A 60,948-nucleotide genomic window follows, 5' to 3' on the forward strand; every position below is an offset into this window, starting at 1 on the left:
CAAATTTGGTGTAATTATATTTGGCCAGCTAGATCATATCAAATGTGCATTACAGCTGGCTAGCTGCATGCTTCACTAATACTACAAATCCCAGAATGCCTTGCCACTGTATTGACGCACAGTTACGAACAGCAAGCGCCCCTCATTGCCTGTTGACAGTTATCAACCATGCTACAGTCACATCGGGCAAGTTAATTCACCCTCCACAAAAACAAAGGAAAGATCGACAATAGGAGCTTTCAAGACCGGTGGGAGGCAGATTATCTGTTCACAAATATAAATGATAGACCTGTTTGTCTTATATGTGGAGTTAATGTGTCTGTAACGAAAAAATATAACATAAGAAGACACTATGAAATGAAACATTATGTAAAGCACGTAAAGCAGAAGCTCCAGAAGGCGGAGGAGATGAAAAAAGTTTGGTTTCCCGGCAGACTATGTTCATAAAAGCAAAATCAAAAAGTGAAGCTGCTGAAAAGGCTGTAAAGCTTTATTATGGCAGCAGAGATTGCAAAATCTGCCCGGCCCTTTAATAAGGGAGAGTTTGTCAAAAAGTTTGCGAAATGAACACCACTGATGTGTCTTTTATTTCAAATTTAATTTCTTATGTGTTTGTAATATCAAGCTCTGGTTGTTCCAAATCCTGTATTTAAGCAAAACTAAAGTTTGTTTCCATATGAAAAGGGTTGAACATTACATATCAGTTGCAGTTAATTTTTCAATAAATATTCAGTTTGGCCCGTGACTTTATCTGTTTTATATTTTGGCCCACTGTGAATTTGAGTTTGACACCCCAGTTCTAGACTGAAAAAAGACCAGGGCTCGTATTCACAAAGATTCGAAGAATGATTTTAGAGAGCTCCTAAATTAGCTTAGAAATACCTAACGATGAATATTATCGTAAGAGTGATTCAGGACCGATCTTAGAGCAACTCTGAGCAAGGAAAATGCAACAACTTTTATCTTAGTGAGGAGGCAGGGCTAAACCCGTTACTAGGTATGATATTCTTTTGAAGACTAAGGGTGTATATATATATATATATATATATATATATATATATATATATATATATAGATATATATATATATATATATATATATAAATAATTCATCACTTTGTCTCTGTGTTAAGATATTTGAATCTGTATCATTTAGGGATTATGTGCATGCCTGATCATATCAGACATGCGTTTACATCTGTATGTTAAAAATGTAATGTAAACAAGATGGAGGTTTTTCTGAGAAAAAAATTGGGCCCAATTCGCCATTTTCTTTCCCCGGTGTCATGTGACTCGTTAAGTGTTACAAGGTCTCAGGTGTGAATGGGGAGCACACCTCATAGCAAAGAACTCTCTGAGGATCTGAAAAAACGTATTGTTGCTCTACATAAAGATGGCGTAGGCTATAAGAAGATTGCCAAGACCCTGAAACTGAGCTGCAGCACGGTGGCCAAGACCATACAGCGGTTTACTAGGACAGGTTCCACTCAGAACAGGCCTCGCCATGGTCGACCAAAGAAGTTGAGTGCATGTGGTCAGCGTCATATCTAGAGGTTGTGTTTGGGAAATAGACATATGAATGCTGCCATCAGAGGTAAAAGGGATGGGGTCAGCCTGTCGGTGCTCAGACCATACGCCGCACACTGCATCAAATTGGTCTAAAAATCTAAAGTTTCAAAGGGATGTACTCATTTATGTCTAGAGGAATTGGTGCTGCTATTAAAAATCAAGGAGCCCATACTAAATATTATAATTATTTAAATGTTATTTAAATTTGAATTAAATGTATTATTTTACTTATTCTAAAGATGTTTGGTGACCACACTCTTATGGTAATAACAATGAAATGTTTAATAAATCAGTTTTTGTAAAAATGCAGCAAATAGCTCTCATATTAACTGAGAATTTGATTAAAATCTAAATTTTCAAAAGGGGTGTACTAATTTTTGCTGAGCACTTATATATACATATATATATATATATATATATATATATATATATATATATATATATATATATAAGTGCTCAGCAAAAATTAGTACACCCCTTTTGAAAATTTAGATTTTTATCAAATTCTCAGTTAATATTATATATATATACACACATACCCACACGTCATCGCGCCTAATTGAGTGTCTCTTCTGTGTTCCTTTTTTTTTTCAGATGACTAGGGCTAACGGATTTAGCTCGCTGCCTGCTGCCCGTCTCTGGGTCACGCCGCTCTGCTGCCATTTCACTAAAGGCTGCCGCCACCTCATAAGCAGCACCACCCCTCCCACTGTCTAAAGGATGCCTTTGCTGGGAGGATCATACAACAGAGTGGACTCTTCTCTGGGTTTTTTAATTTTACGGGTTAAGATGCTTTAGGTATAACTTACGTTTTCTAGGATCTTCTCTTTTATTTTAAGGGGAAACCCACATTTCAAAGAATTTTCTCTGTTCACTAAGAATCTTCATGAATAATGGCCCAGGTAATTTTCTTTGTCCAACAGATGTTTTCCAGGACAACAGATGTTTGAGCTGTCCATTCAGCCAATGTTTTATGAGTTTATAGCTAGTGGTTTACAAGTAGTCAGATTGATGAAAACTTTAAGAATGATTTGTGCATTTATTAATGTTGCAATTATTGCAAGTTGTATGTGTAACTGTTGTTCATTATTTCAGCTCAGGTTTCAAAAGGCAACCACATACACTTCTTTGCAAAAAAGACGTTTGCAGTTCCACCACTGGTGTTTAAGAAGGGAATGCAGAGTTCCAATAGTTAATTATTCACATTAATGTCATATTACCCACCATGCTGACAGAGTGAAAAAAGCACTACAAGCATATACTCACCTGTTCATATATCTCAATAGCTTTTGGATACTGCTCCAGCTGAGCTGAATAGGTGGCAACTTTAAGCAGACACTTATTGGCTGAGCTGTAGTGAGAAGAGAATCACTGATAGTCATACAATTTAACTTCACCATAATTTGCAAACAGACAATCATTACATAATCAACACCAATGACAGAATCCTAAATTATGTTCTTTTTCAAAAATGATATATTAATAAACAGAGTATGTATAGTGATGATAAATATGTGCTAACCTTGTGGATTCCTCTCCTTTGTAGTAATCAGCTGCTTGCTCATAGTGAGCCATAGCCTGAAAAAGATAACTAATGTTAGCTGATCTTTATAAACATTTGTGAACACTTATGAATGTTGCTGTTGCTATTTTTTGTGCGCCATTAACACTTAACACAGGCACCAATGGTGTTTTGGTTGGTTGGCTTGTCACTGTACTGGATTACAGTTTTGTGTATAAACATTTTTTGCAATATAGGTTAGTATAGGCTGGAAGTTATATCATGATGCTCTCAGTGCAAGCAGTCACAGCAGTGAGCTAATTCCATAGCTCCATTCATATGAAAGTCTGGGTAAATATATCAATTCCCAAATAAGAGTAAAAAAAAACATGAAATTTAGTATGAAAACCTAAATCAAGAAGAGTCTTTGCTCTTTGCAATGTATGCATCATACTGAAAATATCTGTAAATCTGTATATAAAACATAACCCATTCCTGGGTCCTTCCAGTCCCCCAAATTGTGTGTGTAAAAGTATATCTCTCTCTCATATTTTATATATATATACACACACACACACACACACACACACACACACACACACATACACACACGATCAAAATTAGAGAACAATTTATAAACAATTCTGAACTAAGGTAACTAAGGTATTTCAATAAAATCATTATTTTGCAGAAAACACACTGATCAAAATTAGAGAATAACAATGACTGTAGCATGGTGTACAGGCCCCTGCCCTGAATGACTTCAGCACATCTGCGGCCACAGGACAGCACTAGTCTCTCACACTGCTCTGGTGTGATTTTGGCCCACTCTTCTTCCAGTATCCTACACAGTTCGGTGACTGTAGTGGGTTTCTTGGCCATAACTTTGTCGCCAAGGATTTTCCAGAGGTTCTCTATTGGGTTGAGATCAGGACTCTGGGCAGGCCATGTCATTATTTCAGTGTTCTCAGTTTCAAGGAACTGCTTTACCCGTTTTGCTGTGTGACATGGAGCGTTGTCCTGCATGAACACTGCGGGCTGATTGGGTGATGACACTTCCTCCTCCACTTTTCACTGACTTCTTTAAACACTTTGGGTTCAGTCTTTCTCCAGTTTGTCGTTGAACATAATGTTTCCCATCGGAGCAAAAAAATTAAACTTGCTTTCATCAGTGAAGTGAACTTTGGACCAGATCTCCTCTGTCCAAACAACATGCTCCTCAGCAAAGCTTAGTTTAGCCTTTTGATTCTTTCTGCTAATGAGAGGTTTGGTCACTGCAGAGTGGGCTTTCAGTCCAAATGCTCTTAAACGTCGAGACACTGTATGACGAGACAGATCCTTACCCTGTTCAGCGCTGAACTGGTGAGTAATTCCAGCTGCAGTGTGGAAACGACTGCCCATTGAGATCCTCCACAGTATCCTGTCCTCTCTTGTATTTGTCTTCCGTGGACGACCAGCCTTCTTGGGGGACTTGAATGAGTTTGTGATGTTGTAAAGATCCAATATTCTTGAAATCACAGATTTGGAACGACCAACTTGTCTTGCTATGGCTGATAGGGTCATCCCTTTGGCCTTCATCTGGACAACCTGCTGCCGGAGGCTTTCAGTCACTTTAGAACGGCCCACAATCTTGCAGAGTCAGTGAAACTGGAAGTTAGGCTGCCAGTTAAATAGGGGTTGACAGATAATCAAGGAAATTAGCACCAGTTGCCAGATTAACACCAATAACTGGGAGGTATCTGAAAGTGTTCTCTAATTTTGATCAGTGTGTTTTCTGCAAAATAATGTTTTTTGTTGAAATGCCTTAGTTATTGGAAAAGGTGTCCTGGAAAGCATGGTATAGACAGGACAAAAACTCCTTCAACTGTTGAGCAGTAAAGATGACATTATTTCAGAATTGTTCAATTGTTTATAAATTGTTCTAATTTTGATCTCCAGTGTTCGTGTGCGTGTGTGTGTGTGTGTGTGCGTGTGTGCGTGCTATATATACACACACATATATATGAAACAGAACAGTTACCCTAAACTTTATCCATAAAATTAGCTAGCATGAAAGATTCATATATACATTAAAATTAAAGTCATTAAAGTCTTTGGTACAAAATACATAATAATCTTACCTTATCAATGTCAACAAGCTCTGTTTCATAGATCTCTGCAATGGTCACATGATGCTTTGCTGCAATTGTGAAACGACCCTACAATACAAGAAAAAATTCTGAACCTAACTATAGATATATTTTCCTTCACAAACACATGCTATGACAATCAGACTTTGATATATTTCAGAGGCCTGATTGTCAACCCAACAATGCAAAAGAGCTGAAGGCCACTATCATAGCAACCTGGGCTCTCATAACACCTGAGCAGTGCCACAGACTGATCGACTCCATGCCACGCCGCATTGCTGCAGTAATTCAGGCTAAAGGATCCCCAACTAACTATTGAGTGCTGTACATGCTCATACTTTTCAGTTGGCCCAGATTTCTAAAAATCCTTTCTTTGTATTGGTCTTAAGTAATATTCAAATTTTCTGAGATACTGAATTTGGGATTTTCCTTAGTTGTCAGTTATAAATCATCAAAATTAAAAGAAATAAACATTTGAAATATATCAGTCTGTGTTTAATAAATGAATATAATATACAAGTTTCACTTTTTAAATGAATTAGTGAAATAAATCAACTTTTTGATGATATTCTAATTATATGACCAGCACGTGTATGTGTGTATATATAGCAGTTGACACTGCTATTGGATTACTGTATTGCATTTGTCTTTGTGGAACTTTAGTTTCTTTTTGTTAAAATCCACAAATAGATCCGAGACCCTCCGCCTCGGGGCATTCATTACACCAATCCAACAAATTATTGGAATTTCTTAGCAACAATTTCCACAAACACTAAAAATTCCACTACATTAAAATAAAAATAAAGCTACAAATGAATGTTCAGTTGTTTTAGATTAAAGTTAAGTGAAGACTCACCATATCTGTGTAAATCTCGATTGCCCTAATCAGACAGTTTATGGCCTCTGTAGAGATAGAAGAAGACAAATGAGTAACAGGTGACTTGTTCTATATTTAAGCCAACATAAGAAGCCTTTAATTACATTAATGCCTTTAGGTGTCTTTAAGAAGTATACAATATATGCTTGTATTTCTGGATTTTTTCCAGTCTGAATCCACGATTCATTTTGGGATTATTTTGAGAGTTAATACAGGCCGCTCAAAACAGATGAGTGAAAACACTAGAAATGCTTTCAGGCAAAATTCACTTGCTTTATTCTGCTAGATTTTTTTCCCCAGCACTTTTTAAAAAAAAAATATTGTTCTCTTCTATTTATTATTAGTAGATTCAAACATGGAACTCAAAGATTATTGGATTTTTTTGTGCGTGTTGCTTCTCTGTGCGAAAAATTACATTTTGGTTCATTTTTCAGAGATTTATGCCCAGACCCAGCAGTGCCACTGTTGAGATATATGAAGAAAAAAATCACTATGTCAATGTATATGTGAAAAAATAAAGGCTTATATTCTATTCAGCCATAATTCCCTTGAATTCGCATATGCGAACATGAGTACAGCAGTAGAAATCTAGTAGAATTCAAAAGTAATTACATGTGTCTTTTGCTGATAGTAGTGTAAAAGGAAAAGTCTGTGTTTGCAATTTTGCAGTTTTTGGGCTGCAAAATGTAGTTTATGATCAAACATTCATCTGACAAAGAGTTTCATACTCATCATCCCAACGGGGTCAAAAAGCACCACTTCCTGTCTCCTATTTGTGCTGTACTTAATTTAGGCTTTTGTTAAAAAATAAGCCTTCCATTAACACATACATGGACAAAATTGGTGTACCCTTCTTTCAATGAAAGAAAAACTCACAATGGTCACAGAAAAAACTTTAATCTGACAAAAGTAATAATAAATAAAAATTATATGGATGTTAACCAGTGAAAGTCAGACATTGCTTTTCAACCATGCTTCAACGGAATTATTTAAAAACAATAAATTCATGGAACAGGCTGACTTTCAGAATGTCTGACTTTCACTGGTTAACATTCATAGAATTTTTATTTATTATTACTTTTGTCAGATTTAAAGTTTTTTTTCTGTGACCATTGTGAGTTTTTCTTTCATTGACCAAAGGGTACCAACAATTTTGTTCACATGTGTATAAGTATGTAAATTAGGATTATGTCCATTTCAATGTCAAAATGAATGTTGGCACAAATATAAATTTTTTTTTTTTTTAGAATTCAGCCATTAAACATAATCGACAGGTTATTTGTCTGTGCAATACACCTTGGAAGTCATGCTAAATATAACTAAATGTAAAATATAACAAGAACAAACCTTGAGGGTCAGCTTTTTTAAAGGCATTGCCTGCATCAATGAAGTTTGTTGCTGCATCATGTTTGCTCTGAATCTGTAGGTGAAGCAGTGCTGCCTGACAGAAAGCATTTCCAGCAGCTAAAAAAACAAACAAAAAATCTATTAATCAGTCTAATATCACAGGGGAAAAAGAAGGTAAAAAAATACAACCAATGTCCAAAAAACAAACAATATCAGGTGACAAAAAGACAACAAATTTCAATTCGTATACATTTTCCCCATAAAGTAAACCAACATTCAGAAACCAGATGGGTAAAAATAAGTACACCCTTTCTAAATACCACAATCATTAAAGTTTGGTGTTCTGGGGGCACTAAATTATGGCAAGAAGAAAAGACATCAGCCGTAAAGTCATAGAAGCAGTTATATATCAGGGAAGGATTATAAGGCCATCTCTAGACATTTTTGAAATTTACCACTTGATTGTGAAAAGGACTATAATTCTCAAATACATAAAGAAAATGTTACAACATTTGACTACATAATATGACTTACATGCTCCTGGAAGCACATTAAATATTAGAACAGCACAATAAAAAAAGATTGAACAAGTATGGATTTCGTTGAAGAGCGGCTAGTAAAATGCCCTTTCCTTCTAAAAATACTGTCAATACAACATGCAAAACTTGAGCATTTAAGTTTTTGTGCATTCTGAGATGCTTTTCGGCTGACTGCAGCTGTGATTATTTGAGTAGCCATATCCTTTGATCGATTGAAGAACAAGGTGTTTCAACCTGTATACGTTGTGCTCACAGGCCTTTTTTCTTTTTTGGACCATTCTTTGTAATCTCTAGAAACTGATGTGTGTGAAACTCAGATGACCTGTAATTTCTGAAATACTCAAATCAGATCATCTGGTGTCATCATCCAAGATACGATCAGTCAGACCCACATTTTTTTTTTCCATTCTGATATTTTATGTGAAAATTACCCGACGCTCTTGACCTGTATCTGCATGATCTGCACTACTGCCACAAGATGAGCTGATTAGATTGCTATAAGCAAGTTTACAAGTGCATAGAATTCATACTAACCACTCCAGTTCTTTGCCATCTTGAACATGTTGGCTGCCCTGGCATACATGTCACAAGCTTCCTCCATCTTTGAAGAACCCCTGAGCAAGCAAAAAGCACTCAGAATTGTCATTTCAGTTTCCTCAATATATAATGGTAGTTACAAGTTGGACATTATTTTCATTATATATATACATATATAGTGTGTGTGTGTGTGTGTGTGTGTGTGTGTGTGATGTGTTAGTAAGGAAAATATACAACTGTACACATCAAGAATTACACAATATTATTGTGCACACTAGGCGCGAGTGTATCTTCAATCAAACTCAGCAAACAATCTGCATCCAGACTGAACTCCGAACTGAACTGCACGTATATGCGTCAGTTTACGGTAACTGCCATTGAGTTATTTTAAAAGGCGAAAGAAAGGCTGCCGAGACGGCTTAAAAATGTTGAACACTGGTGTTTCACCATTACTTTATCCAAGTTTCACACGGGTCAAAAGAATTGAGGTTACAGGCCTTGTATATGACACGTGATTTAGTCTGTCAGTTGATCAGATCAATGCTAAACGGCTAACTAACAACTCTAAAGCTAGCTAACAAGTGGCTACCCTAATGCTAGTAAACAGTTTGTTTATTGACTGCTCACCCAAACAGGGAGCCGAAAAAAGACTGCGATGATTTGACTTTCTTTTCGGCTTCTGCCATTAGAGCCATGGCTTCTTTTTCTTTGCCCGAGTTGTCCATATTTCCTGGAAACCGCTAACGGTGAGTTAAGAACTACAGCTCTGAGCCACATCAACACAAATCATCGAGTTTTCCGAGATGGTCACACGGAAGGAGTTTCTTTCAAAATAAAAGCCCTCATAAAACGAGTCACTGGTTTTCCTAAAGAGTAAACTATTTAACGATAACTTAATTTCTATGCATAATTTCTAGAGGTGGTTAAATTGGAAGGTTAAATTTTGTTAAATGAATAGATGTAAGAAAAAAATAAACAACAAGCAGAAGTTACAAATTTGAAAGTAAAATATAGGACGCGCGTATGACTAGTTTAAAGTAAGCCTTCCACACTTAAGTTAGTTGACATGAGTGTTACATGTCTACGTAGACACTATAATAACAATATTTGGTTAGGCCTGTGACTGTGAAACTGCGGTTCAAGTAACTTTGTATGACCTTTTCGAGACAGCAAGAGAAAATATTTTCTGTTCATGGGGTGTTCAAGGATTGTAAACATAAGGATGAGGAAATTTGTTTTGTTTTCATTTGTTCCAAATGGACAGATATGGGCACCAACACCACCGGGCTGCACTTTTTTTTTATATGTGGCTAAAGTAATTGGGCAAACAAACAAGAAATTAAATGTAAATTTTTACATGATAGCAAATGATTTGCTGTCAGTGACCACCAGCTGCTGGGTTAATTCCCTGGTTTTCCCTGTATGATATTTTTAGACCCCCCTTCTCCTTAATGCTAGAAAACTGTTTAACCCACCATGACATTACAAAACGTGGATATCGGTGACTTGTCACCTTAAAAAATGTCCCCTTAAAAAATGTCTCTACGTATGAGCCGTTGATATTGGAACTACGTTGTATCTGCATCAGCACATTCATAATACAATGACTTATATTACAGCTGGGACCGAGCCTTTCTGTTAAACAATACACACCTTCTGAAAAATCAGATTTGATAATTCCGCTGCCCTAGGGTATAAACATTTGCATTATATATCTTTAGGTTCTTTACTTCAAACATTCCCAGTGGCAGGTTCTGACAGGTTCTCAGCTTTCATGATATGGCATGCCAATCGGTGTATCAGAGGATTCTGAGACCATTGAATGTAATGATTTTTGCAGTGGATGCATGGAATCCAATATATGCATACAAATATATATATATATATATATATATATATATATATATATATATATATATATATATATATATGTATTTGTATGCATAGGCAAAAGTATACAGTATATAAATATACAGTATCTCACAGAAGTAAGTACACCCCTCACATTTTTGCATTTTATTGTATCTTTTATGTGACAACACTGAAGAAATAACACTGTGCTACATTGTAAAGTAGTGAGTGTAAAGCTTGAATAACAGTGTAAATTTGCTGTTCCCTCAAAATAAGTCAACACACAGCCATTAATGTCTAAACTGCTGGCCACAAAAGTGAGTAGACACCTAAGTGAAAAACTCCAAATTGGGCCCAAAGTGTCAAAATTTTGTGTGGCCACCGTTATTTTCCAGCACTGCCTTAACCCTCTTGGGTATGAAGTTCACCAGAGCATCACAGGTTGCCACTGAAGTCCTCTTCCACTCCCCCATGCTGACATCGCAGAGCTGGTGGAAGTTAGAGACCTTGTGCACCTCCACCTTCAATTTTAGGATGCCCCACAGATGCTCAAAAGAGTTTAGGTCTGGAGACATGCTTAGCCAGTCCATTAATTTTACCCTCAGCTTCTTTAGCAAGGCAGTGGTCGTCTTGGATTTGTGTTTGGGGTCGTTATCACGTTGGAATTCTGCCCTGTGGTCCAGTCTCTGAAGGGAGGGGATCATGCTCTGCTTCAGTATGTCGCAGTAAATGTTGGAATTCATTGTTCCCTCAATTAAGTCTAGACATAGTTTTTTTAATTAAACATAGTTTAATTAAAAAAGATCTGCGTATTCAAAGAGACACAGCCACATATTAACAGCCATATGCTTTCATTTCATACATTCCTCATTAGATCACTTCATATGCAAATTGAACTCTGTGGGGTACATTTTCCTCTTACCATGACAACCTTGGTATTGGGGTTGGTTACATTGATGACCCTCCTTGTATTTAACATCAGTCCACGAAGTCTGTGATTTAATAGATTTAAGAATTTTAAATATGAACTAAATTACTTAATTGACTTATTCGAATTGTCTTGTATGACAAAGTACAAGTTAAAATGTTACTCAGCAAAAATTGGTTGAAAAATGTAGTGAAGTTTTGTCAAGAACAGGATGATTAAGAGTAATTCTGTTTAAAGACAGGGAAGTATGATTTACCAAATATATTATCCTCAATTATAGCAACTGTTGACAGATCCTAGTGCACAATGGTACAAAACTCCTACAACTCCCCACCAGGGGGCATAATTTTTTTACTGTAAACATTCAAGCTGTCTGAGTTGTGGATTGTGTAATTAATTTTGAGGTATTCCTCATGTAGGCATAGTGATGTATTTGGGTATGGTCTGTGTAGCTGGCAGTAAGGGCCTGTAATCTTTTGGATTTGTCACAGCTGTTGCTGTCATTTTATGTTCAGCTAGCTACTTCATATTCCTTTGTTTTCTTGGAGTAATCCATGATAAAGTTTTACTTTAAATATTTATCTTTTTCGTTGTGCTACTTTTTTTTGCTACTTTAGACAATACAGACTTGTTGATTGTTTTGTTAATAGCTGAAAAAGCACAATACACAAAGAAAACGGGTTACTTAATTAATATAAATACATTAAAAAAAATGTAAAATCTTCCTTATTCTTAGATATATATAGTAAATCTAATTAGCTCTAATTATTCAGAAAGGAAAGTCTATTTCAATATTGTCTACCATTAAATTATACCTGTTATGCATAAAATGATGGGAATTCCAAAAAAGAAATACAAAAAATAGTTTGAATCAAATTACAAAATAAATAACTGACACCAGTATCCTTTATATGGATTGCAAGGATTAATGGTGAATGATTTTCTGATTTTCCTTCATTTAATCAAGAATCTGTTATTTTGAGGGTAAATGACAGTCCTTAATTTATAAATGGCACCAATATATTTCAAATTCTTGTTGGAATATTTAGATTTTAGAGTTGTAGAAGCCCTACCTAGAAAAATAATACACACAAACTTCCTATAATTGTATAAAAGTACTACAATGATAGGCCCTCTCACTCAGTTTCATTAAGCACTTTATCCTGTTTAGAGTCACGTAGAATCCAGAGCCTGTCAGAGAATATGAGGCAGGAATACACCCTGGTTGGAATGCCAGTCCATTACAGAGTGCCATGCACACACATTCACAAACTCTTTCACACCTAGAAGCAAATTATCAGACAAACCACCACTCTGCTTGCTTTTGGATGGTGTTTAGAAGCTGGACAATGGACAGGAAACATGACACAAGGAGAACATCGGACCATGGAAGCTTGAAAAATATAAAGTAATAATTTGCAGGAGTGTTTTCTTTTAAAAAAAAAAGAAATTAGCACAGTTATGTGCACTTCCATTTTACATTGATGTGAATTTGAGTGTATGGCTTCATTATTTTTGTTTTTAATACAACTGATTGGCATGAGCTGGTTAAGAGAAACAGAGTAAAATGTCTAATCAATATATGTCTGTACAGAGTAAAATGATGCTTTTATTTTCTTGTGAATTTTCTGTATATTACAATACATCTTTTGCAAATGCAGGACGTGATGCTTGTGGATTCTTCTGAAGATCCCTGTTACTAAACACAGTGAAAACATTGTTAACTAACAATTGAAAATCCATGAGGTGTAAGGAGCAAAGTGAGCTGGAATTATTTTAATAGGAGGAAGTTCATGTGATAATCATGTCCTATATGAATGTGAAACCTTAGCTAATGGAAGAAACATATTTACTTTTAAAGGTGTAGGATAAGCTTTTGCAGATTTCTCGTCCGTCCGTCCGTCCGTCCGTCAACATTATCCAGAGTGACTTCCATTTTTTTCTAATTTATACAAAGTGATTAGTTGAGGGTTAATGGCCTTGTTTAAGGGCCCAGTAGGCTGGAATTTGAATGCTCCTTTCCCCCCTTCTCTCTCGCTCTAGCTCTCTCTCGCTCGCTCTCTCTCTCTCTCTCTCTCTCTCGCTCTCTCTGTGAGATACACACAAAGTACACAAAGTACAGGCCTGGGGATTAATATGGCCTTAAGGGAAAAATCCAAATAGGGACATGCTTTCAACTTCTTTTATATGGATGAAGTGTTTACTGACTGCGTTTTAGAAAACTTAGGGGACCCTAGGAAAAGATATATTAATAACTTCAGCAGTCCAGCCCACTGCATTCTTCACATATGAGTCACACTGTAAAGCAGTCAGTGTGGAGGAATGGGTGGTTCGATCCTGTTTCTCATTTGTGTATATTTCCATGAAGGTGTGCTGGAGTGGAGGGGGAGTGATGATATTTTCCTTTAGAAACATCTGCCATGTATGCAGTGTTAACAGAACAGAAGTAAAAAGCTGTGTGAAAGAGAAAAAGTAAAAAAAGGGAGGTTAGGGCTGCAGTCACTCTTGAAAATGGAAAAAGGTGGTATGGGATTTTGGCACAGATAACTATGACTCACTGTTTGTTGGGTTTGTAACTATGAAAACAACTGCACAACATGTAAGGAAGGGAATACCCATTTATGTGCAGGTTCATTTTCATTTTATTCTAATACATTTTGCCACATTAAAAATGAAAAGATGCCTATTCTTAAAATTATTTAACAGTTTAAATATACTGTATTAACTGTGGTCTCTTCCATTAACAATTTCTGTATACATCACAGCAAATTCTTGTTCTTTAAGATTCATGTTAAGATTGTGCCAGTACTGATGCTTAAAAAGTCTTTTAAAGTTATGATGTTACTGGATTTATTTTATTAAATATAAAATTAAAATATTAGTGCTGTGTCTACAGATCTTTAGACAAGCGTTTTTTCTTTCTTTTTCAAAACCCTTTAATAAACAGCCAAAAAATAAAGATGATTGAAAAAAAAAATAACTTGAAAAGGTGTACAGAGTGATCCAATATAGCTGACTAAAATAAACAGTATAAAAGAAAACGTACATTAATAGAAAAGGGCAGATCAGAATGAAAGGTCAAAAATCAGCACGATTTATTTGGTTTTATAATAATGATATCCATTATAAAGCAATCAGAAAAGTGTTGTACAGTAGACAACATAATATTATTTAAAATGCATGGCAATAATAAGACATTTACCAGAAATATGCATAGTATGCAATGATTTAAGCAAATGTTTTTTAATACTGTATTTAAAACTCCTGAAATTCTTTACCATTACACCCCTGGGTAACTGCTGTATGTATATTACAGATACCCAGTTTCTCTTTTAAAATGGATGTTGGCTTAATTAACCTAGACTTTGATTTCATTTATATTTTAAAGCTAATGGTGTACTAGTATCTAGCAACAGAGACAAAGACACAGACAGTGGGTAAAGATGTACAGTAGCTGTGATTCAAGGATGATAGCCATGCAGACCCCTAGTCAGTTTTTTTCCCTCAATGTATATTGCCATTCACAGATTAAGGTTTGCCAGTCTCCCCAGAGAGCTCAATGTTTGTTCTCAAGCGTTTACTTATCAGGAAGATCTTCCGTTATCATTAAGTTAGGAGGATCTGAGGGCATGAGGCCCTGCATAATTATTGGCACCCTAGAGCGCGTGTGTGTGTATGTATATATATATGTGTGTGTGTGTGTGTGTGTGTACCCCCCCCCCCCTACATACACACTGTGTATGTGCAGGGTGGGGAAAAAACACTAGACAACTATACATTGTCCCTCTATATTAACACTAGTTCAAAAAATATTGCCAGAAATTCTGTCATGGCTTGAATAACAAAAATCTTGTAATGTCCAGAAAGGTTGGATACACTTGTAAATATGTGCAGAGGCTTTTTAATATTTTAAGTTTGGGCATATACACTTCCCCTCAATGTAGCATCACATATACCCATACAATCATGGTCATGTATGCTCCCATACTAACAATGATCAGGGTTATTCATTTAGATTTCCTTATGATACTTTTTGCATTATGAAGCCTTTTTGTGAGTGAGCTCTTTCTGACGTATGTCTTGGAGTGAAATCTGGGTGCATACAATTTGTAATTTTTTTTAACAGATCAAAGATGAAATATTTTTGTGAATGGGATTTTAACATTGTTGTATAGAATGTTTTGATACATTTGTTTTTTGCTCATTTTTATGGCTGCCAATAATTATGTTAAATATGCATTCTGACAGGAAAATCTCATAGACACCATTGCCTGCTTGTATTGTCTAGGCATCAGATCCTTTCTGTCTGCGTTTAGAAGGAGGCACCAGGCGAGCAGGTAATTCAGGCGGCAGACCATGCCCTTCAAGTTTCACCTCAATCAAGTGGCTAGCCAGGGCAAATTCCTCATCATCCAGCATGCCATCACGATCCACATCTGACAACTTCCATATGCGACCCAGCACAGAGTTGGGCAGCCGTGTACTCACCATCCAGTCTTTGGCTTTAGTGCCACTCAGCTTTCCCTCATTGGGTGCAAGGTTGTAAAAGATCTCATCATACTTGGGCTTATCCTTAGTCACAATCCAGTCTTCTTCTACCTCTCCATCCTCACCTTCATGCTCACCTTTCTCACCAAAGGGATCACCCTCCACAAATGGTCCTGCTCGGGTCCCTAAGAAAGCCCCACCTTGGACTCCAAGTTGACCTTCTGCTTCCAGCTCCTCCTGCCTGAGAAGAGGCATCAGCTTGGCAATGTCAGTGGACAGCAGCTCATCCAACAAAGCCATCATGTTGGGTTTCAGGGACTTAAACTTGGTAAAGTCATGAACTCCAAGTAGTTCCTAAAAATTCCCCCAAAAAAGAAAGAAATTAAATTGTTTTATGCACCTTAAAGAAACAAGTTGTACAAACTATTATATTAATTTTATTATATTAATTAATTAATATAGATTAATTAATAGTCAGGTTATTTACTATACCAATTATAATGATGTTATTTGCAGTATTAAAATTGGATTCAATACTCCATTAACAATTGTAGCTCCTGCTTTCAGGATGTTGAAAAAAAAGATTTTCTGCGCAGAGGTAACCCTCTACTTCATGGTATGATATAGGGATTCCCCAAAGATGCAAAGTGAACTGTCTTCACCTATTGTGTTAGATATGATATGTGAATATTTTATTGTATCATTTTAACCTAAAAACTTTTTTGCAGTTTAATAATCAAAATCAATATCAGTATCATTAGTAAGTAAAGCAAATACAATATATAAAAGTAGTGTTTAACAACATGGGAGAAGCTTTTGAAAGTTGTTTAGTTTACAGATTAAGTATAGTAAAAGTAGTATAAATTAATGATACATATAAAACCAATCTATACATTTCTGAACTTTATTCAAAGATCCTTTAGAAAACACAATTCCCCCACACAACCTCACAAGTGCTGATTAAAGTTGAAGAAAAAAAAAACCCTGACAAAGCAGACTCTTTGAAAGGTGCACTAGCTGTTTAAGCTTGCACAAACCTGCATCTTGGCACAGTCAGGAAAATCCCCAGGGGAAATGTGATGCTGCAACTGGATCTTAGAGAAGATGACTGGCAGCTGGGAAATCAAATTCTTTTTCTTGTTGTCCTTCCTGAAGACAGCAGGCATCTCCTGCTTCAGGTAACTGATTATGTGAGCATGAACCTGTAAAGTAAGCAGATATTAAATATGTATTAAAGATAGTTACAGTAGATAGATAGTTATCCCCGTTGACATTTTAACTTGACTGATTTACTATACCACACACAGATAAAAACAATATATATGAATGATACTGAAGTGCAAAAATAACTTTAAGGCATGGAAGGAGGCAAGGACATTAATTTTTATAACATTGTCCAATCATCCATTATGTGGCAGCAGTGCAATGCTTATGTCACATTTGTGACCGTGATTTTTGAACTTGTAATCTGCAAGTTGTAATAATGTTATTGAACATTTTGGCACTGTCAGCATGCAAACCAAATAAATAAATAAATTCATATGGATGCCTCTGCAAATAATGGATTTCATTTACTTTGTCAGGGCATATAAAGCTCATAAAATATCACATCCAGTAAAAAAAACATCAAGAATCTTGATGATAAGAGATCAGAAGAGAATGGATGGTGATAGTTAAAGATGAAAGGTAAAACACTCCCTGATCTCTTTCTAGTCTTCATCTGTCTGATTCCTGTTTTTGGCTGAAGTGGAACCCAAAGTGGTCTTTTGCACTGAGGAGCCCATCCTCAGTGGTTCTGACTCTCTCATTAACAAGGCAACTGCCACTCTATGGATATTTTTGTTTTTGGTTAAATCAGGTTCAAGTCTGGGCTCTGGCTGGGCCACGCAAGGAAATTTACAGAGTTGTCCAGTAGCAACTCCTTTGTTATCTTGCCTGTGTGCTTAAGGTCTTTGCCCTTGGAATATGAACCTTTATCCCAGTCTAGAGCAGGTTTTCATCAAGGATGTCTCTGTACATTCATCTTTTCCTCAATATCTGTTTCATTAGACCAGAGAATTTTGTTTCTCATGGTCTGAGAGTCCAGACGGGCCATCATGTGTCTTTACTGAGGACTGGCTTCTGTCTGGCCACTCTAGCATACAGGCCTTATTGGTGGAGTGCTGCAGAGATAGTTGTTCTTCTCGAAGGTTCTCCTTTCTTCACAGAGAAATGCTGGATCTCTGTCAGAGTAGCCCTCCTGACTAAGGGCCTTCTCCACCGATTGCTCAGTATGGCCAGGCGGCCCATTCCAGGAAGAGTTCTGGTGGTTCCAAACTTGATGGAGGCCACTGTGCTCATTGGGACCCTTAATGCTACAGACATTTTTCTGTACACTTTCCAAGATCTGTGCCTCAATTATTATTTTTTTTTTTAAAGATTTCAAACAAACTTCTTTCACATTGTCATGGGGTATTGCTTGGAGAATTTTGAGTAAAATAATGAATTTAATCCATTTTGGAATAAGGCCGTAACAACAAAATTGGAAAAAGTGAAACACTGAATACTTTTTGGAGGCACTGTACTATTGTAACTGAAGCATTTATTTATGCAGTGTATTACAAATAGCAGAATACACTAAAGGAAATTATACAGAGAAAGTTTATTTCACAGCAGGATTTTAGTGAAATTTATTTTACTAAAACTTTGCTTGGACCATGAGAAATTGAACATAGTGCACATGCATATTGCTCTGCACCAACAACGATTCATCAAGCAAAGTCACTGAGACTATTTTTCTTATGTCTGATGTGAACATTATCGAAATCTTTATCTGTACGGTTTTATGCATTGCTCTGCTGACACAGGATTGTTGGATAATGTGTAAATGAACAGTGTCCCTGTGACTAATGAGTATATACTGTGTGGTATACACAAATATATTACATGTTCTGGACCTAAATCTGGATTTCTTTTAAGCCAAATATCAATGAAATATTTTGTTTTGATTGACTAAGATGCTAAAAGAATGTGCTAAAAACTATGCTAAAAGAAAGGTCTGAAATATCAGCCTAATAGTAACAAAACTGTTATTAGCAAATACATAACAGCTCACCCTAACTAGACGGGCCCTCTTGACCAGATCATTGAGCTTGCGAAGGGCTGCGTTTCGTGGCAGGTTCTGAATATCAGCAAAAAGATCTTCCTCTTCCAATTCAAATAAATTTCGGTTGTCTGGGACCATGAGAGGTTCAGACCAGAATGAGCCAATATATACTCTCAGCACTTCTGGGGTTCCGAACACTTTCCCCAGGGACCACATAAGAGCACCATATACCCTCATTAGCTGCTGTGTCCCAACCATATCAGCCTTGTTAAGCACCACACGCAGTTTGTCCTCATTGCCCTTCAAAGCACTTATGGCCTCTGAAAACTCGTCAGAAATCTCCAGCTTATGGGCATCGAAAAGGAGAATAATTCGGTCCACTCGTTCAGCAAACCAACGCAAGACAGCTGGAAAGTCATAGCCTAGAGAGAAAAGGACAGACCAACTACAGTGATTTTTTTTCTCTAACATCTAGCAACTCATTGTGTAATCTAATTTGCGGTTTTAAACCAAAACTCTATTACTTTATTTAGTAGAATACAAGTATTAGCTATTTGTTAGTTATCCTCTATCTTTCTGCAGCCCATCTATCATTCCTACATACTATTGCATTCCTTGTTTCACTCTCCCTGACTGTCACACCCAGTGTTTCACTCTCCCACTCAGTGTGTCAGATGTGATACAGTTGGGTTTCAACAGAACATGTTTGAGGTAAACCAGGCATATATTAAGCTCTTATATTTTCTGTGATATGGCTAATGGCTAGGACCCTACATAAACTTTGCAATATAAAAATGGGTAGAAAATACACAAAGCAATATGAAATGCATTAGCAGAAATTTTGTTACAGCATATGATCCTGGTTCAATCTAGTTTCACCATAGGAAAAATAAGAGGAGTTCACAAATCTCCTCACAGCAACAGTCTGTAGTTCTGTACTACAGCAGTATTTTTGACAGAGGATTAGCATGGTGCAGGGTGATGCAAATGGGTGCAGTTATTTGAGGGTGGAAACTCTTCCTGTTCCCTGCACAACTGGCACCTCACCTTTAGTGTTGGCCTCACCTCGGCTCACTCTCTGCTTAGCTCCCGACAGGATGCCAGGGGTGTCAATGATACTGATGCTCTCCAGAACCTGGTTGGGCATCTGTGCACACTGGAATCTAGCAATACATTGTCATTTATTCAACAATGGATTATGAAGTGAGAAATCAAGCATCAAATGTTTCATGACAAGTTGCTGCATGCTATTACCTGACAGGTTATTTTCTAACCTTTGCAGTTCTGTGTTTTTCCTTACATTACTTAAACTGCATACAATTTACCTATTCTACAAACACAGTGATGAACAATAAAAGCTGAAGTCAGAGCAGTTGTTCTCTTGAGGATATTGGAATGAGTCAGAGCTATGTAGAATTTTCCAGTCAACTTGTAACATGTCTGTGTGAGGTGATCTATCATATACTCTCTTCTGCACCCCTCCCTGGCCAGGCCATTGTGTAGAAGTGGTGCTCTGAAAGTAGAGCAGCTTCCTGAAGGAAAATGATCAGAGCTGCCAGAATCAAACAATGTGGCCCACTAATGATCGGATGCTTAGAACAACATAGCAACTTCCTCCTGTAAATGGATTTATCAAGCCAATTCTCCAGGCAGGATATTTAAGAAGTGGTATTCTCAAACATGCTAAAAGCACATGGAAATCAGTAAACCACTGATCTGAGGTGATTAATATCATAATTGATAATAATTAATAGGACAGAAATCTCAGAAACTACTATGTTTGAAGAGAACATTAATTCAAGTCTCCTTTATGTCAAACTTATTTTTGACTTGATATTTGTACAAACTCGATATTTCAAGTCAATGATATAGATACAGATCAGAGGCTGTCTTTAGCAAGTAGGAGAATCAAATGACTGGTTTATACAGACTTAAATATTTCTGTTTAATTTGAAATGCTCTTTATAGTCACTGACACCTATAAACCCTCTAAAGGGTCATGCATAGTGGCTCCTAATGCTCCTTTCATAATTATCTTTTGAGATATCTCACTTTCTATGCTTCTACCAATAAGGCAAGTCAGTCCTCCATTAGAAATTTGGCACAGGCACTTGAAATTCCATAAAGCAATAATTCTTTTCTCATAACTCTTTCTCCCTACTCTACCTATCTCTTGAAGGAGGAATTATATGTATGACACATTCTCCCTTGCTTTTCCACTCTTATGCACGGCTTCCCATATTTAAGAAACAGCACGTATGGTTGTGCACAACTATTCATTAACCTGTTCAGAAAAGAATTTCCAAAAGGGTTGAGTTTGCGGAAGGGCTTGTTGGGGTCCACTATAAGTGCATTTCCAGGGATTATTCCTTCCATGTCATTATGCATGATGGCAGTAAAGCAGTCTGTAGTAGGCTCTGGACCCACACGGCTTCCAGGAACCTCTTGTTCCAGAAGGTATCTGTAAAAATAGAGCAACAGATTTCTCTTTACACCAGGCAACTTTCTATTTAATTTAAAAAAGCAAACGCATCCTTGACATGTTTTTTTTCTCTCTTTTCATAACATGAACAATTAATATTCTTACTTGATGAAAGTAGTCTTTCCTGTGGAGTACTGACCAACCACGAGCACCATGGGTTTGTTGTCAAAGTCAGCATCCTCCAGACTTGGGGAGTGAAAGTCATGGAAACCATAATACTCCTCAATAGGAAGAAGCTTCTTACGATACAGTGACTTCAGCCCCTCTGTGACTGTCCTGATTACTTCGGGGGCCTTCTTGACGTTTTTCCGCCCCCAGCGAGACATAATTTATAGATATTTAAAGTGATTTTGCTTCACCGATTTATTTTATGGTTCTGTTTTGTACTTTGAGTATTTATGTTTCCTTTGGCTTTACAGGCTATTCTCCTTTTTCCTGTCTTTACACAAGGTGGTATTGTAGGCCTGCCTCCTAAATTTAGCAAAAAAAAAAAGAAGATTAAGTTAATAATGTTGACTGTTGCAAATTGTGGTCTAGGAATTAAAAATTTTACTTCCTAACTTTAATGGTAAGACATCATCCAATTTTCATATCTTTGGACAACATTAACAAATAGTCAACTATTTGCAAAAGAATAATTACTTATTAAATGCATTTCTGTTCTTGTGCAATATAGTGAGATGGAGATTTTATTTAGAAAATGGGCTATTCTTCAATAATAAAGACTTGTTTTTCTTGTGAAGATTGTATATTCCCTTTACTCCAGTAAGAAAGTAGAGTGCATGGCCTGTGCCTGGAAAATGTTGGCACTCACTCTGGAAACACTTTTACACGCACACACACCCCTTCATCCACATATTTCGCTCATTTATGGATATTGAAAAGTAGTAATTCGTAGTAACTAATTCAGTGACTAAAAACCAGCTATAATGTTCACATTTGAGGCGTATTGTTCCATTTTTGAAAAAAGAAAGAAAAAAGCACCACGGTTGTGTAACCGTGCTGTAGTTGTTAAAACAAATCCTAACACATTAATGGAGTTGTTCATCCATGGACCGCTGTATTTTCCTCCCTATTATCCAAAGCCATTTTTAGACTACATGCACTCTTGGGCAGAAACACTTGCTTTGAGAGTTTGTCATACTCATTTTGGCTTAAGAAAACAAAACAACTGATCCGAGAATTCAGGAATTCTCTTTTTCTAGAAGGAACAAAGCCACATTGAAACGCCAAAGCTCAGATGAAAATGCACCAAGTTCAATAGCTTGCTTTAGAATAATTTCCAGGTATATCCGTGTAAAAAGAGGCAAGCTTTTGATCTAAAACTTCTAAGAAGTCTAAACATTTGTGCTGTTAGTGGGAAATTCCTCGTTGCAGTCATCTTGATGGAAGCATTGATGTGCATTTCACAGTCTTAAATACCAGTGTAAATTCAGAGGGCGTATTTAAGAAGCATAAAGGGCAACATTGTCTTGCCTATTCAGACAGAACAGCTTACTGATTCCTAATTATTTCTAACTGTATGCTTCCATTGATTACTAGATTTGTGAAACATCTCATGACTATATTAACTGCAGTTGTGTTGCATAAGAAAAAAACAATTTAATGTAAATTTGTACTACTGAAATTTACTTAAAAAAATATAACAGTACTTATTACAAGAGAAAAAGATATATAGAGAAAAATGAGAGAGACATAAAAATAAACAGTGTTGAAAAGTCTTACCTATTAAGTCGCTGAAAGCAAAAATATAAAAGCCCAAAAAGGCGGGTTCACTTGCTGATAACTTCACACCAAAAAGTTTTTTCATATAAGGAAATAGTTTAGGAAAACAACTGCCTCAAGATTAAACAAATAAGCTTTTGAATCAGCTCTTGATGTCCTCACTATGCATGCAGCACTGAAATGTCTTGGTTAGGTCTCCTCCCCTCCCCTTTTCTCCCCTCGTTTTCAGCCAAAAGAAAATCCCACCACTTCACACTCCGAAGCTCAAGCTGGCCTCCTTGTTTAAGGGTTGAGGTTAGAGGTGGGTGGGAACAGATAGGAGAGTGTAAACACTAATTTCCATCACAAAGTTGGGAGCATAATATTTAGGTGGATTGTCTTTATTGGAAATCATGATTTAGTGCTGCCTTCTCTGCAAATTGCAACACTATTTTTTTTTAAAAGAGGCCAACAAATACTTTTTGCAAGTGGCACATAGTTTAAACAAGGCTGTTACAATAAGTCAAGAGCTGCACAAGTCTTGAAAATACTGTAAATGTAAGTTATTTTTCTTTGGCCCAGCCCTTCCCACACAACTCAGAACTTAATTTGTCAAAAAGTCGCCACCTTGTGGGCAAAGAATGAGTATTTGTAACCAATTTAAAATATTCTAATAATACTTCCTTCCCCACCAAAAAATGTAATACAAGAAACATCAAGGTCAAATACAAATGCATGGTTCTTTCATAAAAGAAGCAAAGTTTAATTTACAGTTTTACTAAATGTACAGTTTCCTTTTTAAAAAAAGTGTCATTATACACAATAAATACAATACAAAATTAATTTGTAGTACTATACTTCAAATTCTTACAGTTCTATTTTTTCTTTAGATTAGTCTTCTTTTCCTCATAATTAAGCTGTGTTTGCATTTGAATTGTCCAGGGGGGTTAAAAGGAGTCTACATAAGTATACATAAAATATATAAATAAATTATGAGGGTGCCTTTATGGCCACTTAAATGTCAGTGATTAAGTAACAGTTATACATCTTGATGACAGACAGTGGTTGCGGACTGCAAACCACTAAAATAATTGGTTTCTAACATGGATAATCTTGAACGTATCACCTGCTTGATGTGCCTGTACCTAGCACTAATCCAAGCTGATTCAGTTAATCAGCTAAAAAGTGGATAGTTAGGACCAAGTTTGAAAAAACAAAATACAATCCCAAAAAGACTCTCTGGGACTAGAAGTATTCTCTGTAAATGTCACTCCACATGATGGTATAATTTAAGCTCAGATGGTCTATCGGTCAATACCAGCACTCACCACATCAGACTTGCAAAAACCCAAATGAAGAATGATTCTTCAAAGAAAGAATTTAGAATTTTAGTGCTTGGTCAGTGTTATTGATTGAGTGTACATGATTTTGTACTATAGAGGGATAACCTGTGTTAACCAATGGACAAAGACTTCACATTAAATTCAAAGAACAACATTAAAGAATATCATTCAGTACAGGCAGAATTACTACAGTGGTAATGGTAATGAATTAAGGGCCATACATAGATTAAATGGACAGGTTAAGAAAATTCCTCACATTTTGTTATTACTAATCTTCATTAGTAATAACAAACTGTGAGAAAGGTTTCTTAATTCTAAAGTTAATGTAAGCCCTGTTAACAATAAACATAACTTTCCTGAAATAAACAAATGAAAAAAGGAAAAAAAAAACAAGCATGGCAGATCAAAGTGCACTTCAAACGCATGAAAATACACCTAAAGGGCCTTACTTTATACCTAAAGAATATTATTATTCAGTAGCCATCCTTAGACAAGCAAGGCAAACACAGCTAAACAGAGTAAAATGATTTTCCTGCTTTGGCCTCTCTCATTCCTTTCAGTCTTTCAGCATCTCTCACCTAAAAGGCTCTGTTATCTACTATGTGACACCAGATTTCCATTCTGGCCTCGGCCCCCTAACTGTGGGTGCTGTGAAATGGAAGTTGAAGAAGGAGAGGAAGAGGAAGAGACATTGTGTCTATATGATGACGTTGATGAAGATGATGTGCCCTGACGATGGTGGGTTTGGTGCTGGTTGGTTAGGTTTCCAGCATATACTCTGTCCACAGTTCCACGGGTTGGTGGGCCCTGCTGAAGATTCAGTATGCTATCAATAGCACACTGCAGATGTTCGTTCAGCGAATTGTCCAGTGGGGGGCTACCGCTAGAGAAGCTGGCATTGTCCATGTCTGGGGAATCTGATTTAGATCGTTTCGCAGGAAGTGATGAATCTCTCGCCCAGGATGTTTCACCAGGAGATGGAGGGCCTGGTGCATGCTGGTCCATCCGAAATGTGCCCACTGCCCAATCACGGTTTTTACTTATCTGCCCCGTGACTCTACCCATATGGTCCCCAGTATTACCATCCTCATCATCCTCTTTATTAGAGGATTGTTGCTGCTGATAGGCATTTTTAATTCCATGGTAGAATTCATGCTCTACAGATGCCAGGCCCTGTGACCCTGGGTCAGTGTGGGTATGAGGGGGCTTGCAAACACCTTGCTGCTCCAATTTCACACTGGCAATAACTGTCCTCTCCACTGGAGGAGAGGATGCAGCTGCGGCAGGTTGAATGGGTCCCATGTCTCCTCCTCCTGGCACGCCGGGTCGATGATGAGGGCTGACATTTTTGCGGTACGTCTTTCGTAGTGGGAGTCGGCAGGTGGTCAACTGAGGTGCTGAAGTGGAGGTAGGATTCAGTTTAGCTCTAGACACCTCACAGTGCTCTAGAGTGCCATTCACTTGGGCTGAAGAGGTGAATGAAGATAAAGACGAAGACAAAGATGACCAGCTATGAGATACTGGAGTAGGGGGTGCAGTTGAGGAAGTTGTAGTTCCAGAACTTGAATATGTGGTTGCAGCACTGTACGTGATAGAGGATGTGGAATTACTGATTGGGGGTGAAGTCCTTTGAACTATGGACAGTTGGGTTACAGGTGGTCTTGTTTTAGAGGGTGACTCAGGGACTTGTGGAAGAAGAGTGTGCTGTGGTTGTAAATGAACAGGATCTAATGCAGTGTTGTGAACCACTTTGCTGAAACCTGCCTCTTGTTTAATTTTCAACTTCAAGCCAATTCGCTGACGTGCCTCGTAAGTCTTAATAGGAGGCTTGCTAGTCCGCTGCGGAAGTGCATCATCATCATTGTCATCATCATCAGCGGAATGAGTAGAAGATGAGGTGGGGCCAAAACAGCGCTCAGAGCTCAGCCCTGTGGCTTTTGCACAAGGGCGTACCACAGATGAAGACATTGGGGTGCAGCTAGTAGACCATGATACCAGTGCGCCACTTCCTCCTTGTTTTATCACTAGTTTTGTGGGTGGGAAGGAAACAGAATTAGCAGTGGCAGGAACAGTCACTGAAGTAGAAGCAGGAGCTGGGGTGCCAGGTATATGAGCCGATGCTCCAGCAGGTTTTAAAGAGCTCAGTTCCACTGGTACAGGCCCAGTTTTAATAGAGATCAGTTCCACTGCTGCAGGTCTCGCACTACTCTCTGCAACCCTGTTCACCATACATGAACTGGCCACAAACTCCTCTGTTGAAAAATATTGAGAGAATTGAATAAATAATACACTGATATTAAGCAACCTTGTTTAAGGTAATACTTAATCAAGGCTATATTTACTATGATGACTTTACAGCAGGGACGTCCAACACCAGTCACTGTATCTTAAAATTTAGTGGCCTATTCTAAAGCAATTAGTACTGCCCTAATCTGAAGAGAACTCAATATTTTGTATATACATTGACCAGCCATAATAATATGACCACCTTCCTAATACTGTGGAAGTGTGTATATACAAATCTTCATTCTTGCGCAGAATTAATTTTGACTTTACCTGGCTTCTCCTTGGCCAGTATCCTGTCTTGGTTCAGGGCAATCTTCTCTTCCTGGATAAACATTCTGTCAATCATCACCATTTCAGCAGAGGGGCCAAGTCTCTGCTCAAAGTAACACAACAAGATCAAACAAATGGTCAAGGACAAGAAAAAGTAAAATAAGACATGTTTTCTCATACCCTTGATTCTTCAAACAGCAGGTGACGATACTTATCCAGCATAGCTTGTGTGCGCTTCAGAAGTTGGCTGGAGACATTTTCAAACTCATCATCCACTGGGCAAAGAGCCAAAAAGGACATTACACAATCAGTAATGAAGACATTAACTTGGAAAATATACTTCAAATTGATAAAATTACAAAATATTTAAGCTGTATTAATATACTTGCTTAATTAACCTGATAATTCATATGGTCAGATAACTTGCTTTACCTTTTCGATAATCTTGAGGGGAGGGAGCCATGCCCTGGTATACATGATAGGGTAACAGTCGGCAAAGTGTGTCCTCAAAAGAGTGGAAAGGTGAGCTGTAGTCTGGATGCAGTACAGAAGCCTGAAGCTTCCTCAACTGTTCTAAAATCCTTTACACACACACACATACACACAGACAAATGCACACAGAATTTAGCACAGTCTGGACATACCTATGACCTTATTGTTTCTTCTGTTGGACATACTAACACTTCTGAGGCAGAAACACTGGACAGTATAACTGGATCAAATCTGCTTTTCTGATCTGATTTTACAAAATGGACAGTGCATATCTAGTTTAACATATGTATAATACTATGAAGCTACACAAATGGTAATTACCGTGCTTCTTTGCTTGGCTCCACACTAAAAGGTCTTTTTAAAGCTGAAGTCTGTGGAAAGTCATAGAAGACTAACTTAAGTGTATTCACATAAGAGTGTAGTACACTAGATCACAGGAAGCAATGTGTATATATAACACTTGCCTGGGTTTGAACAGGAGCTGAAGGCTGCAGAGTAGGCATCTGTGAAAGTCCACTGTTGAGAACCTGAATCTGTAACCCAGGTTTACCTAATGTCACCCCTCCAACTGCACTTATAACCCCAGACTTTGTCTGCAGATAATACAATATACAAAAATGATCATAATTAAAATGATTTAAATGTACATCGATTACAACCTATACCTAAAAAGTAAATCGTTACATAGGTTGTTAGTGATTCAGACCTGAACAGACTGAGCAAGATTTAGAGTGGGCTTTCCTTGATTAACTGTTACTCCACTTGTCCCTGCAGCTCCAGGAAATACCTGGGTGTCATTTGAACCTGAAATATATACACAACACAACTATAAAATAGACAATTCTATAATCAATATTAATAACCTCACCCTGTACCAAAATAGAGGGTTCACCTGAAACTGAGGACTTGATGAAGACAGACTTCTGTTGCAACAGAGAGGTTACAGATGCACTAACTGTACTGCTGGCTGAAGAGTTAACCATTTGGGTTATAGGCTGCTCGGGGAGTTTGCTAAACTGGCTGGCCTGAGGTGGAGTCTGAAGCTGTTGTTTTGCCTGGAGAAGGATGTTTTGCTGAACCTGAATAAACACAGAAAAATAACTGGTTAGAAAAAGGGTACTAAACTAATATTTTAGGAAAAAATATATATTTTTGAGTGTAGGTGTCATACTCCAAGATGTTGGTAGCATTCCAGCCTGCATTAAGGTTTCACAAAAACTTGCCTGGTTGAGCTTTTCCAGTAGCTGCTTATGTTGTGGTGAAGGCTGGTTTATGGATGGCATTCTCTGTAGTTGTGCATTAATAAGCTGCAAATGGTGCTGCTGTTCGGCAGTCAAGCCTGGCATCTGTTGTTTCAACATTGCCCCAGACGTGGCACACACTGCAGGTGTCACAAAATGAAACTGTGATGCAGGAGCCTGGGGAGGCTTTGGGGAGCAGGAGGAGGCAGGCAGCTGTTCCTGCTGGAGGACCACAGGCTGAGGAAGAACCTGCGGAATCTGCACTTGAACTGGCTGAGGCTGCGTCTGCTGCTGTGGTGCTTGGGAAACTGGCTGAGATGGTTGTGGAGAACCGCTTATTGAATTGTGTATTATAAAGAGTGGAGGTATAGAGGAAGGTGTGCATGCCCGAGATGGTGCCTGGGACTGAGATGGTGGCTGTGCCTGGGGTTGAGAGGGAGGTCGGGACTGTGCAGGGTGCGGGGACTGGATCTGAATGAGGGGAGAAGCCTGGGATGGCTGTGGGCTGTCTGACAGAGTTGGTGTCACACTGTGAGTGGCTGCAGAATGAGAAGGGGAGGGGCTTTGGATCTTTATAGCTTGTTGCTGATGTGCTGTTGATGAAACCTGGAGGTCAGGAAGTGAGAATACAAAGCAGATATTAATGGATTATTTTGTACTAAAAAGAAAATCAGAATTGTATCTAAATTGACAAGCACATAAAAATATATTTCAATGTAGCACAAAAATGTATAGCAATGTTAGAGTTTAACGAGGCCAGTTAAGCTAGGTGTGTAATTTTGCCTTAAGTTTAAATGATAAATGTTTATAATTGAGAAATTGATAGAGATAGAACAATTTAAATCTACATATTTTCAAGTGTCTTATGATTTAACAAAGTCCTTATCAGATTCCTCTTGAATTAAATTATTACATTTATTTCATAATCACCAAAATACACAATAACAAATACAATGGACTTTCTCTTTTTCAAGCCACAATTAAGTTAACTGATCAACTATCTGTTGATTAATAAACATGAATAATCGTCTATTAAAATATTTGTTTGGAGCAGTAGTCTTCTATCAGTAGACATTTTTTCCTGGGCTGAAAGATGTGGTGAATTTGAAGCCTATCACAGGATGAATACTTTTTCAGAAGATGGAAAGTGGCATTAAAGCATTCATTCCACCCTGAATTAACCCACAGGGGCACAGGGAGAACATGCTCAGTCGATGCAGACAGTAACTCTGGAGTTTTTAGGCAGCAAAGATGTAGTTTACATCTTGAAAATGGCCATTAATTCCATCGGTGTTGTTAAGTAAGCCTGCTAATAGTTTCATAGACAACTAGCTATTTGGGACAATTACGAGATAAAAAATTTGTAAATGTTCCTAGCACATTTTAGAAAGTTTTTATGGGAATCACAAACACCACTCCACTATATTCTTAAAATAATAGGCACAAGGACATCTGGACAAATAAAATGTCACATTACTGGAGTACAGGTCATGATATCATTACATAGCACAGGATCTAATGAATAGTGGACTATGGAAATTAGCAGTGAAGGAAGAAAAAGCAAATTAACAAAATTATTATGCAGACCAGAATCAGATTGGCACAGCAACTGAAAGGAGGACACAATGCTAAGAGGAAAGGCATGACAGAATGTGAGGTAGAGCAAAACAATGTCTGTGCAAGCATGTGCACAGAGAGTGAGCAGTTTCACTGGATTACAAGGTGTTACAATAGAGCTGAATAGTCAGGTTTTGGAAGTAAAAATGCCATTGATATATGCCATAGCTACTTTGATTTTTAGAAATAAAATACATGACTCCTTGTTTACACGGCCAGTTACTGATGCTCCTATTGAACTCATCGGCCAGTCTAGTTTTAACATTATTATTTTTAAATACGATTTCATTTATGTGATAGAATTTAATTTATATCATTTAAATGCTGATGAGGAATTTAAAGGAGGCTCTAACTTTGTTTTCTCTAAGACAAATGCTATAGGTGGAATATGTGCTTGATTTGTATGTAATGTCATTGAGCCTAAACAAACTAAATAAAAATTATATAAATAATTTTCAAAATGCTTCAATGCATATATAATCATGCTAATAACAGTCAACATGCTCATGTAACATTTCAGTTCATTTATTTATTAAACTTGTATACCAATGATAGTTTCCCGGCAGATGGAACCACATAATAGGCCTTTGTGAGCTCAAAATGATATGCTATCTTTTGCTGATCAGTGACTGTTTCATTTCAAAATCAAATCAGTGAGGAAGCAGAGAATCCTAGTATTATGATATAAAAAATTCACTTAAATGTAAAGCAATCATTTTATAATAAACATTATTTGATGATTTACTGTCAAATATATACTTATGGCTGCATCTATTCATTATAGTATTTATAGCATAACCATATTTATTTATTAGGTTTAGGCTAAACTGTAGTTTCATATTTTGGGAAAATGGGCAAAAGTGTGCACAGCTCAGGAAATTACATTGATGAACCAAGTAGTTGATCTCAGAATTTTGCTGATAAGCAGAGGCTGAATATGCATTTTTCAAGTTAATGTAACCTTACATCATATAATTTGCAGCAGCCTAGCACTATGGAATTGAAATTCTCCAGTTGTGCAAGTTATGCGTTTACACTAGACAGCAAAAGCTCTTAGAAAGTAAGCTGGTTTATTCTTTCCCAATCCATAAACTAGCATCAATATCCGTCACTCCTCATACATTCCATACTTAAACAGTGAAAAGTGAAGAACAAGGACACTAGAACAGTACCTAATATCCTATATAGTTAATATATAAGCTTCTTGTACACAAAACTACAACATATATAAATTAATGTTCACAAAAGTAATATATTTTAAGAAAATGCAGCTTAGTCATGTCTGTTGAATGCTTGTGATCCATATTTTTTCTTTTGTAAAAGTTAATAATATAGTCTTATACTCCCATTTTTCTAAATATATTTTGCTTAAAAAAATAGTCATGAGGTGATTCATATGGTTATTCACATTTTTCCAATGTGCTAATCTCTATTTTAAGATGTTACACAAAGAGAATTAATATGAAATTTACTTCCTGAACCAAAGCCGATTAAAAATGGTCAGTCACTGTTCAGCTCTATATGCAGCAGTGCCAGCAACAAGTGGGTGGGGCTTAGTGCAGAGCACAAGCTCATCTACCTTCATCTTAACCAATGCTGCCATGTCAGCAGGGCCAAGGGAAGGACTTGCATTCTCCCTTGGGTGATTTTCAGTTAATAGGCCATCATGGGCTGTAGGGGTGAAACCAGAGCTGCCACCGCTGATGATAACAGATGCAGGTACACCCACAGATGCAGGTGGGTCTTTTCCTGCTTGGTGCTGCTGATCCTGACATGAGCACATTTATCAAGTTATGGGAGAGGTAAAACAGTAATCCAAACTAAGGAATGTTCAGCAGGGCTCTACATTGGAAAAACTTTCAGATATATTAGACATACATAAATCTTAAAGAGATTTGCATGTCTGCTACACTGTGTATTAAATTTGACTAGTAGTCATGGGCCTGGTATAAGGTCCATTTTGAATTTTTCTGCTAAATGAAAATTTCTGCTAAAGGTAGATTGTCAGATAATGCACATATTTTAAATACAACAAAAAGTATTAATTAGAAATTAGATCACACCAACCTGCTGCAGGAACATCTGTACAGGCTCCTGGCTAAGAATAATGCTAGAACTTGGAGGAGTGAACAACACCTTCCCTGGGCTGTGCTGGATCTGGGAGGCCAAGCCCACTGTGCTCACCGAGGACGTAGATGTAGTTACTGTAGAAGCTTGAGATGCAGAAGATGGAATCAACATAGCGGCTGTGACTGAAGGACCTGTCTGGACAGTAAGAACAGGGGGTTGGGTTTGGGCTGCTTGCTCAGTGGTGGTACTCAATTCTGGTACGCTCTCATTCGGGTGGCACTGGGGCATGGCTGCTACACCAGTGCTGCTGTTTCCAGCAACAACACCAGCCTGCTGCTGAAGGGTTGGCTGCAAATTGACAGCTGGGCTGAGGCCCTCTATTGACAAGGAACTCTGTATAGGCATGCCTTGTATAACAGTTTGAACATGTCCTGTAACTGGATGAGCTTGATTCTGTGACTGGGCTAGAGAAACAGGCATCTGGAACAGTGTGGGGTGGCCCATTTGACCTGGTTGAAGTTGTATGGGTCCAGAAAGAATGTGTGCAGCACCAGGATGACCTTGAGGGGCCAATACCTGGCCTAGATTTATATTCTGATTGGTTGCCAAGATTTGATTGGCAGCAATAATGTGTCCGCCAGTTTGCTGGGCCAGGATTTGACCTCCAGTCTGGAGTTGAGGCAGGAGGAACTGATGATTCTGCCCTTGTAGGACAGCCTGGGATGGAATGACAATGCTTCCCTGCTGATTCAGCAAGTGAACACTTAGTGGCTTGCCTGATGTAGGATTGCTTTGTTGCTTAAACAGGGCTTGGGGGAACTGTGTTCCTTGTGTGGTGGTCTGTGTACTCAGTACTACATTTGAACTTGGCTTGCCTGTGAGGAAGGCTACATTCTGAGCTGCAGATGCTGGGACTTGCTGAACCCCTAGAGCTTTATTGGCATCATTTTGCAATGAATGTGTGGCTGGCAGTTGTTGCTGTTGTTTGAAAGATTTTGGTTGGATGGCACTCCCTTGGGGAGGTTTGGGCTGTATTGGAGTTGGTGTCCGCTGGATGATGACATTCTGCATGACTTGGTTTTGAGTCTGAGATTGAGCTCCTGTATTTAAAGGACCACGAGCAAATCCCACTATACTACTCGGTGCAGCCATTGTGGTTCCACTGCTGTTGGTGTTAGTGCTGCTGACACAAATAGCTGGGCCATTCAGTGATGGAGATCCTAGTGTGGCCTTGCCTCCCTGAATCAACAGTCCCCCTCCAGAGCTAAGCACTGACCCCCCAAGACCAGCCTGAGCCCCAGAACTTGCAGCATCAAGTCCAGGCTGGTGCAGAGGATAGCCACCCATGGTTTTGGCCAAAATATGCTGCCCTGATGGATTGATAGTCATTACAGTGGATTGGCCCACAACTTGAATCTGTCCAATGCCCAAATGCCCAGACTGGCTTCCATTTGGTAAGGTCTGAAGACTTGAAATGGGTTGAAGTGTCACGTTTCCAAGTCCGACTTGCTGCATGAATGGTTGGACGTTAATGGCTTTGTTCATGACCTGGGGTTGAAGCTGCATCCCCTGGTGTGCCAGAACTGAGCCGAGCATATCGGTAGTTGCATTGGAAGGTGTTGTAGTGGTGCCCTGGCCAGGAAAGATTTGTGTAGTTCCTGCAATGCCGACCCCAGGCAAACTAGCATCAGGGAGCGGTTGGACCACCTGTGTTAGACTAGTGAGCCCAAAAGAGCTGAGGTCAAGCTCAGCCTCTGCTTCTTGAAGGCTCTGCTCAGTGATATTGGCTTCAGCCAGACTCTGTTGCAGAATATCACAAGGCTCATGATTTGGCCCAACCCCATTGCTTTCACCATCACCTCCTTCTGGTGAGGCCCCAAGGATGTCATCGTCTTCTAAAAAGTCCAAATCAACACTGACCCGGGGAAGCCCAGATGGCTCACTTGTTGACAACTGAGTCGGTTGTTGGACTTCAGGAACATGTTCCTAGAAAAGACAGAAAAGGCTAAAATTTACATGCTGACAACAGATCATGTTATTAAGGGAAAAGCAAATCAAAAGGTATGGATGGCTACGAGATGGTGTGTCACCAGTGGGCAATTCATCACTAAAGTGATGTTTGAATCTGATCTGATGAGTGGGGCTTGAGAAGGCATGCTACGAAAGGAATACAGACAGAGAAGGTGGGGAAAAGAGGGGAAAATACTTACCCCAGTGCTGGAGAAGAATGAGTTGGAGGGGTCACTTGAGCCATCCAAAAGGTCATCAGTGTCCAGCTACAGACAGGCATACCCAGAATAGGACAGACCACCACATCACAGACAAGGGCACGAAAGGAGAGATAGAAAATGCAGAAAGACAAAGATTCCAAAGTGGAAAAGCAAAGGAGAAGCATAGTGAAGATAGTGCCCAGACCCATCAAAGTACAAAAAGCACAAGCAGGCAACAAGACAGTTAAAAAGAAGGGAAAACAGGATGCAAATGATAGGAAATATTAGATTAGTATGTCAATATTGTGATTTAACGAAAGAGAAATTATAAGGGTGAAATTCCGTGCAATCTTATTCTAAAGAAGATAAAGAAACAGAAACAATCTTCTGTAGAGGCGCTAGAGTGGAAGGGAAAATTTAAGCTAATGTACATTCTTTTTGGATAATTTGTGTGATGGTTGAGAACAACTGTTTGAAAGCCATGCTTTGCTTGATAAGAGCATTACTGATACTTTTGTTTTAATTCCAAACTAAATAATTTTGTTAACCAAAAGCAAACCAAACTGAATGCATATCAGAGGTATATAAGAAGATGCCAATATTATAAAGAACTAACATAATTAATTAATAAATACTTTTACATTTGAACATCAGAACTAGTTTTTATCCTTTTTCTGTTGTTCTTCAGTCTAGTTTACTTAATTATATTTCTGTAGCACTGTCATTTGTCTCACTCTGTGCTTCATGGATCAGTTTAACGGCAAATTTAATTCAGACAACCACAAAATCACAGCATGGTTTGTTCACATTCTTCAACTTGGTCATTTTAGAGTTGAATCACACTCTCACTGGGAATGTCTAGGTTGCACATATTGCACTTTATGTGGCTAGGACTTAAGTCCTTAGCTCTGTGTTGTTTTATGTAGCACCATAATTCTGGAAAGAGGTTGTTTTATTTCACCGTGTACTGCGTCCGCTATATATGGTTGAAATGACAATAAAAACTTCTTGACTTGACTTATCACTTGGTTACCTACTACTTTTATAAAAAGCACTCACCTGTGTTTCTGATCCATGAAGAAAGTCATTGAGCGCTTGTGGGTCACTGTAAAACAAACACAACCTTTCGTGTTTAATTTAAATTCTATTTGAATGTGGAATACTATTTTAATAAGCGCATACTTACCAAATTACATCTAACAAGCACCTGCCATCTTCATCATCCATGTCAACTAAAAAAAAAAAAAAAACACAATGAGGCAAGGTTTATAAACAATAGCCCAAATATCTCATAGCCTCATAAGATTGTTCTTGTTAAAAAAAACTAAACAAATAAATAAACAAACAAACAAAAAACACTTCTACAGCAAATAAGCCAACCGACAAAAACCTATTTTGAAAGGAATTAAAAACACAGGCTATTTCAGGCTATTTCAAGGATAGCAAAGGTTTTCTGTTTAAAGTCTTAACAATAATAATAACAATAATACTTAATAATAATAATAATAATAATAATAATAATAATAATAATAATAAAGTACAATTTACAATTTTTGCAGACTAAAGTGTGAGGTGATGGGGGTTCTCCATATTCCCTCAAAACAAATAACAACAACTACCCCACTTTTATACACTGATAAAACAACCACACACAGTGCATATAAAACTAAGTCACTATAACAATGCAATTTATTGAGTTTGGGGTAACTGCAACAACCTGTTTCGATCCAAGCCACTTATATCTTTAAACGCAATCGATCAAAACTACAAAAAGAAGATGAGGTAGGCGGGGACCCAACCTTGCTAGTTCAATAATAACCTGCAGACAGCAGCCTATCAGACCGGTTATGTTCAGCGTAGACCACAGTTGTGATCTCTTTCACGCATAAAAGAGCATCCCACATAGAGGAAAGGGCAAAGCAGTACATGAATGGAGACTCTGGACCTCTAGGATACGGCGGTTGTACTTAGCTTTGCACAACTACAACTTGTCCAAAATACACATTGGTGCAATCCAAAACGTTTCCTTACGTTTGTGACCATTTAAAATATCTCGCTAATGTTTTCTGCCGTTGATTTCCATCTTTCCAAACAAGCCACACAGATTCGGTTTCTGTAATTTCACTTAGCTGATCCTAGCTAGCTGACTAGCAGTAAATTTGCGTTAACTGCTTAAGGCGCAGTACAAATAAACCTTACAATAACTAAATACCAGTACAAGGAATTTGTTGTACACCTCCGTCCCAGAAAAACACGATCATGACCAATGGATATCCTGTGTTCACCAACCAATAGAAGCAACTGCGTAGCCTATTATCTTTATCCTTGCTAAATATGAGTTTATGTTGGAATAGTCTTGGACCAGAGGGTATGCTTGGGAATTCGTTGTAAAATAAATCTATTCGCCGACTCATGCAGGAAATCGGCTATATGAACATGGCAGAGGTGAAGTTTGTGACTCACGTGCAGACTGCAAACATTGCAGCTTTACAGTAGTTATTCAGATTTAAAGAGAAATTTCTATATTGTAACAAACTCACCCGAGATGATAGAGGTACAAGCAGCGCGGGGTCTCCAAAACAGCCCTGCACGGGCTCCGCCTCAGGACCCAATCACAGAGCCCAGAAACAGGAAAAGGCGCCCAGCGCATTTGCCTGATTGATAAACTTTTCAGCGTCTACAGTAACGACGTATCAAAACGTTTATGCACACACTTGAATACTTATTAAAAGTTTTACAATTTTATTAATAAGTACGTCGGGTGAATGGGTTCTATTCGAGCTCGTTACATTTCCGAAAAATTTTACTTTATAAATAAGTACCTGGTTTAAATAGATTTTAGTGAAGCTCATTACATTTAAGAAATGTAGTTTTTACTGCTCAATTAGGATAGGTTTGTGTTATCATTGTGGATTAATTAAAAAAAATCGGCGTCTATAAAGGCAATTTGAGTCTACTAAATTATTTAAACCAACAGGCGAATATACACAATGTTTATACTTAACGCCACATGAATGTGAATGTCACAGACATTTATTTTTAAAGTGTGATTGGGTTTATTGTTTTCCTTTTTATACAATTGCCTATATATATATATATATATATATATATATATATATATATATATATATATATATATATATATATATATTTATTTATTTATTTTAGATATTCTGAGGAATATAATGGATGGGGTGGTAATAATTGTTGTTTACTATAGCACCCCCTACTGCACTCATTTGAATTGTGAATAACGTCATGGTTATGATCAAGTCACAAGCACCAGCCATATGTGACTGTCATGTACTTCCCTATCAGAATAATACAATACTTATGATATTGTACAAAATAAGGAAAAAATAAATCAAAACTACAAAAAACGGCCCTCATTTGTTAAGCTGAATACAAATAAGTTTATTCTTTCAATCTTAATTAGTGTTTTCAAAATTTCAGATTCCTGAAAATCCTGTAAATTTTTGTTTGCATACTGCTCATGCTTATGAGTGTGTATACATTTACACATGAGAAGGCTAAATAATGTAAATCTAGCTTTGCTCAATCTCAACTCACTTGCATGGATTACTGCACATTTATATACATCGGGTAAAATAAGTATTGATCATGTCACCACATTTCTGTAAAGTAAATATAGTTCTAAAGGTGCTGTTGACAAGAAATATCACCAGATGTCAGTAACAGTCCAAGTAATACATACATACAAAGAAATCAAAACAAATTAATTCAGAAATTAAGCTGTGTAAATAATAATGAATGGAATGACACAGGAAAATGCATTAAACACACTTACTGACATTTAATTTATTAAAAAAAAGCCATTGTTGGTAAAGACAGCTATAATAATGACACCTTCTTTATAAAGAAACTAGTCACATGCATTGCTCAGGTGTGATTTTGGCCCATTCTTCCACACAAAGACTCATCAAATGTTGAAGGTTCCTGTGGACCTCTTCTATGAACTCTGATTTTTAGTTCTTTCCATAGATTTTCTATTCTATACTCTGGGCCATTCTAGCAGTTTTATTTATTCCTTTGAAACCAGTTTTCTTGGCTGTGTCCTTGGGATCATTGTGTTGCTGAAATGTCTAACCTCGTTTCATCTCCATCATTCTAGTAGATGGTAGCAGAGGTTTATCGAGAATCTCTCAATACATTTTTCCATTCCATCCTTCCTTTGATTATATGAAGTTTGACAGTGCTGCATGCTGAAAAACAACCCAACCCCATGATGTTCCCAGCTCCAAACTTCACTGTTCGTATGGTGTTTCTGGGGTGATGTGCAGTGCCGTTTGACCTCCAAACATGGTGTGTATTGTTGCATCCATAGAGGTAAATTTTGGACTCAACTGCCCAGACCATATTCTCCCAGTATTTCACAGGCTTGTCTAAATGTTGTGCAGCAAACTTTAAACAAGGTTTAGCATGCTTTTTCTTCAGCAATGGAGTCTTGGGTGGTGAGCACACATAGAGGTTACTGCGCTTGAGAGCATTTTCTTTAAAACAATTGTAACTGCAAATTCCAGGTCTTTTTGAAGCTCTCCACAAGTGGTCCTTGTCTCTTGGACAAACTTTATAATCTTAAATTCTTTTCCCTCCTCCAGCATTTATAGATATATAGATAGCCTTATAGAAGAGCAGCTTACAGAAGAATATAGAATTTTTATAGTGTTTTGTGGGAATCATTAAATGCAAATTAGCTGTCTGTTATAGTATTAGGATGTTCTCCATTACATATGGTGCCACTATTGTAGGATATGACTGTATTTCACTTGTACTTTTTTAATTGTGCAAATATTTAATGTATTTTGAGGAATATGTATTGTGTACCATGTATTTGTGCTATGTCTGTTTCTGACCTCAGAGTTTAATGTTGGACTGATCGTCAAGGATAAACTTTTATTGAATCCCATGGGGAGGATAACATTCATTTGTTTGCAAAGGGTGAGGCAAACAACTTTTGAAATTTTCTCACATAGGTTTGCTTAAATTCTTAACAGTCATTACATAATTCAAATGTCATGCATACTCATTTGAATAGCAGATTGCATCTAGTTATCTGTGTTTCATTTGTGAAACACTCTCTTTCATCCACTCTCTTTCATCTCTTTCATCCACCATTCTTGTTCTAACAACATAGTGCACAACAAACAATTTATAGCCAGCTCTCTAGCCAGGCTAAAGGGTCCCAGAGTGAAACACACCACTCTGATGTCAGCCACACAGCAGAGGTCTATAGTGACATTTAGGACAACTATTTTTTTTTCTATAATGCCATATATGGTTGGTTGTCAGAATCAGAAAAGTGTTCATAAACACATTTATTTTTATTGCATAGTATCAAATTGGACACCTTTTTGGTTACACGGAATTGGGAGGGATAACTGGTTAGAACTGTTGACAGAGCCAACATACTGTTTTGCATATTATTATTATTATTATTATTATTATTATTATTATTATTATTATTATTATTATCATTATTATTATTATTATTATTATTATTATTATTATTATTATTATTATTATTATTAATAATAATAATAATACTGGTTCATTGTTTGCACTACTCAGGGAAGAAACCAGCATCTGATGACCTGACGATTGTCCTATAGTGAAAGCTTTTTCCTATATCTCGACAACCAAACTGTACATTTCTGACTGATCTTTACCTGCTGTCAAAATAACCAGGGAATTGTGATCTACAATAATAAACAAAAACATGCTGACATTTTTAAACAATACTTCTCAAACAATTAAAATAGGTGCAGCATATTTAACTCATGATTGCATATATGGTATGGTACACCATTTTGCTAATCTTTAAATTGAAGATAACTGTGCCAATCAATTCAATAAATTGAATGTTGATTCCTTGGCTCACCTCATATAAATTTGACATTAAATAAACAGTTTTGAAAAGTCAACTCTAATTTATAATAATTTGCATAATTTTAAAAGCATACATTGCTGGTCTGTCACATACTTTTTGTTAAAATTACCAGGAGAGTGTTAACCTTAATAATTAACAAACCTTAAATTTGTGAAAAATATGGCAGACACATGCCAATCAATCCATCAAGCCATATGCTTGTTGAACTGTTCTTCGTGAATGCCAACAAGTAATTTTCACGTATGGCAAAGTATTCTGAGATTATGTGCCAAGAGCATACCAATTTAAATGTGTCAGGCTTAAGTTGAAATACAAATTTCTCAGTAACTGAAAGTCTGATTGTTCTGAAATTTATGCTAATGTGTAACTTTTTAATTAAGGCCCATCAGTGTCTTTTACCATCTTAGAATCTTAAGGGACATTAAACTGCCCTCAAAGGGGCTGAGAGACTTCAATATTATGGATTAAGCTGGTTTGTTAAAAAAGTGTCTGCAGTGTGTGTGTGTGTGTGTGTGTGTGTGTGTGTTTGTGTGTGTCTGTCTGTCTGTCTCTTGAGAACCATAAAGCAAGCCAAGTTTGACTTTAAAATGGTGCACCTATTTGATAACCTGTAAAATGATTTTTATAATCCCTCATTACTGGCAAAACATAGCCATCATTCAATCAATCAGGATTTAACATTTAAGTTGTAACCATTTTAGTTACCATGAAACTTGATTGATTTAGAAAGAAACCATGCAATTTTTGTAAGGGACGTGGGATAAAAACAGACACAAATGCATGATAGCGTAAAATAAACAGGTTTAATGACTAAAAAACACAAAACAGGAACACAAACTAGACACAAGACGACATAGGACGACATAGGACGATACCAAGGACGAGGATTAATATACACATGGTTAAATACACAAGACAATTAACACACAATTAACACATGAGGAACATGTGTGCAGAGATGGGGAGGAAGAGACAAGGGTGGGGCAGACATGTGGCACAAAACATAAACAACAGCATGTGGCCAAAGTCTGGGCTGGATCGTGACAGTACCCCCCCCGAGGCGCGGCTCCCGATGCGCCAATCCCGTATCAAATCATATCAGAGGGGACCATGATCCCGGCGAGATCCAGGAGGGGGAGCGAGGCACACGTCAAGGCAGGTGGAGGAGCAAGGCACACGGCGAGGCAGGTAGGGGGAGCAAGGCACACGGCAAGGCAGGTGGGGGGAGCAAGGCACACAGCGAGGCAGGTGGGGAGAGCAAGACACACGGTGGCGCAGCCAGAGAGGGCCGAGCGACATCCACAGCCGAGCTGAAGGGCCGAACAGAAGAGCCGAACAATGTCCACAGCCAGGCAGAAGGGCCGAGTGAGGTCCACATCTGAGCTGAAGGGCCGGGTGATGTCCACAGCCGAGCTGAAGGGCCGAGCAACGTCCACAGCCAAGCTGAAGGGCCGAGCAACGTTCACAGCCAAGATGAAGGGCCGAGCGACGTCCACCGACACACCGCGGCCAAAAACATATGGGCCTGCAACACCCCCCGTGGACAGGAAGGCGGGGTTCTCCAAATTGGCCTTACGTAATGCCTACCACCTTATCCGTATTTGGGAGGGAGATGAGTGGAAGATGCTTTCAATACCCCTTCTGTTCACTATAAATATCTGGTCATGCTGTTTGGCCTGACCAATGCACCGGAGGTCTTCCAAGCCTTGGTTAATGATGTCCTGAAAGACCTTCTTAACGAGTTTGTCTTCGTTTACGTGGATGATATTCTGATCTTTTCCCGCTCCCTGGAGGAACACAGAAACCATGTTCGAGTCGTGCTCCAACGTCTTCTTGAGAATCATCTATATGTGAAATCTGAGAAATGTGAATTCCACACCACTAGTACCACCTTTTTAGGCTTCATTCTCTCACCTGGTAGCATACAGCTGGACTCCAACTAGGTAAAGGCAGTTAGGGACTGGCCACCCCCGGCTAACAGAAAGCAGCTCCAGCGCTTCCTGGGATTTGCAAATTTCTATCACAAGTTCATCAGGGGCTTCAGCACCATCGCTGCCGCCCTACACTGGCTAACCTCCACACTCTAAGCCTTCAGCTGGAATCCTGAAGCTGAGCAAGCCTTCACCAGACTCAAGGGCCTCTTCACGACAGCTCCCATCCTGGCTCTCCCTGACCAAGACCAGCACTTTATTGTGAAGGTGGATACATCTGATGTCGTCGTGGGGGCCATTCTGTCTCAGTGATCTGGCCAGTCCCTAACGGATAAAGTTAGGGACTGGCCACCCCCGGCTAACAGAAAGCAGCTCCAGCGCTTCCTGGGATTTGCAAATTTCTATCACAAGTTCATCAGGGGCTTCAGCACCATCGCTGCCGCCCTACACTGGCTAACCTCCACACTCTAAGCCTTCAGCTGGAATCCTGAAGCTGAGCAAGCCTTCACCAGACTCAAGGGCCTCTTCACGACAGCTCCCATCCTGGCTCTCCCTGACCAAGACCAGCACTTTATTGTGAAGGTGGATACATCTGATGTCGTCGTGGGGGCCATTCTGTCTCAGTGATCTGCCAAAGACAATCGCCTCAATCCTTGTGCTTTCTTCTCAAGGTGCCTCAGCCCGGCTGAACGGAAATATCCTATAGGCGAATGAGAACTCTTGGCCGTCAAGTTGGCCCTGGAGGAATGGCGGCACTGTTCGGAGGGTGCTGGGCAGCCCTTTCTATGGAAGGACCAAAGGAATCTTGCATATCTTTGCCCAAGTCCCAATGGTGCCACTGCTCTCACCTGTTCTGTCACCCTGGCTCTTCCTGCACCTTGTTGGTCCTCCATCAGTGATTCTGGTGGCATAAGATAAAGAGGGACGTCCGGGAGTTTGTGGCAGCATGTCCTGTCTGCGCTCAGAATAAGACACCCCAGGGCCCCCCAGCCGGCTTGTTCCGTCCTCTTCCTGTTCCCAGGTGGCCCTGGTCTCACGTCTCCATAGAATTTGTTACTGGCTTACCCCCGTTGGCTGGGCTCACCACCATCCTCTCCGTGGTGGATCAATTCTCCAAGATGACCCATTTCATTGCCTTGCCCAAACTTCCGTCAGCCAAGGAAACAGCTCTGCTCATGCTCCAGCATGTCTTTCGCCTGTATGGTCTCCCATGCAGCATTGTATCTGATCGTGGTCCTCAGTTCACCTTTAACTTCTGGAGAGAATTTTGCCAGCTCCTGGGGGTCACAATCAGCCTGTCTTCTGTGTTCCATCCTCAGTCTAACGGACAAACCGAGCGGTTAAACCAGGAACTAGAAAAAGGACGTTGCATCCTGTGTTCCGAAGAACCTACGTCCTGGTTGTTTAACCAGGTGTGGGTGGAATACGCCCACAATTTCAGCGGCCAAGGGACTCTCCCCCTTCCAGGCTGCTTATGGATACCAGCCCCCACTGTTCTCCAATCAGGAAATGGAGGCCTCGGTTCCCTCTGCCCTTGTCCTGGTCAAACGTTGCCGACGTCTCTGGAGAAAAGCTCGTGCTTTTTTGGGCCTTTTCCCATCTCCAATTTGCTCAATCAAGTGGTGGTCTGACACAAGCTCCCCAGAGTTCTATGTATTCACCCTAGCTTCCATGTCTCCAGACTCAAGCCGGTTCAAGACTGTTGCTTGCCGGCTCCTGCGTTCCAGACGTCGCGGTAGGGGATTACAGAATTTGGTTGACTGGGAGGGTTACGGTCTGGAAGAGCGCTCCTGGGTTCCGGCATGCCACATTTTGGATGCTGACCTCATCCCGCAGTTAGATCGTGACCATCCTGAGCAGCCAGGAGGGACATCATGAGATGCCCTGTGGAGGGAGTGGTACTGTCAGCACTCTGTCCACACTTCCTGGTTTGTTACAGTACTTCCAGGTCGGCGGCCATGTTGGATTTGTACTTCCAGGGCAGTGGCCATTTTAGGTGTTACTCACTATATAAGGACGTTGCTTTCACATTTTTCCTTGCCAGATGGTCTTCTCAGCTTGCCATGTGCACTGTGATTCATCCAGGCTTGTTCCTGTTCTGCTCTGCCTGGTTTGACTCTGTTTGTTTCTGGTTTCTGTGGTTTTGCCTGCCCTGTATTACCCCTGTATTGCCTGTGTACTGGATTATTGGACTGTTTTTCACTCTGAATTTGCCTGCCCTGTATTCTTTGCTGCCTCTGTACTGGATTAGAGACTGGTCTTTACACTGAGTGTTTGCCTGCCTTGCCTGATTACTTTGTCAAGCTCATTAAATATCTTTTATTATTTACATCTGCGTCCTGCATTTGAGTCCTCCCTTCCGGCCCACCCTGACAGTGCGAAGCTTATGCAGTCTTCAAATTGCCCACTGTGAAATGCTTTTCATATTCACTGGGTTTGGAGTTCAGTTAAAATAGCTGTTTTGCAGGAACCAAAAGTCAACTTGAGCTGAAATTTGCTGTCCTGTATTATCTGTTATTGGGTATTTATTCCAACAATTTTTTCACAGAATGAGCCATCGGCACAAACTGTATGTTCTGAATGTTCATGAATGGTCCCTTGATGGTTTTATGATTCTTGAAATTAACTGGACCTCTAGAGGAGCATGGAATAGTTTAAATGACTCTGTAGTAATAAGCAGTAAACAGTAAAAAAAAATCCCATTATAAGTTATTTTGTAATGTATAAATTTCTTTGTTAATTACTGCTCTGCTACTACTGTGTTGAACAGGAGGGAGCAGCAGAACACCAGTCAAAAACAAAAACAGCATAATTAATAATTACATTCTAATGATCATTCCATTATTTATGATTATAACACATTATAAGTGCTGTGACAAAATTCTTTTTTTCTCTTTCAATTGTACCATAAAAGAGCTGTTTAGAGTATTTTTTTCTTAATTAACATCCCTAATAAACTTATGAAATGCTGAAAGATTTTTATGTTAATAAAGTTAATCTCTTGTTCATTTACCTTGAAAGACAGGGAAGAAGCCCATGTTGAACATTTTCCTGTAACATGCTTAGTAATTATAGTTAATACAGTCAGGTGAATAAGAATTTGAACTAGCGCACAATTATTGTAATTTTCCCTCTGTACACCACAAAAATGGAGTTGTAATTAATGACTAAACAAAAATATTGCATTATTCGTTCAGGAATTACATGCATTTCCACAGGATTAAACATAATTGGACAATATCTGATACGCAGTTTCATTGCCTGTTGTAGCTGTTTTCTCATTGTGTTTATCGGAATTCTCATTATGCAGTCCAAATAGTCCAGAGAGGGTGTCGATGCAAGTAAAGGAGGCCATCCTTAGACAGAAAGAACAAAACAAACATTATTTTTTTTAGGAATGGTCAAATCACATTCTTAAAAAAGGGAATAAAATAGCTAAGCCATAATGTTTTAGCAACATCGATAGGACTGGAGGAACATGGAAGACTATGAAGTGGATGACTGAAAAATGATCACAACATCTAGCCAAGTGTAGAACACTCTTGATGAGGGAGAATTATCATAGTCACAAATGAATGTAAATACAGAGGATTTACCTCAAGATGCACACTAAATATCAAGATTAGAAAGTCTAGATTAGACTTGCTCAGTTCTGGAAAAAGATTCTTTGCACAGATGAAGCCAAGATAAACTTTTGTAAGAACCGTGAGAAGATTTCCTTTGAAGATATAAACATTTGTTAGTGTTATAACACTTTCCGTAAATATAATGCTGCTGAACACAGACACCCGAAAAACAGAAATTGTTCTTCAATGTCTGAGTCAGTCACAGAGCATCTGGCAAAGTCTGGCAAATCATCTCAAACATGAAACCCATTTCATATCCATTGCTTCCACACCTGAGGCAGCTATTGACTGCAAAATATTAGCTTCCAAGTATTCAAAATAATGCTATATTTATACTTTTGTTTGTCCAAATACTTCTGAACCCATGAAAATGGAAGGACTTACAGGTTTATGTAATTTCATAGAGTTAAAACGTTTACACACTGGAGAATGTCATATGTAAACTATTTTTTAAACAAACCACTGCAATGCAACAATTTGTTAATTTTATCTGACATGTCTGCTGCAGATGTCACGTTGTCTCATTTCACTGTGTACTACAACAGCTATATATCGTTGAAATGACAATAAAAGCTTCTTGACTTGAATTGACTTGCAGCAGATAACTGAGCTTATGAACTCTGAACTATGCCATGCCATTTCAGTCTAAATAAAAATATTTTTCTGTGATATGTATAAAAATTCAATTCAGTTCAATTTATTTGTATAGCAATTATCATTGTCTCAAAGCAGCTTTACAGAAGTATGGAATACTTATATAAATAATGTCATAAAAATGAGTAAACTAAGCTATAAACATACACGATTAAACAAATAAATAATACAGTTTTACTGTAATAGAAATTATATTGTAAAAAATAATTAAATAATAATATATAATATATATAATAAAATATTTCGTCATTATCAATCTCAAATTAACAACTGACCTTTCTAAAATGCCTAGCTTTATTTCATATTGCGTTTCTCAATTAATAATGGCACATTTATTTCAACCTTAAAATCTGTATTTCAAGACCAAAGTGTCAGACTAAGAATACATTATACAGAAGGACAGACTACAGAATTGAAAGAATATCTGATCTGTCATGGACACAAGTGTGATTTGACAGTAATTCTCGTCCATGTTGACATGATTGCATTCTTGCAGATGTTTTAGGTACATTTTCTTGCAGTGAATCTCCCATTCTACCAAATCCCAAAGGTGCTCTACTGGATTTAGATCCGGTATGTAAAATGCATGGTGTACAAAATTTTTGGGCAAATGTTTGTTAAATGATGTAGAAACTATTGATCAAACCTTAAGTACATAGGCATAATTATTCATTTAATTTTGTTTAAATAAGCCATTCTGTATTAAATTTTTGATACAGCTTAGAAAAAATTGTCCAATGGAGGACTTTACCATCAAGCACAGCTGCTCATAAATTAAAATAAAAGATACCCTTTGTGTGATTTTCACAATATATATATTTTCATTTGTAAGATGATTGTTTATCTTCAGTTCATCTCTAAGTGGTCTCTAGTGGATCTCTCTTTAATGTGTAGCAGAAACATTTGTAATGTGCATGAATTATGAATGATGTACTGTAAATCAATCCTTTAAGTGTCCACACATCTGTTTTACTTTGGCCAGATATTAAAATGTTATTTAATTATTCTCTTCTGTTGCTGTCTCTGAATCAACAATTGGCTTAAATATTATTACACTAACAAACAGCCCTCCTAGAGGCAGAGCTGAAGTCATGTACAGCTAAAAAGGCCCTTCATCAATGAGAAGCAAAGAAGTGCCAGGCTAGGTTTTGCAAAAGAACATAAGGACTGGACTATGAAGGACTCTAGTAAGGCAATCTTCTCTGATGAGTTCAATTTTCAGCCTTGCCAAACACCTGGTCTTCTAATGGTTAGAGGTAGACCTACAGAGGCCTACAAGACAAGGTGTCTTGCACCCACTGTGAAATTCGGTGGAGGATTGATGATGACCTTCTGGCACTAGCAAGTTTGTAATCAGGCACATTAATCGTTGTGAAGGGCAGAAAACGTGCTTCCTTCTGCTCTGACAATGATCCTCAACACTGAGCATTGTTTTTCCAGGACAGCCAGGTCAAAGTTTGAATTGAGGGCCACCACATCAAGACTCTCTAATGGCCAGCCCAATCTACAAAATTCATCCCTCCTCTCACACCAATGTTTGAATCTGTAGCATACAAAAAGATTACAATTCCAAACACCATTCTGCACTGACATGTTCACACCTGCTTACCAGTTGAATTTCCACTTTTTACATCTCCTACAGAACGCTGTTTGATAACCCTGGCTCCCTCATCTCTTAAGATCCTCATATAGCTGCTTAATTGAATTGTTTTGATTAGTTTTTTTGGTCACGACCCCCAAGGCAAGGATATCACTGAGCAACTGCTGTTGGTCACTCAGGAATGGAATGGAACTTGTTCATGATCATACATGAAATTCAAGGTTTATGGAGTTACAAATGCCCCTTTTCTACCAGAAAGAACTGGGTGCTGGTTCAGAGCTAGTGCTGGTTCAAAGCTGGTTCCACTGGCGAGCCTTCTAAGAACCGGAGAGCCAAGTGTTATGTCACTGTATACGTCTTATCTTTCTCAGCAATGTTAGCGCAGCAGCGGCAAACACAACATCAACAATGGCGGATGTTTCTTTACTGTTAATGGTCATGGCTTTGCGAACCTACATTGGCATCCAAACGTGGCGAATCCATCGTGTATGTGCAGCTTAATGTAATTTGTATAAACAGAGGTTGTAATCGAGAAAGTGCATAACATTATTTTATCAGTAGCACAGAAAAAAAGTTAGCCTTATCATGTAGCTACCTACTATCATGTGTGCTGATAATTGATCATATTGCGGTAAAGTGTCTTAAACATTGGTATACTTAAGGTACATTATCAAAGGTGCTAACAGTAACCCTGCACCCAGCCCCGCCCCCAGTCGCCTGACGCAAGCGGTTCTTAAGTCTAGACCAGAAACATTTTGGTGCTACTTAAGTACCACATTTCCTGGTTCAGAGCCGGTGCTTTGGGTGTTCGAAAAAGAAAGAACCGGTTCTAAATTAGGCACTGGCTCCGAACCAGCACTCAAACTGCCTTGGTGGAAAAGGTTCTCCCACTACCTTCATCATTACCTGTGGATTTCACTCAGTTTGTTCATTCTTTCTTCCTTCTTTCGGCTGCTCCCTGGTCGGGGACACCACATCGGATCACATGGTCCGCATATTAGATTTGGCACAGGTTTTACGCCGATGCCCTTCCTTACGCAACCCTCCCATTTTTGTCCAGGCTTGAGATCAGCACTGAGATTTAACTCTTCAGGGGTTGGGTTAGCTCTCTGCCCAAGTATCGAACCAGTGGGATCCTACCGCTGGACCACCAAGAGGTTTTATCTGTGACTTTCACACAGTGAGTTGTTGAAATGCAAAAACCTTATCAAGGTATAAACTAAATAATATTTTATGAAGATTGGATAATTTAAAACATTGGATAATTTAAAACGTCAGGAAATGGAGAAAAGCTGGATTATATGCTAATGGATCCATAAATCCATAGTTTAGATCCATCTAAAGTGTTTCCTTATTTTAATGCTTGACACTTAGAATGAACTTAGAACTTAGAATGACACTCTGAGAATACAGAATAATAGGAATATTTATATCCATGTGAGTTAATTAAGGAAGATTGTCTGGAAGATAATTTTTTTTTTATATTTTATAAAGATACAGAGTACGATTAGAGTTTAATTTCCCCCATTGCTCCCAGATCTGTAGATTAAAGATCTGTAGATTAAAAACCCAATAGTAGAACATAGGTTTTGGAAAAGTTAAACCCTACTACATATACTTGGCCTAAGAAAGGGTTGTGATCACTTGCACTGTGATTGACTAACATTAATAGCAGATGCAATCAGTCCAGGAAGGGAATGTTTTTCTGAAAATGCAGAGCCACAGCCAGTAAACAGAAGGAATTACTTTAATAAGAAGTCTATTTTTTTAACCGTAGTCAGATATACAGTAGTATGACCAAATATAAAGGAAAGATAAAGATATTGCTTAAAACTGTGTAGTGTTCCACAGTAAAATCTTTCCATTTCAAAATAATACAGGTTCCAACTACCATCATAATTACAACTCACAAATAACACAAATAACAGTAGACAAATTTTTCACTCTTTCACTCAAATTAACACTGGTGCACATTTATGATTTACAATATCAGGCAATAATATGAGAAACATGGGAGTCCTTAATTAAAGTGGTCAATGTCTTCAATTTCCCTGAAGAAAAGCATGATTTAATGAATATCAGCTTTCAGCTTTCAAGTACAGCTTTCAGCTAATACCCTGGCACAATCTATTTTATTTAGCATATTTATTTGCATTTAGCATATGAGAGCTTTAAAATTATGTTTTGGTGACTGGCCCTTGGGTGTTTTGCAGTGGTAAAATATGGGACATCTGGTTTTCAAACTGTGCAACTAAATTAAATACATAATAAATAGTAATTCTAATACTGCAAATTTCCACAATGCACATCATATAACGTTGCATTTTTACACCTCTAATAGCGAAAAGTGTGTGTACACCTAAAATATTTTGTCTCGATTTGTGATGAGAGACAGATTTATTATGTTGGCTTTGTAGAAGCCAACATTCTGTTTTCCTATTTAAGCTTAGCCAAAAATTTATCAAAAGTAACTCCGCCTAGGGCTTTTGAAGTTTGTTGATATTACTTTTCTAAGTGATCTAAGTACTGGTACTTTGGGTACCGGGTCTCAAAATGGCCTTTTTTCCGCATAGACTCCCATTACAAACCTCCCATTTGGAGGTTTATAACTCGGCAAGCTTTCAAACTATCTACACCAAACTCAGCCAGCTCCTTTAGGGTGATACTCTGAACAAAGTTTTAAGGTGTACCGACTGACCCTTCAGTTGTCCCGAAGCCCCGCCCCCAAAATATGCAAAATCAAAAAACTTTTTACAACATGGACATGTGACATATCAAAACACTCAGCACAATGAGGAGAACTTCCTCAAGAGTATTCGGATGACATCACATGCTCGTCTCCACTTACCTCCAAATGTTTTGTCACCCTAGCTTTCTGTCTACTTGTTACAAAAGTAACACTGACCCTTATGTCCACTCGCCTCCAAAAAGCACTGGCCTTTGCGAATGCTTGAATCGTCAAAGCCAACATCAAAGTTTGTTGCGACTAGTTATTATTTATAGTGTTTTAATCAGAATTCCAGTGGGAGAAAAGTTTTCATATACAAAGTTAACTGGATCAATGTAATCACTATTATAAGCTTTTGAGGTATGGATGTCTGTAAACTTTCAGTTGTAAATTTTGTAAATTTTCTATAAACTTGTCCCACTGAAAATCCAAAATAGTAAATAAAAGCTATTATATAGCTTAGCTATTATTTTGAAATGACCTGTTATGGAAATAAATGAAAATATAGCTGCAAGCAGCGATGGTGGGCCTTCGCACGTTTTTTTTATCGCTATCGCTTTTTTTATCGACCTTTTAAGTAGTCCTCCTAGGGAATTCATGTGATTGACATCAAACGTGGTCAACATGATGCCGAGACATTGCACTTGCTAAATTCCGAAGGGATTTTTGATGTCTCGAACGGTGCTGCCATGGCGAGGCGACGAAATTATGGCGAATTCAGAGAAACAGGAAATGTCTAATTTCTAAAGCAAAAAATGTCTTATTGGGATGACACGTGGTGTGTATGTTCGGCCAAGGATTCTGATCACATCGATGTGCCTATTGTGAATCTTGGACATAGCGCCACCAACAGGCACCAGGAAGTGTGTCAGTAATAACAGTTGCATGTGGTGAACTTTTAAATACTCCTCCTAGGGAATTAATGTGATTGACATCAAAAGTTGCGAACATGATGCCGAGACGTTGCACTTGCTAAATTGCGAAGGGATTTTTGATATCTTAAACGGTGCTGCCATGGCGAGGCGACTAAGTTATGGCGAATTCAGAGAAACAGGAAGTGTCTTCTAATCTAAGGCAAAAAATGTCTTATTGTGATGACACGCGGTGTGTATGTTCGGCCAAGGATTCCGATCGCATCGATGTGCTTATTGTGAGTCCCGGGTATAGCGCCACCAACAGGCCCCAGGAAGTCTGTCAGTCACAAAGGTGGATTTTTTGACAGCTGCATGCGGTAAACTTTTAAATGCTCCTAAAGAAGATTATAGAATATATAGTGACTATATCTATTTGTTAGATGACTGGCTAAAGGCAGCCATGCTTTTTGCGAGGAATTCACTGGTGATGTGTAAATCTGTAAGTGGATTTTTCATCGATGTCTTTTAAAACATGTCTTTTAAGACTAGTTTAATAATTATATGTAGTTTAATACAAATATCTAAGTAAACCAGCTTATCGGACATGTTGTCATGCCATTTTATAAGAAGCATATTATAACAGTTAGCTTTTAGTTATTCCTGTACAATTAGATGGCTACCCATTGTCCCCAAACAAAAACCTGTGTGATGTCAGCAAAGGTTTATTTATTTAAATGGCACAATACACTTATAAACAGAATTTTAATTCAATAATTACAAATTTGTTTTGCATAATTGTTAAACCTAGTATTTAAAAAAGTAGAATACTGAATAATCACTGTAGCATGTTTAACAGGTAAGCTCATTTCCTTATTCACCTTTTGTAAAATAAGCATTATTATTTGACAACTTGCACAATGGATTAAAGGGAATTAAAATGATCACTTAACAGGTCTCAGATATATAAGAATTAATGCAATAAAATAAAAAAGCAGACAGGGCTAGAGCATGTACTGTACAAAGAAATACTTTAGATGGGTAAAAGGTTTCCAAGTTCTTAATTCAGATGATTTTAAAAAGAGGATCTCTAAAAAAATCTTCTAAAAGTAAACTGTCGTTTACTGTGTAAATCCTAGTATATTCCACAAAGATTTAAACTAATCCATCTATTCTTATTGGCTGTTAAGTACAACCTTATTTAACGCTTCCTAGGTTTATCTGTGATATGCTAGACTTAACATCAAAGCAAATGGAATTTACTGCAGATATAAATGTAACAAAAACATTATAATGTAAATAAAAATTTGATGCTCATTAATATGCATAATGTGGTGCAGCAGGAGTCAGCTGTTCAGCCAATATGAAACAACACCGCTGGTGACTATGAAATGTCACAAGTGCAATTTCAACAATCATAGATTGTGCATTATAACTGTCCAAAAGGCACCTAAAGGGTCTGTTAGTAGGTAGGTCTAGACAGATACCAAAGGTTTTGGTGCTTTTAGATGGAATAAAATCAATCAAATTCTACTGGCATCCTGTTTATCCTTTTAGGTTTCAAAAAGTAATTATATAAAATGTATCCGCATACAGTATCTATAGCAAATGTGACTCAATGTCAACAATCTGTATGACTATCTTAAAAAATTTTTGTGAAGCAGCTATTATTGCCCTCATACATTAAAAAATTATTTCAGCTTTACCAAGGGAAAAGAAAACTTGTTTGTGCGCTTGTGAACTGAAAATATAAAAAATATATTTGAAACTGTGCTATATAACTGCACTTGCCTAATTGTTATGTTGCTGTTGTGTAAAGTAGTAGTTGTAGATTTATGGCACCGACAAAATACAAATTACCGTAAGTTACTGTTGAGTTTGGTCCACTCAAAAATGTCCTGCTCACATACAATGTCTGTGTTGATAAGCAGGTAGCGATCTCCAACACAGAAGTGCTTCTGACAGGCGGCACATTTGAAACACTCAAGGTGGTACACTTTGTCACGAACTCGCATTGTCATTTCAAATGCCCGGATCCTCTTCTCACAGGAAGCACACAGCCCATCCTGACCAAACAGTCTGTAAAGGAAAGAGGATATCTGATTAATGTACCTCTCACAGTTATCTGTTTAATGTACCTCACACAGTTATGGGTGTTAATTTGTACAGTTGTAGAAGTTATATGTATTGGTCTTCATTTATCAATCTTTTAGTAAATTTGTGTGTAAATATTTGCATAACACGCTGCCAAACTAAAAATTTTTTCCGTATTGATTAAGGCTAATTCTGTTCATACTGCTAATTCTGTTCATACTGTGGTGGTATACAGAGGCAAAATACAAATATTGCATTCCTGTGCAAATACTGACGTACCCAAATGTATATCTACGATCTGCATGTGTTTGTAGGTCATACACCAATTAACAAATTAACATCTGTCTGCGATGAATTACTATTACAGCAATGGATAAATGAGTCACTATTACTTAAATATCATATATATATATATATATATGATATATATATATATATATATACACACACTAATAAAATAATTAATTATATAATAATACAACTACTCTAAATTGCAATCATCAGCCTCAAAATGAGGATGCCTCACACCCACCTTAGGTAGTCTCTTCGGCACAGCTTCCTACCAAGCTTGTAGTACAATCTTCGGCCAACTTCACCCAGCCGGCAGCCGCAAAGGTCACAACTCAGGCAGTCCTCATGCCAGTACTGCTCTATGGCCTTCAGGAAAAAACGGTCTCCAATACTTTGCTGACAACCACCACACATTAGCATTGATGGAGGCACCTGGAGGACCTCATCCACTAGTTCTCTATAGAAGGGTACAAATGAAGGTTATACATTTTCCTTGTCTTATGTCATATGATAAAATTCTATTTCCTAGTTCAAAGCAGTTGCTACTGTACCAGAGTGTAAATGAGGGAAATAATTAACGGACATGCCAAAACACTTGGCAAAAAAGGCAAAGATTTGACTGAAAAGGGGAAACAGGCCTACGATTATGTTTTTGAATAAATGCAACATAAATTAAATCATGCTAATGATGATGGTCATGACAATGTGCTCTTTTTTGTGGACCAGTGTTCTCTGATGCTCCTCAACGACCATGCAGCAACAACAGTGAAAAGAACAGAAAGTTGAGGCGGCAGCTGGAATAGGCTGCTAAAATGGGAAACTTTAAGACAGAAAAAGCCTGATGATTAGTTATGATTTCTGCTGAGGCACAAAATTGGTAGGATCAGAATATGGCACCAACAGAATGAATCCACAGATTCATTCACCCACCATGTATCAATAGTCAGATCTGGTCAGATTCGATTTGGGCCTTGAAAAAAAACAATCCACAAAGCCACAGCTTATGTGAGTATTATTGCTGACCATGTGAATCTCTTCCGGGCAACAATTTACCCATCTTCAAATGGCTATTTCCATCATGATACTGCACCATGTAACAAAGCTGAACATGACAGTGAGTTCAAATGTTCTTCAGTGGACTTCAGATCTAAATGCAGTAGAACACCTTTTGGATGTGGTAGAATGTGAAATTCAAAGCATGAAAGTGCATCCGAATAACCTGCAGAAATTGTGTGATCCTGCCAAGATGGACCCAAAACATCAAAGGATACCGACATCTTGAAAGCAAAAATAAGCCCTAACCAGTATAGCATTCCTAATAAAGTGTTCAGAGTGTGTGTGCGTGTGTGCATCTATTTATCTATACAAACGAACAAAAAAAATTTACAAAATGTGTGTGGAATGTGAGGAATTAGACATTTTTTTTGCAGTCCTTCCATTTTCACAGGCTCAAAAGTAATTGGACAAACTAATAATAATAATAATAATAATAATAATAATAAATCTATACCATAACCCTAACCCTATACATTTTATAATTCATATCATCAGTCACATCATCAGTAAACACCAGTGACCATGTTCCACTGGCATGTTACATGCCTCATGCCATAACACTGCTTCCACTGTTTTTGACAGATTATATGGTATGCTTTCAATAACGGCCTCCTTCTCTTAGAATTGGCTTTTACTGTAATGAACAAATGAATAAATGTTATTAATTAAATAACCAATAAATAATTAATGAATAAGCAATACATTAAAAGATACAGGATATTTAATAGAATATTTTAGGCCCTTATACAATAAAATTTACTTAGAACACACTGTGAGAACACAGTCTATTTTTTTTCCCATCAGACATTCATTACATTTTAACTGAAAGAATTCAAACCCCTGCAATTCAATTCAAAATCTTGCAAATCAGTCTGAAAATTATTTCTAATTGCTTGAATTCCAAACTGCCAGTTGTGGATGTCTTAGAGCTATTATTGCAGTCTATAATAGGCTTGTACACAAACACATCACTTATGCTGTAAAGACATCGACTAGAGCTTTGAACAACCATAAAGTCACTCACTCGTTAACTTCCAAGGTCTTCCTCTCAATTGTAGATGCCATGTTAGGTCAGTCTATGATTCCTTATTGTAGCAGGACACACTTGAAACTTCAGAGAGGAAATACTTCCTCGTCTGTTGTACACCCCCCACCCCACCCCCACCCCACCCACAAATATGGCAAATAAGGACGAAACGTGAGTTTAAAAAAAAAAAAAAAAAACACCTGCGACCTTCTATAATTCAGCTTATCCACAGAGTGCTGTAAAATTCACTCATTTACAATTGACACCTTTTAACGTCCCGAAGATTAACAGATGTATGAAACTGTCACGCCACTGGTTGTAGACGTCTATTATCTTACGCTGTAAGATATGAAAAACGAGAAGAAAAAAACACACGAGGTAATCCAGAACTATTGTAATGAAATTACGCGCAGGTTTATGAATACTGAAAGTCAACCTTCAGGAACGTTCGGCTTTTTTCTTGTCGTCAGCTCCAACTACAAGCGGAACTCGTGTCCTCCGTTTTTGTACTGCAGGTATTAATAAGTAGCCCCACCCACCCAGGCTGTTCTGCTTTCGTTTCCCACTTCCTGCTCACGACAGCTCCACCATAAGAAAAGATCTAGTTTTTTTTTTTGTTTTTTTTGTTTTTTACAAGGAAGCATCGAGCAAGTCGTGACACCGTAAGTCAGTGCAGTTGCACGACCTGCGTCACCACAACGGTTCAGATGTGAGACACGAAGATAAAACGTAAACAAGACAATCGCAGTACATCCTGGAGCGTTCTATAGTTATATCTTATGTGAATCTGGGGAGAAGGAAATCTTTCAAAATCATGAAAACAATAATGTTGCTTTAACACAACGCACAAAAAATGTGAATGGTCCTTATTAAAATGTTAATGTTTTAGTATTTTCATTTTCGTGGGCCCTTATTTTCTCTTTACATACATCTTTGACTGTTGAGGAAATATCTTATCTGCTGCCAGTGCCAGTTTCATTGAAGAAGAGAGGCAACTGGACCTGAAGATTAGAACATCTAATTCAGTGTGGTTTGACCACTCCCATTTCCTGGGGTGGGGGTTTCGCATTTAATGGCCTGTGGAAAATAAAGTGACAGTTATTTTGTGTAACTGCAGCAAGCCAAAGTGATATGTGTTTTTGCACACCATACATGTAACTGAGAAACACAAATAGGGTGAAAATTTCATAACACTTTCTTTAAGCCTTAAAGAAAGAACAAATGTGGAAAGAACAAATTCATAAAACTAAAAAGTTCTGCAAAAACCGTGCCTCCACTTTAGTATGCAGTCAGTACAAGAAAACTTTACATCTTTTTCTAGTTTTGTAAGCATGTGCAAATGTATTAGTTTTAGAAACATATTTGCATTAATTGATTTAGTTCAGAACTTAAAGCATTTAAATCAGTCTAATTTCTTTTTTGCCTAAAAGTCAAAATTGACAAAATGTAGATTTGATTTTGTCATATTTATTGAACCTCTGAATCTTTTTTTCATCTGAATCACTGAATCATATTTTGCGATCAGTACATGAAGCCAAATTTAATGCTGCTAAAGCCTTAGCTGATGCAAACTGATTTTATAGTGTATGTATGAATATATCTATGTGCATATAAGAGATGACATTTGAAACACTCAAGGTGGTAAACTTTGTCACTTTGTCCTATTTTATATGCTAATGCATTTCAAATACGTTGTGTTTCATTACACAATACATTCCAAACACTGCCCATTCAAGCTCTCTTCATGTCTATATGTCTAAGGTTCATGTTAAGACTATGTTTATGTTTATATTTAATTAGCCACCATATGATTTTATAAAGACCTTTTAGATAATGCTAATCTTTCCAATAATTGTTCATTAATGAAAAAAAATGTGGTAGATTACCAAATTCTCTACTCTGGATTTTCTCATTATTATTTCAGTGTTTTGTCCTAATCAGTTATTTTAGAACATCATACTATCAGGAATTCCCACCATTTCCTGTGGCTTGGAGACAGCAACACAGGGTATGTACAGAAAAAGGGCACAGAGCAAATTTATACACCCCTTTGCTTAGCTTTTCTGCTGTATCATCAGAGGCTGGATTTCTCCAGATGGCTTTGCATGATAATCAAATGTCAAACTATTGTGTTGTGTTTAAAAAGTATGTATAATAGATAGGGTGAGGATGGCCAACCTGAGGGCACAGTGCAAAATCAGCATATGGACTCATTAAGGAAAGCACAAGATTCTGTAGATGTGAACCAAAAATACAGTGTGCAGAAAAAGGTTTGTGATGTGTGAGAGCATTTCAATTTGGCAAGCTCTAAGACATTCACACTTCTTTTCCACTGACTTGCCAGGGTTTACACTTTGCACAAGAAACTGCATTAAAAGCATTACAAAAAAAGAGCAACTCCAACAGTTAATGCAGTGGGTCACAACCATTTTTTAAGTGCTATTTACTTTGAGATTATTTTATAAAGTATTTTACAATGTACATGTAAAAAATATCAAATCCATCAATACATAGTGGCTAAGAAAATTAAATGATCATCAAATAATCTGAAACATTCTGAAATCCACGATTAGAAATAATCTGTAATAACAAGAATGATCAGATTATCTAGTTTTAATACTTAAAATAAAGTCAAATCAGAGTTCAAATAATTTTCTGAATCACTAGCTGACAGAAAAGATTTCATCATATGCTAGTCAATGTTTTTATGACTATTTTTATGTTTTTCAGTGGAAATGATCTTTAAACCCAGTAATACCACAAACATGACAAAAACATTAAAAAACAAACAGAACAAATATTAAACTAAATTTGTAAAGTTCGTTGCGACAAACTTTGATTTTGGCTTTGACGGTGCAAGTATTCACAAAGGCCGGTGCTTTTTGGAGGATAATAGACATAAGGGTCAGTGTTACTTTTGGAGGCAAGTGGACAGAAAAATTGTGAAACCGCTAGGGTGCCAATACTTTTGGAGGTGAGCGGACATGAGCATGTGACATGATCCGAATACCCGTGAGGCAGTTCCCCTCATTGTGCTGAGTGTTTTGATATGTCACATGTCCATGTTGTGCAAATTTTTGATTTCGCTTGTTTTGGGGGCGGGGCTACACGTGACGTCACGTGACGTGACAATAATACCCGTGGGGCAGTTTCCCTCATTGTGCTGAGTGTTTTGATATGTCACATGTCCATGTTGTGCAAATTTTTTATTTCGCTTGTTTTGGGGGCAGGGCTACACGTGACGTCACGTGACGTGACCATAATACCCGTGGGCAGTGAGTGTTTTGATATGTCACATGTCCATGTTGTGCAAATTTTTGATTTTGCTTGTTTTGGGGGCGTGGCTACACGTGACGTCACGTGACGTGACCATAATACCCGTGGGGCAGTTCCCCTCATTGTGCTGAGTGTTTTGATATGTCACAGTCCATGTTGTGCAAATTTTTTTATTTTCCTTGTTTTGGGGGTGGGGCTACACGTGACGTCACGTGACGTGACCAGAATACCCATGGGGCAGTTCCCCTCATTGTGCTGATATTGCTGAGTGTTTTGATATGTCACATGTCCATGTTGTGCAAATTTTTGATTTCGCTTGTTTTGGGGGCGGGGCTACACGTGACCTCACGTGACGTCATGTGACGTGACCAGAATACCCGTGGGGCAGTTCCCCTCATTGTGCTGAGTGTTTTGATATGTCACATGTCCATGTTGTGCAAATTTTTAATTTTGCTTGTTTTTGGGGCGGGGCTACATGTGACATCACGTGACGTCACGTGACGTGACCAGAATACCCGTGGGGCAGTTCCCCTCAATATGCTGAGTGTTTTGATATGTCACATGTCCATGTTGTGCAAATTTTTTATTTCGCTTGTTTTGGGGGCGGGGCTACACGTGACGTCACGTGACGTGACCAGAATACCCGTGGGGCAGTTCCCCTCAATGTGTTGAGTGTTTTGATATGTCACATGTTCATGTTGTGCAAATTTTTTATTTCGCTTGTTTTGGGGGCAGGGCTACACGTGACGTCACGTGACGTGACCATAATACCCGTGGGGCAGTTCCCCTCATTGTGCTGAGTGTTTTGATATGTCACATGTCCATGTTGTGCAATTTTCTTATTTTCCTTGTTTTGGGGGCGGGGCTACACGTGACGTCACGTGACGTGACCAGAATACCCGTGGGGCAGTTCCCCTCAATGTGCTGAGTGTTTTGATATGTCACATGTCCATGTTGTGCAAATTTTTGATTTTGCTTGTTTTGGGGGCGGGGCTACACGTGACGTCACGTGACGTGACCAGAATACCCGTGGGGCAGTTCCCCTCATTGTGCTGAGTGTTTTGATATGTCACATGTCCATGTTGTGCAAATTTTTTATTTCGCTTGTTTTGGGGGCGGGGCTACACGTGACGTCACGTGACGTGACCATAATACCCGTGGGCAGTGAGTGTTTTGATATGTCACATGTCCATGTTGTGCAAATTTTTGATTTCGCTTGTTTTGGGGGCGTGGCTACACGTGACGTCACGTGACGTGACCATAATACCCGTGGGCAGTGAGTGTTTAGATATGTCACATGTCCATGTTGTGCAAATTTTTGATTTCGCTTGTTTTGGGGGC

General features: G+C 38.1%; 4 protein-coding genes across 8 annotated transcripts in view; all 4 read right to left on the minus strand.

Moving 5' to 3' along the window:
• napab (N-ethylmaleimide-sensitive factor attachment protein, alpha b) overlaps nucleotides 1-9,317 on the minus strand; it is a 13,357-nt gene extending 4,040 nt beyond the window's left edge. Inside the window, exons 1-7 of one of the 2 annotated variants that reach the window (XM_027174789.2) lie at nucleotides 9,126-9,317; nucleotides 8,496-8,575; nucleotides 7,423-7,539; nucleotides 6,055-6,101; nucleotides 5,190-5,267; nucleotides 3,091-3,146; nucleotides 2,835-2,919 (exon numbers count right to left, since the gene is read on the minus strand). In XM_027174789.2, the coding sequence (XP_027030590.1) occupies nucleotides 2,835-2,919; nucleotides 3,091-3,146; nucleotides 5,190-5,267; nucleotides 6,055-6,101; nucleotides 7,423-7,539; nucleotides 8,496-8,575; nucleotides 9,126-9,223 (561 nt within the window). In that variant the 5' untranslated portion in view covers nucleotides 9,224-9,317. The remainder of the gene's footprint in view (nucleotides 1-2,834; nucleotides 2,920-3,090; nucleotides 3,147-5,189; nucleotides 5,268-6,054; nucleotides 6,102-7,422; nucleotides 7,540-8,495; nucleotides 8,576-9,125) is intronic. The other variant, XM_027174787.2, reaches the window with a different exon arrangement.
• Nucleotides 9,318-14,348: 5,031 nt separating this feature from the next.
• Nucleotides 14,349-23,280, minus strand: ehd2b (EH-domain containing 2b). 2 transcript variants are annotated; one of them, XM_027174707.2, is made up of 7 exons: nucleotides 23,058-23,280; nucleotides 21,438-21,803; nucleotides 21,135-21,311; nucleotides 19,898-20,013; nucleotides 18,860-19,272; nucleotides 16,803-16,967; nucleotides 14,349-16,119 (listed from the first exon to the last, which is right to left on the minus strand). In XM_027174707.2, exons 2-7 carry the CDS (start codon nucleotides 21,656-21,658, stop codon nucleotides 15,562-15,564), a joined length of 1,650 nt encoding a protein of 549 aa, XP_027030508.1. In that variant the 5' UTR covers nucleotides 21,659-21,803; nucleotides 23,058-23,280; the 3' UTR covers nucleotides 14,349-15,561. The 2 variants fall into 2 exon arrangements, with proteins under 2 accessions (XP_027030508.1, XP_027030509.1); XM_027174708.2 differs by having other exon boundaries at nucleotides 19,916-20,013; nucleotides 23,058-23,278.
• A 492-nt stretch (nucleotides 23,281-23,772) lies between these two features.
• bicra (BRD4 interacting chromatin remodeling complex associated protein) lies at nucleotides 23,773-37,176 on the minus strand. 3 transcript variants are annotated; one of them, XM_047822017.1, is made up of 15 exons: nucleotides 37,106-37,176; nucleotides 35,752-35,797; nucleotides 35,625-35,670; nucleotides 34,566-34,631; nucleotides 32,353-34,341; nucleotides 31,865-32,053; nucleotides 28,651-29,274; nucleotides 28,320-28,506; nucleotides 28,134-28,231; nucleotides 27,892-28,020; nucleotides 27,749-27,798; nucleotides 27,368-27,516; nucleotides 27,116-27,210; nucleotides 26,936-27,038; nucleotides 23,773-26,631 (listed from the first exon to the last, which is right to left on the minus strand). In XM_047822017.1, exons 2-15 carry the CDS (start codon nucleotides 35,790-35,792, stop codon nucleotides 24,971-24,973), a joined length of 5,427 nt encoding a protein of 1,808 aa, XP_047677973.1. In that variant the 5' UTR covers nucleotides 35,793-35,797; nucleotides 37,106-37,176; the 3' UTR covers nucleotides 23,773-24,970. The 3 variants fall into 3 exon arrangements, with proteins under 3 accessions (XP_047677973.1, XP_047677975.1, XP_047677976.1); XM_047822019.1 differs by lacking the exon at nucleotides 34,566-34,631 and having other exon boundaries at nucleotides 37,106-37,175; XM_047822020.1 differs by lacking the exon at nucleotides 31,865-32,053 and having other exon boundaries at nucleotides 37,106-37,175.
• Nucleotides 37,177-52,572: 15,396 nt separating this feature from the next.
• On the minus strand, nucleotides 52,573-56,851 carry lmo2 (LIM domain only 2 (rhombotin-like 1)). The gene is made up of 3 exons (XM_027174807.2): nucleotides 56,329-56,851; nucleotides 54,490-54,705; nucleotides 52,573-53,942 (listed from the first exon to the last, which is right to left on the minus strand). Exons 1-3 carry the CDS (start codon nucleotides 56,367-56,369, stop codon nucleotides 53,720-53,722), a joined length of 480 nt encoding a protein of 159 aa, XP_027030608.1. The 5' UTR covers nucleotides 56,370-56,851; the 3' UTR covers nucleotides 52,573-53,719.
• Between the last annotated feature and the right edge of the window lie 4,097 nt (nucleotides 56,852-60,948).

This window comes from Tachysurus fulvidraco, chromosome 13, assembly GCF_022655615.1.
Source record: "Tachysurus fulvidraco isolate hzauxx_2018 chromosome 13, HZAU_PFXX_2.0, whole genome shotgun sequence".
In the NCBI taxonomy this organism is placed as follows: domain Eukaryota; kingdom Metazoa; phylum Chordata; class Actinopteri; order Siluriformes; family Bagridae; genus Tachysurus; species Tachysurus fulvidraco.

Excerpts from the sequence above, each read along its gene's own strand:
- ehd2b (XM_027174707.2), bottom strand. The coding sequence starts at position 21,658 with ATGTCTCGCTGGGGGCGGAAAAACGTCAAGAAGGCCCCCGAAGTAATC. Across the intron at positions 20,014-21,134 it reads GGAAATTCTTTTCTGAACAG|ATTCCAGTGTGCACAGATGC; the intron begins GTTAATGAATAG and ends ATGTATTGCTAG. Across the intron at positions 16,968-18,859 it reads AGAGGGCCCGTCTAGTTAGG|GTTCATGCTCACATAATCAG; the intron begins GTGAGCTGTTAT and ends CTTACTTTACAG.
- bicra (XM_047822017.1), bottom strand. The coding sequence starts at position 35,792 with ATGGATGATGAAGATGGCAGGTGCTTGTTAGATGTAATTTG. Across the intron at positions 28,021-28,133 it reads ATCTTGCTCAGTCTGTTCAG|ACAAAGTCTGGGGTTATAAG; the intron begins GTCTGAATCACT and ends TATTATCTGCAG. Across the intron at positions 27,799-27,891 it reads CAGCTCCTGTTCAAACCCAG|ACTTCAGCTTTAAAAAGACC; the intron begins GCAAGTGTTATA and ends GACTTTCCACAG.
- lmo2 (XM_027174807.2), bottom strand. The coding sequence starts at position 56,369 with ATGGCATCTACAATTGAGAGGAAGACCTTGGAAGTTAACGA. Across the intron at positions 54,706-56,328 it reads AAGACCTTGGAAGTTAACGA|AGAACTAGTGGATGAGGTCC; the intron begins GTGAGTGACTTT and ends ACCCTTCTATAG. Across the intron at positions 53,943-54,489 it reads TGCCGAAGAGACTACCTAAG|ACTGTTTGGTCAGGATGGGC; the intron begins GTGGGTGTGAGG and ends TTTCCTTTACAG.